Raw genomic sequence first — 69,858 nt, forward strand, 5'->3', positions numbered from 1 at the left:
GCCTTCTCATTCATGGATTAAGATCAGATGTGGTGGACAAATCACTGAGTTTTTACATAAAACCAAGCCTTGTGGTACTGATCATGTCAATTTTTTTAAAAAATAAAGAACATTTCTTTAGGTCAGTGTTGAAATTATAAGACTGTATTCCAAACAATGAAGAAAACCCTCAAATATTAACATTATTTCATTGTAACAAGATGAAAGAATGTTCCATGTCAGTTTAAAAGGAACAAAATAGTGAGTTAAAAGATAGGATTACACATACAAAATAATGTGAATAGAATAGAAATACTTTATTAATCCCGAGGGAAATTCTTTACAGTAACATAATAAACAGCATAGAAAGTTGAAATACCAAATAATTAAGCAATGTTGCATATTAATATGTATAAGGCTCTTATAAACATGGAAAGAATGAAACTGAAAGAACAACATAGGGTAGAATGAAATATTACAAATTATTTTCTATAAAAAAAAAATCTCTGAAGCACAGTCCAGAAATGATAGAAATCTGAAAGATTATGTTTCAGGTTATGTTCCATTCTAATAAAAACCTCAAACAGTAAAGATAACCAAATGTAATAGACTAGGATTAACTTTTTTTTCCACTTGATGAAACTATGCTCTGGGTTGCTTTAAAAATGATAAAAAATCGTGAGTAAATAAACCTCAGATTGCTTAGAAATGATAGGAATCAGGTAGATTGTGTTTCAAACTAATAAAATCTCCACCTAGTGAAATATTTTAGCAGACTAGGATTAAGATTATTTTATTGAAATGAAACAATCTGGGTTTGTCTTAAAAACACTAAAAAAAAGATGGGATTGCACATTGACATACAAATAATTTAGAAAGCTTTTCCTCATCTCTTCTATGACACAATCCATTCATAATCTAGATTATGACTGGATTGTGTCATAGAATTAGAATTGTATTGAAAAACTCAGCAAAATATGAATTAATCCCTTATGTGCTTACATTAGTCACTTTTAAGCTTTGCACATATTAATATTTAAAATTGCTGATTTCATTTTCATCCTCTCTTATTTGATATTTAACTTTCTTTGTATTTTCTCAGTTTGTCACGACGCTTCAAGGAATTTCCTTCAGATTAATAAAGTATTTTCTATTCAATTCTATTATATGATATAAATAGAAGGGTTAGTGGGCAGATGCTAGGTGCCAGCAAAGTGGATTTTCATATGGAAGTCTGCAGGTTCAAATCCCAGTTCTCGACTGTGGCTCCTGAGCATGACCCTTGACCCCCTGTAGCACCACAATGTGACTGCACCTGCACATCCTAGAAATAGGAGGTGAAACAAGGACCTCTTGTCCTGGGACTTGGTAGTTTTCGAGTTGACAGTCATGTCCATGTACTTGAAATTGTTAATATTCTCTGAGTACTAAAGTGTGTAGTTTCATTGTAGATACAACCAACAGCACCAACTAGTGGCCAGGCATGCAAACTACATTGCTTAACAGCATTTGTTTTTTTTCTGTGTAAACGGACATCGTTTCCAAAATGTGTGTAGAACAAAAATGCATAAAAGGTTGCGTTTGCACTTGAAACATTGTTTTGTAAATGGGGCCGCAAGATGAATAGTTGCATACTCAAATAGAATAATTTCTCATCTGTCAATGCACTTTAAACTTTAACCCTAACTTATCCTGAACATGCGTCCCGGAGACCGGCTTCATCCATATATTTATCTCTCTTTCTGTCTTGTGGCAGTAAAAGGCAGGGTTGCCCTCCACTGCACGCCTGGCCGGGGTAATAAGGGAACTATGTTAATTAGTGTTCTCCCCTCCCCCCACGGGACGTTTCCCAGCGGCTCCTGACCCGTTTTCCACACACAGGCAGCACTTGTCAGACGGTCCCTAAAAAAGAAAACAGTCTCTATTGTTCCAGGCGGCAGCGGCTCGGCGGCTCCGGCCGCTGCAGTGCCGCCGCTGGCCGCAGAGGGCGCTGCGCGCATGGCAGGCCGGGGCTCCGCGGCCTTCACGTCTTTTTGTCTGAGAACTGGATCCTCTGCCGCTCTACAGTGTGTGCGATAGCCTCGGAGCTGCGTCCGTAACACACTGTCAAACCACTCCAAACGAATACAACCGCGACCAAAAGCATTAATTCAACACCTTCGGCCATGGCGCGGCCGAGCTGCCGGTAAATCGGTCGTATTTGCGACTGTTCGCGGGAACTTAGTGCGGGCTCTGATCGGGGCTCGCTTTCTGTGTGCATCAGTCTTTATTAGCGAGCTGCCGCTCTTCTTGCTATCAGCGATTTCTTTAACTTTTTAAACACTCAGCTCGGCGGATGACTGAGCGCCGGCGGAGTATGGGATCCTTGGTGTCTTAGGAAGCGACTGAAGTGGGCTTTAACCGTTTTTGCATGCAAAAACAATGGCAAATTCGACGGGGAAAAATCTACTAGATCAGCGGAGGAAAGGACAGGCTTTCCTGGACGAGCTGCGGCAATTTCACCAAAGCAGAGGGTGAGATTGGGGCGTCTTTCTCCCCGAGAAATCCAACTTTAAATCCGCATTGCACGCCAGTGCGACTTAACCCGGAGTGTTTTTTAAACATGTGCGCGTTGATTTCTTGTGTTTTCCCCACAGATCGCCGTTCAGGAAGATTCCTATCGTGGGTGGGAAAGAGCTGGATCTGAATGCTCTCTACATCAGAGTCGTCTCTTTAGGTGGATTTGCTAAGGTGAGTGGCAACTAAAAAAGTCTTTATTCGTGCACTCCGTGGCCGTGTGTGGACTCCCCCGGCTCCCACAACAACTAACCCGGGACAAGTGCGAGCCTCCGGAAAGCCGTGAAGAGTGTCGGCCTTGTGCTAGTTGTTTCTTGCCGTGTATCTCTAATGCAATGTGGTGGCTTGTGTGTTGTTGTGCGAATCGAGACTCTCGGAGTCAGAGTGCAGTTGGAGCGACTCGAAATTAGCGGGCACGTTTAGCATCGATTATCGGCACGGAGCCCGGCCGGCCGGCCGGCCCCGGAGCCAGCCCGCCCGCCGCTCCGGGACGCGGCTCGCCGCTCTCTGCCGGCGGTTCTCAGCCCGGCCGGGGGAAGCTCGGCTTCTCTTCTCCTGCCATAGCCATCTTTCTTCATGGCTGGCCACAAAATGTAGGCCTCACAGGCCCGTGTAGAGGATCCAGAGGAGGGCACAGAAAGCCGCCGGTAAATGACACGGCTCGCCTCTCCCGGCGTTAGTTTACCGATGCACACACTTTACCGGAGTTAGCATCGTTAGCTTTTAAATCGGCTGAAGTGGAGTTAGCCCGTTAGCCTCGGTGCTAACTAGCCTCTACAGTAACGCTCATGTCCTAAAGGGAAGACAGACAGTTCTACTGACTGTGTGTCAAATGTAAATATGGTAACAAACACATCGGTTAGCTCATTACACACGTCCTGTCGGACTGTTTTCCCCCTTATCTCGTTCTCTTATTTTCACGTATATTCAGCAGTTTGACAAAGTTATCGATTAGTGATCTCAGTATTGCTTCATTGGAGGAAACCTGTAGCAGATGGCTGCAGTGTAACCGCTCTTTTTCTTTGCTTTCTCTCCCTGGCTCTCTCATTAAATCTCCTAACATAAACGCCCTCTCTGCCTTTTTCAGGTCTCCGACAAAAACCAATGGATTGAACTTGGAGAGGAGTTTAACTTTCCCAAGAGTTGTTCCAACGCTGCATTTGCTTTAAAACAGTACTACCTGCGGTAAGTGGTGCAGCTTCTCCTCCTGGCAGGTAGCATGTGGGATGTGTTTACAAAAGTTGAGATGCAGTCAGCAGGATCCGGCCTCGCTGCTCCACTCCTGCCATACTGTGACAGGCAATCCACGGATTACACTGTGTACATTTCGTGATCTGTGCTCACATTCATCTGGCTTTTACGGAGGGAGATGTTTTGAAGTATCTGGTTGTGATGCAGCGGTGCTCAGCGGATCTCTCTGCTCCCATGTGTGCTTGATGCAGACTCCCCAGTCAGCTGCCAGTGATGGGACTCTGGTGTAAATGCTGTTCTCCCACAACAGCTGGCATTTCTGCATGTGGTGTTGTTGCAGTCGCTGTACTCCCTTTTCTTCTCTCGCCCCTTTAACTCATGCGACCCATTGTTCCCACCACCAACACCTGCCTACCAGGGATTGCACCTGTGTGGCAGAGAAACGCTTGTACCCACTCGTGGATACTTTACAGCAGAAGCTGTTTGTTTGTGCATTGTCAACAAGTTGGCTTTTTTTCGTTCTATATTTTTTTTGTCTTGGTGCAAGCTGCTGCCGCCGGTTCTGACTGTAACGACCTGTTTTTATTAGTGACCGTGCATTGCTGATGAGGCTCCTTTGAAAGGTTCATAGATAAGCATCAGTGTCAGTTCCAAGAGAGGGACAGTGTCTGCACAGCTCTGCTGGAGTTAGCCGAGGTCTTTCTGAGTATCACGGTAGCCACAAACCACATTCAGGGTAAGTGACAGAATACTTTGTAATGCATCTTTTTTCCTCCAGCATTGATCACATAATTTGGTATAATGGTCCGCTTAGAAGCTCAGGCGGACTTCAAGACAGCCGTTTAGGTGCTTTTCTACTGTGGAGGCAGCTGTAGTGCAAAGGTGTTGAGTTTCTGTTATGTGATTTATGTGGGTACTTATCCTCTCAGCCTCGGTGAAACACTAACAATAAGAAATCTGTTTTCTGGATTTCAGTTTGAGTTTATCATAAGCGTTTGTCACAGAATCAGGGAGTCTTGAGCCTCCAAAGCTCATTGCAGAGAAGTTAAGTCGATACATGTATCTGCTGCCTTGTGGCAAACTCAGTGTTTTGACTCCCATATTGAAGGATGAAGCTGGAATTATTTGTAGGTATTAACAGCGTGGCTTCTTTCTGATTCCCTCGCACGACTCGGCTGAGTCACTATAATTAATACCTCCGGAAATGTTTTGGGTTCGAAGATGAAACATAGGGCGAAAGAGACCTGACAGCTGGGTCAAGCAACTTTGCTGAATCTTCCTGTGTCACGGCAGCCTTTGGAGCTGCTCTGTAAAGTTTATCTCAGGCTGCCTGGTGTAGTGGATGTCAGAGGCAGCAGGCAGCTCCACTTGTCTTCCTTCAACCGACACTGATAATGAAGAGATGATCTACGCCTCGCCTGTGCCGCTCGCTTTCACAAAAATTAGTCAATTTTTGTGTGAATCTAGAGGGAAGCGAGTGAATCTCTGCAGTGGATGTTCTTCTTGACAGTCCTCAGCGGGGTCAGAGGTCAGAGCCGGGTGCACAGCTTGTTAGAGCTGGTTTAGAGTCAAAGTCTCACTCAAGGACATTTAGATGTTTCCTAATATCAACCCTGATTATTTAGCTGACTTACCGTTCGTAACAGCTGTCTGCTCGGGCACCGTTCGGTTTAAATGCACATTTTATTTTAATTTGTTGCTAGTTTGGAGTTCAGCTGGTAGAAAAAGAGGCAGCATGTCAGCTGGATCATGAAAAACCCGACTCCACTGGAGCAATACACAACCACATCAAGTATTCACTTATGGACCTGCACCGAGCTGTCACCGCGGCAAGTGGTGATAACTTCAAACACTCAGACTGGTTTGACGCCCTTTTGAAGCCCGTAGGTTGCTCAATCTGAGATGATAACGCAGATTATGGCAGCGTGACCTCAGAATTCGTGCTCCCCCTTAACTTAGCTGAAGTTCGACTTTTCATGTCGACGACACCGAGCAGCGACACAAAATGCTAACCCTCTCAGTTGCATTTAAAATGGAATATGGTGTTGGAGATTGAATAAAGCTCACAGATAGCACTTAAAATGCAAAGCATACTTTGGGGACGACTTTTATAAAATATACATCTAAATGGAACTGAATTTTCAATGTTTTTCTGACTAGTCTTAGTCACCAGAGTTTCACATCACAAAATCCTCTTGAATGGTTTCTGAAAGAGCAGAATCTCGTCTTGTGGGAGTTGATCGGGTGCATCGTTTCCTGGTCCAGCGATCCACAGATTCCTTACTTTTCTTCTCTGAAATGAGTTATCAGGTAGGAGTAGGAGATGCAGCATATTTGCAGGGATCACGCTTGTGACTCTGTGTTGACCTAGTCCTCCGCTCTGAATGAAAAGGATGATCATGATGTGGGCTCTCTCTCTCTCTCTCTCTCTCTCTCTCTCTCTCTCGCTCGGTCTGTCTGTCTGGCTCTCTCTGGTCAGCACTTCCCACTCAGAGCGGAGTAATAAGCAACGTTGAAGTTCAGTTGCCAGCTCCCGCCGCCGTCTATTTGATATCTGAATGTCACTCGGTAATAAGAGAGCGATCCTTGCCAGAAACTTTTTTTTTTTTTTTTCACCCAGCTTGTTTTCAACCTGTTGAAGCGCCGCTTTGACATCAAATCCTACCAGTGGCGCTGATTTCATTTCGACTTTGGGGGGCGGAAGGGTTCACACTCCGGATCAAAGCGCGGGCATCAAAACACACTCGGGCAGGCTAAGGGCACAGCTGAAACGTGGCTCTGTTTCCAGTCCGCTTCATTAGCAGCGCCGAGGACCAGGATAGAAACTGTGTGAGAGGTGGTTCGGCAGGAGATTTAGGAAGTGATTGATGAGCCGGTCGGACGTCCGCTGAATCCCGTGTAGCAGAACTTCACAGTTTCTGCTCAGATGTTTCGCGCGGTTGGTTTTCAGTCGAGAGTTTTTACATGTCCACTTTCCTCTTCCATTAGTAGTTCCATGTGTTGGAAGTGGCTCCTCGTGGGAATACAGAGTTCTTGTTTCTAAGTAAAACACCATCCAGTGGGTTCAGACGCGCTCCGTAATTTGAGAGTGAATGGAAGGCGTTTGAAATAAGGCCCCCGGTGTTGCTTTGGACTTCTTTTCGCGGCGTTTTTTTTTTTTTTTTTTTTTTGCCCAGAAGCCAAGTCAGGTGACGGATACCCTGGTTCAACCTTTGTTTGCCCTCAGCACTGCCTCCCCGCTGGGAGGAAATCAGGCCCATGAGTCACTGACATCTAGGAACGCTCATTTCTGCTCCAGCCTGTGCTGCAGCTTGAATGGAAGAAGTGTAACCATTAATGAGGCTTGTGGTTGGCTTATAAGGAAGAGAATGAAACCAATCTTTATTTTAATTTCACAGCCGTTTTTACTCGGCAGAGGTTGGGATTGGCGAGCATGTGGCAGGAATTCTCATTCATCAATACAGATTAGATTTCACCTCTTGACCTGCGCTGCGTTACAAGCCCGGTTCGGCTTTCTCACTCCGCTTCCGAGGACGGCGGTGGTCGTACAGAGAGAAACAAGCCTGTGACTGTGCCCCTCTCTGCTGAATCAACCAGCACCACGGCGTGATCTGTCTCCGGAGTTCACCACGCTGCTCCTCATGCAGGGAAAAACGATCGCGCCACACTTTGAACCTGGAACTGTCTGCGGCTCAGATGAACAGGTGCAATCAGATTCTCGAGGTTCCTCTTTTTCGTGTGCGGTATTTGTGAGCTTTTCGGTGTAATATGACTCCAGTCCCAACACCACTGCTTTGTTTCTCCACTGTTTGCTGGCGTGTGACCCCACTTTTCTCATGACCCCAGCAATTAGCCAGCGGTGCAGTCATGTGAGCGTGACATAATTTCCCCTCTATTTTCAATCCATGAAAGGAGTCGCAAGTGGATTATAATTAAAGCCATTTACTGCTCGTCGAATGTTTTTCTTTTTTTTTTTAAGGAGAGAATGTTAAATGAACATAATAACATCAGTCCTGAGGATCTTGGGTCTTGTGACTCTTATCTGTGTATAAAGCTGTGGCTTATGTTTTGAACCGACAGTGAGGACGCAGTAAAGTAAAGCCACATGTGTGCTAAAATGTCCTTTTATCCACACCCTTGCACAAGCGTCATGTTTAAAATACTCCTTAAAGAATACTTTACAAAATGTGTGTGCTAAGCAAGGGACTGCAAAAACATGACTGAGTATTGTTGTGTATGAACACACACCCAAAACGCAACAGGAGTTTTACGTTTCAGTTTGAAATCATTGTGTCAGCAGTGGGATTAGTTTTCATGACACCGAAACCTTGCTGAATTTGACTTCACGTTACTTGATTATGACAATAAATTGCGTCAATCATGGCTTCAAACCTGTTGTCTCATGTTGGATAATGAGAGGGGTTTGAGGACGGCTGCTGTTCTCGTTGTGCGACCACAGACGGCCTGAGATAATCTTCCAGACCGCCGTGTCGCTGCAGATCACTGTGACTGCGCCCGAACGCTACAGCTATTGTCAACCGATGGGATCGCTTCGGAAAATTAGGCGTCAGTCAAGGCAACGCTGGGAAAAGTAGATTTCAGATACAGGAAAAATGCTGGATTACATCCACCAAGCATATAAATGTAACTAGAAGAAGCCATTGGACAATATTATTCCAGTTGTTGAATGATTTTATATATATGCATATATATTATTGATACTTTTAGATGAGTTCTCAGGTCTTGTTCCGTCCTTCAAGCATTTGTAGACGTCTCTGCTCCGTTCCGTGGTCGGACTTCAGTCAAACCACACCAGAGACTGTTTAAAAACACCGACCGTTTGCTACCTAGAGGGATCCTCAGCCACTTGTTGAGTGCACATCAGGCTTTGGATGACAGCGTTCACACTAATGAACCGCGCCTGGAGCGCGCCTTCACCAGACGCTGCTGCCAAATGAGAATCTGTTCCTATAGCGCTAAAGTGTGCGGTTTACACTGATTACAATGTCAGAGCCTGAATTCCACTCAGATGTCATATTGCCGGTTGAGGAAGGGGAAAAAAGAGAAAACACAACATTGAGCCCTTGCCCAGGCTCACACCACCAGACAGGCTTTTTCTGCTCAGCGGGTGTTAATTTTCACAGCTATTTATGAGACGGTTCCATGTAGCACGGTGCCCATTGGTCCCGCTCTGCTTCCAGCGGATGCCAGAAAGATTCTCCCGCTCATCTGAAACATCTGGACCCGGCAGCCTTTGATCTGGCTCGCATTAGCTGTATTTTTATTATTCCCCTCACCCCATCCGAGCTGCCGCTCAGACTCTCAGAGATGCCAGAATGACGACCAGTTCTGGGGAGAGGAGTGGAGGAGCTCCTGCTGCCAGCTCCTTACAGGGAATAATAAGAGAGTTTTAGCGAAATAAGACAAAACTTGACATCATAGATAATATCTGAAGGCTCTGGAGACTCTGTTTTTTTTTTTGGTTTGTCTGTAATTTGACCTGCCCTCCAGCAGCGTTGGCCACAACTGATAGCCTAATCTCCTCCTCTCAGTTTCCTTGCTAACAAGCAGATGAGCCGATCTGCCTTGGACTTGACGGTGGAAATGGTCTCGTTCCACCTCTCGATGAAACGTCCAGCTTTGCTTTTTCTCCTCGGTTATTTTTTAAGCACATAACTGCATCGTGGCGAGTTTGTTCTCCGTGTTAATATGAACCAAAGTGCCTGGATCTGAAGCAGTCTGAGGGTAAAGTCTCCAGAGCACATGTGTCACAACATTCTCACGTTTTAAGAAACGCAAGAGATTTTTTTCTGCATTTGTGTGTGTGTGGTGTACTAGACCATGCAGAAAATAAGATCCGGCTCTCTCACTCTCAGGTTCATGTTCTCAGCACTGGCCTTCATGTAGTAGGAGACGTTTCTAGATGAAGTTTTGATCCAGGTTTCACCTTCAGCACTGGATTTGGATGCAATGTAAGCATGTTTGATTGAAAAAGCACGGAAGTGTGACAGTCCTGAAGAAATAGATGGAAATGATTCACAGTAATGGTTTGGTTCCTTTGGACACTTGTTTAAAATGAGTTTCTTAAATTTGGCACATCTAATGTGTCTCCATCTTTTGCAACCAGTGTCTGTGTGTATTGAGTAAACACATTTTAGTTATACTCCTGAAAGCATTTGTAATTACAAAGTATTCTCTCTGAAAATGCTTGTTTCTGCGTCTCAGAATGATTAAATGCAAGCTGAGTCAGTACCATATAGAAGGACCAAAACAAACCAGAGCAGCCGCGCCATCTGCATGGCTGTCATCAATATGCCTGCTTAAGAATTACAGGTTATGTGTACTGTCGGTACCAGATGCCTCCACTAAACAACCCTGTTTAAAAATCAGGGGGAGGGTGTCAGAGGACCTTCTCACAGCTGTACAGCAGAGACCGGGTATGATCACCGCTTTAAAGCCAATAACACAAAGTCAGAATTCTGATCAGGAATTCGGTGCTGAATGTACCCAAATAAATCCATAAAGAGAGTTTATTATTAGAAGAAGCGTTTTAAAATCCTCAACACAAATCTAACAGCCGAATGAGTGAGGATCAGGCGTATTCCCAACCAGTCCACGTCTCTCCGCACTGAAAATCCAGTCCCAGAAAAGCCCTCCTCCACTAACAGTTCTCGCCGTCACATCAGGGGGAAGAAAAAAAAAAAAAAAAAAAACTGTCCACACAAACACACGTGTGTCTGAAAGCGCGCCTTTTTCCTTGAGAAGAAGCACAGGAGTGTGTGGCGCGCAGATAGAAGTGTGAGAACTCCTCTGCTGTTAACCGCGCAGCTGCCTGCTTGATCGACCACGCTGATAACTCTAAGGAAATGCTCGGAACTGGAAGTTGCACCAGTTGTGTGAGCTGTCTCCACTTACTGAGCTTTGGACTCACCGTTTCTCCCCTTTTTTTTTTTCCTTCACGTCTTCTATTTCAAACACAGACTTTCCACGTTTTAAGCTCAAAAATGACGGCATCAAGAAACGCTGCTCTTTGATCCGGGGCGTCCTTGGCTTTTCTCGCCAGCGACCATGAACAGTCCATTGTTCTCGTCCAGGAGTTTGCGGCCCACTCGCTGCCTGTAACTTTCAGAAAATTACATCTAACAATCGCTTTTTATTTTTGTTGCGTAACAGACGACCTTCTGATCTCCTGTCGCTGCAGTTCATGGTGACAGAAAAATATTTGTTGAAACGGTGGGATGTGATGTGAAGGTGTGTGTTTGTTTATTGGGACCGAAATGAGCAAAACAGGATTTTAGTGTCAGCAGTTCTTTATTACAACATAAACTTCAGTTTTTCCATATAAAGCCTCTGTATTGATGTGTGACTTTGAAAGATCATCTCTGCAGACATCTCTCTGTGGTCTGATTGGACATTGCTTAAACCCAGGTTGCTGGAACTTCCCATATTCTGTTGCATTTCCCCCAGTTTCACTTTAGATATTTAGGATTTTGACTTTCGTACACATTTTACCATCATGACGAGAGTTGTTGACATTTTGATTTAAATGTCAGTAATTCAATAAGAGAATTAAAGGAGGATTTTGTGATTTAAAAATATTGACAGTTTCATCACGTATACTCTGCGCCGCAACAATGATAAACTTAAAAGTTGACATGAAATGCTACCTTGGCACTATTTTACCGGTTGAAATTGGACTGTCATGTGACCCCAGTACTGAATGTGTTTGACACAGCTGATTTACTCTCTGCTCATTGAAGAAAAAAAAAACACCACGAACCGGTTGTTGGCTCGCCTGTTACTCACGACCCGTCAAACTTTGCAGTTCTGTCCGCTGTCTGTGCTCACTCTGGCTGCCATCTGCATGAAACAACAGGTGACAACAGGTGGCTGCACATTAGCTGTGTTTCCACAGGGGGATGTTTTGTCGGCGCAGATTTTTTTTCTACCCTGTTACGATGCGCCCGTGTCGGTGCAACATGCACGCCGATTGAAAGAATCCCCCACAAACGCCTCAGCCGGCGATCCGGCCCCTCCGGTACGTTCGCAGTTGGCTCACAGGCATCAATAAACGGCCCCTGTGATTATTGACAAAGTAAACCACCCCCAGCCAGCGCCGGGCAGCGGCTCCGTCAAATCCCCAGCAAACATTTGAGTGCAGGAAATTGGCACGGGGTGTGTTTGCACGCCTGCGCCGGCGTCCAGCAGGGGGCAACCGTCTCCCACTCACACCGACACACGGAGGGCATCTGGGCAGCTGGCGGTGCGAGAGGCATCGCTTCAGCTAATGCAGCAGTAATGACAGGCTGTGTGTGTGTGTGTGTGAGAGAGAGACTGTGTGTCACACCTTGTCAGTTTATCTATTTTGGAGGGAAAACACACACACACACACTTCCTTCAACGGTCGTAGTCAAATTAAATCCAGCTCGGGTGGTTTTCTGGTTTGTGGGAGGAGTGTGTTCCCTTTTTTTCTCTCTCTCTTTCTCTCTCTCTCTCTCTCTGAGAGGAAGCAAACACGAGCAGCTGCAGCCGCCTCCCCGGCCTCGTCTCGTGCCTTTACTCATCTTTCACACACAGCCTCTTCCTCGCTGGTGCCCAGACAGCGGTTGATGACGCTGCAGCGGGGACCGGGGCCCATCCCTCCCTCCTCCCTCCCTCCCTCACTCCCTCCGTCTCTCTCCACAAATGAAGGCTGAGTGTATTTATAGTCCGGCGTGTCACCCGGCAGCCAGCGGACGGGGGATTACCTCGGCCGCGATGAACAAGCGGGCCCTAATTCAGAAACAGGCACTTGCTGGGTGACTCACGACCACACAGGCCGGGCTCACTCCACGGCCGCTGCCGAGGTATTTTGCTGAGTGTGTGTGTGTGTGTGTGTGCGCGCGTGTGTGTTTGCCTGGCAGATTCTCTACATTATTATAAAGTGTTGATCCAACCTAAGAGGCTGCAGTCGCATGCTCATCGAGGTTTTCCCACAAACTTTGCTCGCTCTTGGCTCACAGCTGTTTGCGTTCACACACTTCTTCTGTGAGTTTTTTAAATGGAGAGCTGGATTTTTACTTTTTTTTTTTCCTTTCTGGTAATCATTTTCACACCTCAGTCGCTTCATTGAGCTTTTTGCACTCGTGATGCACCAAAACCTGTCAGCCTTCAGTCGTGCAGACACATCCGTTTCTCCCATCCCTGCTCATTTTGAGCCTCCGTCATGAAGCAGAGCGCTTTGATTCGCCCTCTGAAAGCGGCGCGGTGTCGGCTAAAGCAGCTGTGAACATCTTTCAAACCGACTCACGCTGCATGCGGAGTGAAAGAAAAGTTGAATGCCGTGGACTATTTATTTAGTTTGCGATTCCTTTTGTGCGGTCAGCTGTGGCGCACGCTGATGTTATTCTGGATTGAATCACTTTAAATGTTGTTTTCTGACGAAGGTCTCCTGTTGTGTTTGCAGTCAGTCTGAATTTTCGTGAGATCTAAAGAGCTATTTTCTGCCATTAAGCTTTGAACGCTAGTTTTTCTCTCCAGGATCTTTCACTAGTTACGGTGTGACTGGGTTCTATTAAACTACCAATCCCAGCAGGACATGGACTGAGAGTCGCGGCATGTTTTATATCAACAGTGCCACTTACAGCTTCAACATCATGAAAAGAAACACATGAAGATCTGCGTCGTAACATATACACACACACACTGAAAAAGCCCCAGCCCTCATGGAAAATGACAGTAGAAAGGAGGTGATGTAACGCGTCCTCTCGGGCTGATCCACACCAGGCGGGAGTGTTTCAGGCTGCCGGAGATCGTCGGCCACTATTCTGCCAACTCCTGGCCGCGTGTCAGCGAAGTCTGCCGTTTGTTCAGCAGCCCGTGCTCACAGAACCGGAGCTGTGTTCTCCTCCGCCACCAGCCCATTCACACACCAACCGCCCGCCGGCCACGGCCAAGTCTGCTCAGGAGGCGGCCCTCCGCGGCGCCGGACAGGGTTTTATTGTACATGTTACAAAGCAGCACGTCCCCCCAGAGGCTTCGTCGGCTTTAAATTAGGGGAACCCCGATGTCTCTTTCAGATGAATGCAGCGAATGGCATGTGCTGCAGCAGGGCTGGTCTCTGTAATGGACAAATCTCAATTAAAGAGGGATCAGAGCTGCACTGTCGGCTGCTGGAGAGCGACGGCATCCTGTACCGGTCGCACATTAACAACACAATTCATTTTAAACTGGTCTACAGGCACGAACGCAGAAACAAATATAATCCTGAACATTTCATGTGTTGCAAAGCTTTGGCAGATTGATAGAAAGCCTCTAACTCAGGGGTGTCCAACATGAGGTCCGTGGGTCCGTGGGTAAGAGGTGCTAATGTTGGGCTTTCTTCATCGTCACAGTAACACATCGTAGCCAACTCACGCTCTCTGTTGTAGTTGTGCCAGTTGGAGGTTTTTACTCTGCAGAGTTGCGCACGAGAAGGTTTCCCTCTGGAGCTGCTGTGCGCCTGATACCCGCCGCTCAAACAGTCACAGTCTGAGTGCCGAGTGAATTATGGAGTAAATAAGACTCAATGTGATCCTGCTTCATCACCCGAAGCGAGCGTCCGACAGAAATGAGGATTTATGGCACGAAGCTGTCGACTCACTCTTTCTTCTTTTTTTTGCTTCCTCACAGATACCTGGAGAAGTATGAGAAAGTCCACCACTTCGGCGAGGATGATGAAGAAGCGCAGCCGGGGAACCCCAAAGCCTCTCTTCCAATCGGTGCAATTCCTAACTCTTATAACTACCAGCAACACGTTGTATCAGGTAGGCACGGTCAGCGCTGAGCTTTACAGTAGGGGAGAGTCACGCTGCTGGAGGCTGAGTGAGCTCTAATAGGAATACATCCCGGTCGTTTCAGCGGTGTGTGTGTGTGTATTCAGTGTGGTCACACACGTGAGGTTTCCCCACAGTACATGAGTTTTCAGCTCCAATCCATTTCAGAATTCATTCACGTGGCGATAGTGAAGAAGTGAGTCAGCAGACGGAGGTGGATCCTCGCATCGGGGCTGAGTGAGCGCGGCGCTCGTGTTGCTTGTGTCCATGCAGACGGAGCTGGAGACGTACTCTCTCGTAGTGAAATGTTGAATGGTCGCAGGCCGCTGATGCCAGCCACACATCGGTAGTGCAGTCACGAGTGGTATTGATTCACTCACTTCACTTTCTGCAAACAAGTGCGTTTCCCCCAAAATGGATCATCTCCTAACGGATTGTGGAGGATTTCTGTTTTCTCGAGATCTTTTTGAACTGTTGGAGTTGGGATTTGTTTCTGCCATCTTGGGCTGTATTGTACTCTGAGATCCTGTTTGCAATGTTTCCAAGTGTAAATGCAAAAGTTTTCTCACAAACTGAAAAGCATCGTTGTCCTGTCAGGCTGTTTATTCTCGGCTTTAAACAGCTGATCTCTTCTCGGACTGTTTGCTTCCGGTGAAGCCTGATCACCCTCTTCCCGTTGATCACTTTCATTAGGCCGTGACTCTTTGAATTGACCTGGCTCAGCACGGCTGGGTTTGCACCGAGGCTCTGAAGCGTGCGGTAATTGCCTGAAAGTTGCCCACACAAACTTAAGCATTGACTAATAATTTTCTAACTCTTGAGTGTGTGCAGCTGCTTTGCCGGTGATAAAAAGCCTGCGAGTAACCACGTTATAAATCACATGTTGTGCGGCTCGGAGCCGACCTCTGGTCTGCCCTGCCGGACCCGGTCGTGCACGCTGAATGAGATCTGTCCATTATGTCGGGAGTGTTGTCGCGCTGACCGCTGGGCTGCTTTCTGAGGTAATTGACTGTCCTGACAGCAGTTATTGATGAAGGCAAGAGGGAAGCACTTGTTAGTTTTCCCTCCGCCTCGGTTTAGATTAGCCTTTCACTCGCAGCCTTTTTTTCCCTCGAACAATCGCCGCGCCGCCTGCTGAGCTAATTGACTCCAAAAAGATGACCGCTGAGGGAAAACACACACGACAGGGCGAGGTGAACCCGGCCGACGGCTGTACCCACGCAGAGCAGAGACTCTTACCTTCAGAAGGTTTTCAGTTTCTGGAATCGGCACAGATTTGCAATGAGACAGAGTTGGCACATTTTCAAGAAGTTGCATTTGTAGTGGTTTTGAAGACCGTTGTCGGGGAAACAGACCCCTAAAACGCAACCAGAGCTTTCTGCTTTGACTTGGAAACATTGTCGTGTGAATGTAGAAACATTGAAATGACAGCGGTGATTATAGATCAGTTCAGTCACAGGAAATGCAGGACTGTTTTTGTAGATTAAGACTGAGATGTTTAGATTAAAGGATTAAGACGAATATTGATCATACAGAGCAAAACACTTTACAAATCCCAGAGGGAATTAATTTACATTCATCTGTGCATTGATTTCATAAATAACTGCATAGATTTCTGATCGATGGGTCGTCTGTGTTGCTCCACAGTTGACCAGGTGTCGTAATCCAGAGAATTTCTGCTTCTGTAGAAGAAACCACTGAGGATCGTGTTTGATATCGAAAGACTTCTTATGCTTCATATTTTCTTTCTTTTAAAGTGCTGCTGTTGGGTGTTGGTCCTGTGGGCATGGCTGGAATATTCAGAAGTCACATTTCACTGCATATTTCTCATTTTTGAGTTTCTCGCGACAGCATTGATACATATTCTGATGAATAATTGTACGTCTTGTATTGTTGTATGTTGCGTATCTACAGATTCTTCCCAGGACGCAGTGGGTCCTACAGCCTTGATTCATTTCTCCTGAGAATATAATGGAAGATGTAAACACGATTGATAGTTAAAGGTGGAACTGTTTGATTTCGGTTGAGAAACTCGTCACTTTCACGACAGCTGTGTAAAACAAACTGGACTCCCAGAGAAAATCAAAGTGTTGGACGGATTGACGACACTTGAAATATGCATTTTGTGTGTGTTATATAAGTGTGTGTTTGGAGACATCAGCCTGATGCTGCGCTCCGTAAGCAGCAGGAGGATCCGGTCTCCCCTCCTCTCCGGTCAGCACGTTCCCCCCCGTCTGCTGAAATATCTTCATCACATGGGGATCATTTCCATCTCCCTGCGATAGAACGGGGATTAAAGCTTCTTAATGAGCAGAGCGAACAAAACACACAGAATAAATGCATTTAAAAATACATGAAGCGAAGCCGCCAACTGTTGGTCAGATTTTGGATGCAGCTTCCTGTTGTCGACTGGCGCTGATGCTCTGATGTCTGCATTCAGCTCATATCTCAGTGTTTTTGGTTCGGCGGCGTCGTAAAGCTCAGAGAAATGCGCTCCGTCTGTCCCCGGGCTCTGAATTTAAATGCAGCAGTAATGTAGTGGGACACCTCGCCTGAAATTGTGCCATTACGGCCGTCGCCGGCTCGGTCATGGCTAATTATTTGACAACTGCTCTGGAAATCGTCTCCCGGCTTTCTGGTTTTGGGCCCGTTGTCTCGGAGGCCTGCGACAAGCGTTGATTCATTCAGCTCATAAAGCCCCGTCTGTCAGGCGGCGTGTCGCGCGGCGGTGCGCCGCACCTCGCTGCAGGTGCCGGAGGACGAGCGCAGACAGGAGCCGCCGCCGCCGCCGCCGTAACGGCAACTCAGCTGAATTACATTTCCCCTGCACAAACCTTTTCAGCATGGAAATCAAATTCACTCAGCGGGACTCCTCTCTGTGTTATGATTGGTTTCCAGAGGCGGCGGTCTACAAAGACCCTGCGCCAAATTGAAACACCCGGTGCACGGCGAAATGACACCAGTGCACATAAAGTGATTGATAGCAGAAAATCAAGCTACAGTGCAGAGCGGAGCGCGATCGCAGCTCTTTGTTGACAAAATAATTCCGCTTTGACATCCAGGATCATGTAGATTTTACAGTATTCCAGGCAAGACGTCGCCATACAGTTAGAATTCCATATTAAATGTCTGTTAATTATAAAAAGCTCATCATGAGGGCGAACGGAGTCGAACGCAAACGCAATTAAAAGTTGGAGGACATTCATTTCCTTCCGTCAGACGCGACACGGCTCATCACACTAAGATGGCTTTCACCGAGCGGCGTAGTGCCCCATTTGGTTCGCTTTAAAAGTCAGTCGAAGTGCAAAATAAATCTGAGGATAACGTGACTGGAGGTGTGCAGGGGGAGCGCAAAGCCGCTGGTCGCTTTCTGCTAATGTTTACACGCTGCAATCATTAATGAAGGAAGTCAGAGTCTGGACTGATTCTCTGTAGATTAACCTGGAAAAATCTGCCGCCGAGTTAATATTTTCTATACGGCGTAAAAAGTGCTGCATGGGAAAGTTTCATGGCATTTTGGGCGTCTGTTGACATGACAACGGTGAGCAGAGTCACTGAAAACAGCTCCCAAGGTGGAAAGTTTTGACAACTGTCCGACCCCATATCTGTGGAAACAAAGACAGAAATGAAAAACGATGTTTTCACTGGAAGCGTGGTTTAAACGGGACCTCAGTCAGAATCATTCTAGTGTGTGTTTGTGTGGTGAAACCTGGGGGATTGTCTTTGAGTTGTGGTTTCATTTTGATTTTCAGGAAAGTGCTTGAGGAGGTTGTGTGTCTGGAACGCACAGTATAAAATAAAGTTTTGTCTGAATGGGCAGCTCTTCCCTTTTACAAGAGTTTATTATAGTAGATCTAGACTAGATATGGATCGCTCCGACGCAGTGCCGATACACCAGTTTCCTCCCTGACGCGGCGTCCGCGCTACCCTGTGTTCATTTCATAGATGAAAGTGCCGTCAAACGGCGCCGGGTTTGAGCGCGCCGTCTCCCAATTTCCCAGAGCGCTGTTTCCAAACTGCCGTTTTACAAACCCGCTACGTCTGACATGTTTTATTTCTGAGCGCCGTGCTCGGTGTCTGGCAGAGGAGCAGGTTGAGTCGTTGCAGCTGAATTTATTTTTAATGAGTGTTTTTGAAAATCGTATTAGAAAACCCAAACTGACGCTTTCCCTTTCACCGTGATGCAGAAGTTTCCAGCCTTTAAATCGCAGTTCATGTTGGGTTTTATGTTAATACGCAGTTTTCCTTCGTGGCTGGTTTTAAATCATGCATGTTCTTTAAGTCGGATGTATTACTAGAGTAAAACAAAGTGACTGTGCCGTGAAAAATTGATGAAATATAAAACAACCTCGTTGTTGACTCATGTGTAAGTGTATGTTTTGTTTTTTTTTCTTCTCAGACTATCTTCGCCAAAGCTATGGACTGTCTACGGACTTCGTTGCGCCGTGCGACTACAACAAACTGGTGCTGTCTCTCCTCTCGGGCCTCCCCAACGAAGTGGACTTTGCCGTCAACGTTTGCACTCTGCTTTCCAACGAGAGCAAGCACGCCATGCAGCTGGACAAGGACCCCAAACTGGTCACGTTGCTGCTGGCGCACGCCGGCGTCTTCGACGACTGTACGTCGCTAAACTCGCTCCCTCTCACCGTAGTCACAGCAAAGACGATGATTGTACCTGTCAGGTTACGTTAGTTCCCTCGTCGCAGAAATCCGCACGAGACGGTTTTCGCTGTGTTTATCTCGCTTACTGCATGCCCCGTGTTTCAGGATCAAACGGTTGACTCTTTTTAGCACCTTCTAAATATAATTTGTCACGGGGAATAAAAAGGCAGAAGAGAAGCCTGCTTGTGACGTTCCCTCTGTGTTCTCTCAGCACTAGGCAGCTTCTCCGGGGTGTTCGGGATGGACTGGAAGGAGAAAACCTCTCGGGACTTTGTCAGGGTAACGTATTAAAAAAAATAAAACTGATGTGGAAATGATAGATTCTGTCACTCGGGAGGGCGGAGCCGTCAGTATAGTTTTTCCTCTTTGATATGTTAAGTTTGTCTGAGATTTCAGGTTTGACAGCTTAACTGTTCATTTTGATGGAAGGTTAACAGCTTTTCTAAAGTAAAGCCAGAGGTTTCCCAGTCGCCCCCTGGTGGCTGCGTACAGAACGGCGCATGAACCCTGCAACCTTTCACACATACTGTGGTTGAGACCAGTCAACGTCCAGCCATGTTTTTACACTGACCGGGTCAAAAACAACAGATAATGAAGGCAGGTGACACCCTGGACCGGACACATTCACTCTTCATTCAGAGATTACAGATACCCTCAAATACATGTTTTTTTAGGTAGATTGCAGCTCATCCAGTTAGTCATTCTTGATTGAATCTGATCTAAAGATTGAGACTGACTGCAGCTCCACTCTTTCAGCTCAATACAAATATATGTACTTATGTTGTATGTTCTTCAGAAAACATGCATAATTCTTTCTCTGTGGAGAATGCCAGCATTAGAATAGCATATAGGCTGAGCTCTGGTAGGAAATCATATTACTGGATAAAGATAGCAGCGGCTACATGTAACCAAAACATTTGAAGACAGATGTATTATTCATTTTAACAGTATCGGTTGCATTGCAGTAACTATCAAGCTTCCTAGTTGTGTTTTTCAACCCTCAGTGAGTGTGGTCTACTGACCCCACCGTAACCCCACTTTACTACTCTTGCCTATAGTCATATTATGGTAAGCGGAGATTAATGAAGCCTTTTGTGTGCCGTCTGCCGCGCTGTTGACGCGTCTGCTTCCGTTTCCCTGCAGTTCTGGAAAGAGGTGGTGGAGGACGCCGAAGTCAGGGAGCTCATCTGGGACAAGAGCAGCCCGGCACAAGGTGAAAACCACATCAGCTGCCGATAACCGTAGTCCTACGCTTCATTTCTCCCACTTCAGTCAAAACGTTGACGGCAGCCCAAAGCGATATTTGAAGCGTGCGCCTCTTTGCAGATGGTACGTCGTGTGAGAGGCGCTGGCAGAGCATCTTCCACCCGCCGCGGAACCCGGGCATCAGCGACATGGAGGCCCAGCGGGTGCTGCAGATCGCCGTCATCCTGCGGAACCTCTCCTTCGAGGAGGCCAACGTCAAGCTGCTAGCGGCCAACCGAACGTGCCTGCGCTTCCTCCTGCTCTGTGCCCACTGTAACCTCATCTCACTCCGACAGCTCGGCCTCGACACGCTGGGCAACGTGGCTGCCGAGGTGAGACCAGGGTGGAGGTTTTTTTTAAGCAAGAAAAAACGTAAAAAAAGAATATAGAAAAAGAATGAAATTGTACTGATGACACTTAATGTAGCTTAACATTTTTGTGGTAGTAACTCTTAATATCCGTGCCAACTAAAGAGGAGTGAAAACCCCCCAGTTTGTGGGGTGAAATGAGCCCCGGTTGGTCCCAGCAGAAAGCTGAATGATGAAGCTGTGGTGAAATTCCGAGAGGCTGGGGAAGCCGTCGATGTTTACCTCGGATCAGACGGACGTGTGAACGGCGCTGTGGCGCGGGGTCAGTCTGTTTGGGAGACGCGCTCCGGCAGTGCGGCCGATGTAGGTACGGCTTCCTGAGAGCTGCGAACAGATGGCGTTCCCCGCCACTTCCCGACAGTCTGCTTTACAGAATAACATTTACACATTCGGCTGGGGTGACTTCTCCCGGTTCCTCGCTGTCACCGACTCCGAATGAGCGCTTCCAGTCGTCCACGCCGGGCTGGCTGCGGGAGCTGGCTTCCTTCCTCGATTTAAGATGCATGTTGATGAGCTGGTACCGGCGCTCTATTTTAGGACGCTGTGTGGTTCGTTCCCTGATACGATCAGCTCGGCCTTTGATGTCATTAATTGAATGTTGGGGTGCAGATATCGCTCCGAACGCGTTTTTTAAAATCTTTTACACGAGTACTGAAGCAGATTTTGCTGCCTTTTTACGTTTTAAATCGAACTGGCCACATAAACGTTGTGTTGCCTCCTTTCAGCTCCAGCTGGATCCTGTCGACTTTCGGACGACACATCTGATATTTCACACCATTACCAAATGCTTGATGTCCAGGGACCGGTTCCTGAAGATGAGAGGTGAGGCCCCGGGACGTTCCTGCTGTCGGCAGCGAAGTGAAGCTTCCGGATTGAAAACGACATGTTGTCCTTCCTTTTCAGCCATGGAGATCCTGGGTAACCTCAGTAAAGTGGAGGACAATGGCATGCTAATCTGCGAGTACGTGGACCAGGACTCGTACCGGGAGGTCATGATGCTCCTCACCCTGCCTGACCTCATGTTACTCATGGCCTCCTTGGAGGTGCTTTACCTGCTGGCCCAGCTGGGGGAGATTCCCTGTGGCAAAATAGCCTCCGTGGACCACAGCATAGGTACCGGTTGATTCCCATCGCTGATTCGGTTCATGCCTGCGGGTGAACGGTGACGCAGAACCGCTGAATCTCTTCCCCCCGCAGACCTCCTGGTGCGGTTAGTCTCTGTTGACCTGCACACGTTCGGACCCGACGCCCTCACGGCCGTGCGGTTGATCGAGCATCAGGCCAACGCCGACCAGGCGGCGGAGGTCCGGCCGCAGCTGGTGGAGCAGGTGCCTGCAGTCATGCAGGGCACGCCGGCACCGGGTGAGTGTCCTCCTGCCTCGGGCTGGAAGGCTGTGATCCTCCTCATTGAGGTAGAAATGAGCTATTTTGATTGATTGTGTCTAAATTGATCCTTAGTTGAATAAAGCGTCTTTTTTAAATAGCCATGAATATGCAAGGAGATTAAATGAGTCAAGATGTTTACAAAGAGATGAAGCCAACATGCAGCAAAACCTCACGGTCTCCACTTCAAGTTTTTATCGTGTGAACAAGGCCGTAGTAAAAACTTTCTTTGCAGCCTGACCTTGCTCACCAGAGCCCGGCGTTCCAGGATGGAAAGCGCTTGTATGCAAATTAGATTAAGAGCACAGTGTAGGTATGCAAATGGCCACAAGACACCAGTCAGTCAGTCTGCTTCGGCAGTCGGGAACTCCTACTTCAGCGGTAATTGTTGGATTTATGTGAGAGCTGCATGAGCGTTTTAACAATTTCAACAAGAAACCAAACAGTTTATAACTCAAACATCAAATATCTCCTGCTGTCCACACTGTTTGTCCCAATGCACAGAGCGAGAGAGATGCTAGCGCGGCACTTCTTCACTGGAGTGCTTTGAAACGGCCTCCGTGAATAGATTCTTTTCATGTGCGTCCGTCTCTTGCCAGTCAGTTCAAATGAAGCCCATGCTTTGATTTATTTTGATTTTTAAGCTGTTGAATCGTGTAAAAATGTATGTAGAATGAACGTTTTAGTCGTAACTGGAAAGACGCGCTCAGTTTTGTCTCCGATCGGACGGCTGCAATACACATCAAAGAGATTTGGCCAAGCTGAGTTGTTGTGATGGTGGAGAGCCGAGGCAGGACTAAATCACCTGTTCTGGAGCAGAGCAGCTCTGTGCTCTGAACCCTTCTGACAGTTAATGCTGTCAGGCCAAGTCATTGGATTGCTGCCATCTAGTGGACGGACCCGGTAGCACCACAAACCTGAACCATTCAAAGGATGGATGAGATGAATCATGTGCTTGCTTTGCTTGGCGGCGCAGTCTGGAGTAACATAAAGGTTTTTTTTTTTTTCCCTCTGTGTGTGTGTTTGTGTGTGTGCGCGCAGTAACGAGGGTCCCAGTTCAATCTGCTCAGCCTCCTCCCGGCATCGTGGAACTGGACGGGGAGAAATTCACACTGCAGTGGTGAGAGCGAAGAAACAAACCGTTGCCGAGCGCCCGACGCCGCTGGATGTTCCTCCTCGGTCACGCTCCTCTCTTCCGTGTCGTCCCACAGGTTAAATGCACACTTCGAGACCCACCCCGAGGGCACGGTGTCTCGATCAGAAATGTACTCTGAGTACCTGGCCACGTGCAGCAAAATGGGACGGAGCAACATCTTGAATTCTACTGGCTTCCTCAAATGTCTGCGGTCAGTCCCGGCTCCTCCCAAGTCCACACTGTTGCCTCGTGGCTCCACAGTGACAAGATCAGTAGCGTGTGTGTGTGTGTGTGTGTGTGATGGTAATCCTCCAGAAGAATTCCAAACCGCTGCTCTGTATGCTGAGTTGTAAACCTGGATTAGTGACCGCGCCGTTCACCTCTGGTTGGGATTCCAGCTCAGCAGTTTCCCCATCATCACTAATCTTCTTACCCTCCTCCTGCCGCTCCAGAACCGTGTTCCCCAACCACACGATGCGGCGGCAGGACGAGCAGAAGGCCAGCAGCCAGGTCCACATCCTCCTGGTAGGCCTGCGGCGGAGGTCCATCCCCCTTCCCATCCAGTTGTACTACCAGCAGCCTCAGCAGAACCCGGCAGCAGCGCCTCCGCCTCCAGCAGCTCGGCACGACGTACCTGGAGACCCTCAGGCCCCTCCTCCAGGTACCGGACCCTCCTTCAGTCGTCCAGCATCAAAATCAGACTCCGGTCATTTCTGCAGTAACCGCAGAGACCGCAGAGCTAATACCGCCGGGAACAAGATGGCTGAACTAATTACAAAGGCAAACACTTTGAGGAAATGATCAAAGTGAGAGGAGCTGCGCGTGAAATTGGCGCAGCACAGCTGCATCGCAGGAAATGAAACGCAGGAAGTTTGACCTGTGGTCTCTCACGCCGGGAAGCATTTAGAAACTGTCTAAGCTGTTTTTGTTGTTATATCAAATATAGAATTGGGAGCGGTGAGGCTGTATGTCGTGATCAACCAGAGTAGCAGCTTGGTCGTCTGTCCGTTGTTGCTCCTTGTTTCTGAGCGGCTCCTTGTTTCACCAGGCTTACCCCCCGGGCACCCCGGTCTTGGACCTCAGTTCGTCCGGTCTGCGGGCTCCGGCGTCTCGTCCCCCTCACTGACTGCACAGGAGCCTCCTCACGTCGGCCACCAGACTGTTCCCCGTCATCCGGTGCCTCCGCAGGTGTCTCCGCAGTTACCCCCAAATCCTCTGGCAGCAGCGCAGCAGCAGCAGGTCCGACCTGGTCCGACAGTCCAGATTCCGCCGTCGGCTCCGGCCACGCAGAACCACAGCCCTCAGAACCCGGCGGCCCCGCAGCAGCAGCAGCACTCCCCCATGCTCCCCACAGGGACGCCTGTCACGCTATTTCAGCAGGTACCGCAGGGCCACATCCTCACCGCCAGGGTGCAAGGCGTGTGCCCCCCCCTCACCCAGCACCCGCCCCTGCCTCAAACCCCGCCTCTGTCCGGAGCCGGCCAGGCGGAGTCCGCGCCGTCCTCCTCCACCCAGGCGCCCAACTCCCAGGCGTCGCGCGTCACCTTTCAGAACATCGCCCCCAAGCCAGCGCCAAGCCAGCCTGGACCAGCAGCCACGATAGCGCCGACCAACCAGCAGCCTCAGCAGGCGCAGAGCGTAGTAATAGTCGGTCCCAACCCCCAGCAGAGCCCCGCCTACTCCCCCGCCATACACCAGATCGTTCTCGCCAACCCTTCCGCCATCCCGGGCGCCCAGACTATCCAGATAGCGGGGCAGCCCGGGGCCGCTTCCAGCCCCTGCCCGCCTCCTTCCTCCCACCCCAGCACGCAGGTCCAGCCCAATCAGACTGTCAGCCACGCACTGTCCATCAAACGGCACCAACAGCAGCACCAACAGCCGCCGCCCCTGCAGATCCTGTCCCAGCCGCCCCCCTCTCAGCCTACCTCCACCGAGTCCAGCTTGATCAAACAGCTACTGCTTCCAAAGCGAGGGCCTTTAACGCCGGGGGGGAAGCTCATCCTGCCCGCCCCCCAGGTGCCCCCTCCCAACAACACGATAGCCCAGAGTCCGCAGGTCATCTACCAGGCGGGCTACGCCAACCAGAGCCCCTCCCCTCAGCCCCCGCAGCTAAACGTGCAGCTGGTGCCGGGCCAGCTGCCGGCGGCCGCCGCGCCGGGCCTCCAGACGGTCCAGCTCCTGCCGGGCCAGCTCATCTCCACCGGCAGCCCGGGGGGGGCCACCATCATCCAGAGCCCCGTGGCGTCAGGACAGGTCACCTTCACCGTGGTCCCCAACACCGGCTTCACCACCTCCGCCGCCGCCGTCGGCCCGGGAGCCGCGTCTCCTGCATTCTCTACTGGAACTGTACCCCACCACGCCCCCCCAGCCCCGCCTCCCCCTCCCCCTCCCCCGCCGCCGCCGCCTCCTCCTCCACCACTGCCAGCTCCCCTCAGAGGAGACAAGATCATCTGTCAAAAGGAGGAGGAGGCCAAGGACGCCACGGGGCTGCACATCCACGAGAGGAAGATCGAGGTGATGGAGAACTCCTCCTTGGCCGGCGGGGATTCCTCCGGCGTCAAAACGAGTAACGGCGACGTCGCGGCGGGCGACAAGCTGCTAAACGGTCGGAAGTGCATGGAGTCTAATCTACCTCCATACCACTCAGGGAACAGCCAGGGAGCGCTCAACGGCCCGGCCCCGGAGAGCCGCCCTGCTAACGGGAGGCAGGCCCTCTCTCCAGGCGCCAGCGCCCCGGCGGAGGGCAGCCCCGACCCCAAAAAGACTCTGGTCAACGGGGTGTGCGACTTCGATCGGGGCGACGGCGGCGGGAACTTTAACAAAAACATTCCAAATCACATTGCTTCCAAACAGTTCTTGGGGAACGGCGAGGTGGGCCCCTCCGAGAAGAGCCACAGCCTCGACCCTCCCCTCCCTCCTCCCCCCCAGCAGGACACTGCCAAAGCCCAGCAGGCCGAGCGCCTGGCCAACGGACCCCCGGCGCAAGGCAGCAGGCCTCCCTCGGAATTATCCAACGGACCTTTGGGGCCGGGCCACGCCACGCCGGTGCTGAGACAGCAACTGCTCCCCAACTCCCCCTGCCCCCCTCCCGCCGCCGCCGCCACTGTTACCTCCCAGAGTCCCGCCGCCCCTCCGGCCAACGGGGTCGCCCCCGAGGCCCGGGGCTTCAAGAGGCCGGCCGAGAGCGAGGAGCGCAGCTCGGCGGCGGCGTCCTCGGGGATCCCCAACAAAGTGGGCGTGCGGATCATCACCATCAGCGACCCCAACAACGCCGGCAGCAGCGCCACCATGGTGGCGGTGCCGGCGGGAACAGACCCAAGCACAGTAGCCAAAGTAGCAATAGAGAACGCCACTCAGCAGAGGAACTGCTCACCCACACAGGCAGCTGGCACAACGGTGAGTCAGCGTCAGACCCGTCACCCACACCGCCGCCTCGTGAGAAATCCTGTTCGATCGTATGTCGCAGACACACGAGGTGAATACTAGAAGGACTTTCTCGTACTCGCCTCGTGTGTCTGCGACATACGAGGAGGTTAAGAAGGTGAAGCCAGTTGAGACCATGTGGCTCTCGCCGATACCCGCCTCCGACAGCGACGCGGCTGAGAGAACAACCCCGGCCAGCAGGCGGCCCGGGTTACGTCTCAGCCAACAGGCGGCCTCGGCCCTCGGGCCTCCGCCTCCCCGAGCGGCGCTCGCGTGTCTCATCCCTGTGCGTCTCCTCCGCAGCCCACGGTTACCCCGTCCCCGCCCCCCGCCTCCCAGCCGGCGCCGGCGGGGAGCCACAGCCCTCACCTCCCAGCACAGCAGACCTCCACGGCGGCTCCGGAGCCGAGCAGGAAAGCAGGGCAGAACTTCAAGTGTCTGTGGCAGTCGTGCAAACGGTACGACGCCCCCCGTCAGGCAGCATCCCGCCGTTTCCCCGCGCCGCCGCCAGCTCACGTGCAGAACCGTGTCTTGTGTCCCCGCCCCCCCAGGTGGTTCGAGACGCCGTCTCAGGTGTTCTACCACGCGGCGACGCAGCACGGAGGGAAGGACGTGTACGGAGGCCAGTGTCAGTGGGAGGGCTGCGAGCCGTTCCCCCGGCAGAGACTCTCCTTCATCACACATCTACAGGTAACGCCCCCCACCCTGATCTCCCCCCACAAACTTCTGGTTTTGATGTCGTGAACGGGACCGAAAGCCGTGTGAGATTAGTCTGAATAGTTTCCGCTCTTTGTGTTCCCAGGATAAGCACTGTTCTCGAGAGGCTTTGCTGGCTGGACTCAAGCTGGAGGAGCAGCAGGCACAAAGTCCCAATCAGACTTCTTCCCAGTACGTACCGCTCCGTCCGTCCGTCCGTCCGTCCGTCCGTCCGTCCGTCCGTCCGTCCAGCTCCGGCCCAACCGACACGAAAACGCTGGTTGCGTTTTGAGTGTATTTTGAGAAATTTTCACACATAGTGTCATGACTTGTTATCCAAATGCAAAAATAATGGAGTTTTCTCCTGAGCTGTCATGAAGACAGGATCTAGAACAGATGGCATGGTTGTGTTTAGTTGGGATGTTGAACCAGAAACCGTTATTAATTGGTGTGTGTTGGCTGTGTTGTGCAGGACGCCGCCAGCGGCAGGCAGCACTCCGGCACCGCGAGCACCGAAAGCAATCGTCAATCATCCAAGCGCAGCTCTCATGGCCCTCCGCAGAGGCTCTCGAAACCTGGTCTTCAGGGACTTCACCGTGAGTAGAACCGGGCCGGCCATTAACACCTCCGCCTCTCTCTGGAAACACACACACACACACACACACACTTGCAGTTGTATGACTTCTTAAGCTGCGTCCTGGCTGAGGGTGGACATAAGCTGCTCTGTAGCTTTTAAATCCCTCTGTTTTCGGCACCTGGCGGTTCAAGCTCGGGTCACATCGCGCTGAGGAGTTAGGCAATTTCCGATCCAACAGAAACGGGCCGATTTATTCGGCCGTAACACTGAGGACCCTCGAGGTTCCACATGGGGGCGGCGGCTCGCCATGTCAGTGTCACACTGTTCACACTGACATCCACAAAGTTATTAAACACACACACATATGTAGAACAATAACTGACAGTTCTTGTGTGTGTGTCGTGTCTCCTCCCCCTCCAGGACGAGAAAGAAGGACCAGTGACCAAACACATAAGACTAACTGCTGCCTTAACGTTAAAGAACGTCGCCAAGCACTCGGACTGCGGTCGCATGTAAGTATCCCCGGCGAGCCGCGAAGCTGGAACCACACGCGTTCTGTTTCCATGTAAACGCAGAAGCTGCTGTTGTGTAAACCGTGTGTGACACTCTGCTCCTGCTCTCAGGTTGGTAAAGCGGCATGAGACGCACCTCTCCGTGCTGGCGCTCAGTAACATGGAGGTCTCCACCACGCTCGCCAAATGCCTTTACGAACTGACACGCTCGCTCCAGGCCTAACGCCAAACGGACAAGCTGGAGAGACCGCGCTCTCCCCCCCCTTCCTCCCCGTCCCTCTCGTGGGCGGAGCCAGCCGCCGGTGCAGCCGCGGCGGGTCGGCAGCGGGGGCGAGGAACCAAGGACGTCTGAGCCCGCTCCCGTCCCCCGCCGACCTCCTCGCCAACCTGTGTTCAAACCCCCGACGCTCCTCCATCAACACGCAGGAGAAGATCAGAAAAAAAAAAAAAAACACACAAACTGCCATGGGGTCTTCCACCAGCTGCCCACCAGGGGGAGCTCTGAGACTGCTTCCCTGAGGGACTCCACCAACGAGACCCCGAACGAGCACATTTCCTCTGTTGTTCTTGTTTTTTTGTTTTGTTTTTTTTGTAGTCTTCTTCTGTTTGTTTCCTTGGAGTCCCGTGAAGCGGCGCGTGAGTGGCGGTCGACTGAAGCATCCGGGTGGGCGGGGCCGCCGATGGCGTCCCACGGGATCGGGCAGAGGACGGCTCGGCCGGCAACTGGCAGAGAGAGAGTTTTTTTTTTTTTTTTTTTTTTTTTCTTTAGAAACTTGGTAGCTTGGTTTTCTTACTTGAGTCAATATATTTTCACTTATTTATTATTGAAATGAATACCATTACAATTAATAAAAAAAAAAAAGAATCCTGTAAATATGTTGTGAATATATATATAAAGAAGATCCTCTTTCATGCCGATGCAGCCACTGGAGAACTCACTCTGTGGAGTCATAGAAGCATTACTTTGGCAGGATTGAATAAACTAGTCTGTTTTTTTCTTTGTGTTTTGGTTTTGTTTGTTTTTTTGTTTTTTTTTTTTTTGCTTTTCTATGATCCCTGGTCACTTGTATCTAATGTGATTCTATACTCAGCAGTGGATGAATGTACTTAAAAACCTGTAAATAATTCTGCAAAGGTACTGATGCTGTAAAGCTTAGGGAGGGGGAAAACAGTTTTTTGTGGAACTGTGACATTTTTTGTATTATAATACCTTGTAGAACTCATTTTGCTGGCTGAAAGAGTATGGAATAATATATCATGTCATTTTGTAGAAGAAAAAAAAAATATTGAAGGTATTCTCTTCCCCTTCCTCTTTCCCGCGCACATCCTCTCTCCTCCCCCCCCCCCCCCCCCCTTCAACACGCACACACACAACACACACACGAGTAACATATATCCACTGTAAGCGTTTTGTCATTGTACGGGCACAGTGCGCGTACCAAAATTTTTTTGTATTTGTAAATTGGTTTAAATACATGGAGTTTTTATACAGGTTTTCTCCTGTGTTCTTTGCTTTACGTGCAGGTATGATATTTTCTTCACTACTTTTTTCTATCTTAATATAGTGTGGAGTTTTATTGTACTATTTTTTCATTCTTAATACCATGCCACATTCCGGCTCACGTCCTCAGACTGTCCTCTCTACTGTGTGTTGTGTAACATTTATGACTGCCTGTCGTATTAGCATCTGACCGGGGGCGACCCAACCATCCTCATTTCTGCGGTGTCAGTAGGATGTGTGACTATACATAGATCTAACAGTCTGTTAGAGATTGGCTTTATTTACTTTGGTGACTGTTTATAGTTTTTAAATAAAACACTGAACATTTTGCTTTGGTTTTATACTCCTTTGTTTTTGTTTTGATTTTTTTTTTCCAGCCGGATGCTGGAGACGTAGATGTCTGTTTGTGGCATCTGAACTAAAATAGGTTTGATACTTTCACTCAAGTGCGTGTTTTTCGAGTAAACCTCCTCAAACACAGGAGGAACATGCAAACTGCACACAGAGAAGTCCCCAGGCCTGGATTTATTCCCACTGAGAGAAGACACTCGCCACCACCCCACTGTGCAGGCTGTGTTCCGCCCTCTTGTGGCCACATTTGGTAACTGCATGCAAAGCATATTTGTGCTGATTCAAAATGAAACTTGTTTAAAAAAAAAAAAAAAATCAGTATGGAGTTACTTTGACTCTCCGGGTGGTGACATGAAATTTTATATTTTAAAGATTTGATTTCTATAAATAGAAAAGATTGCTGATGATCAGAAGCGAAATTTAAAAAAGTCCAAATCGCCTTTGGTTTATTTTGATTTTCCCTTTATATAATCTTTCATTCATTGCGACAAAACTAAATCCGAGTAGGAAAAGGGTTGATTTTTTTTCACTGTTCACACCAAACATGTAACCAGTCAGGTTTATAAATAAGAATGCAAATAGTCCTAAAAGATCCCACAGTCAGACATTTTAAACTTCCCACTGTGTTTTTCTTGTCAGCACTTTCGCCACAGAATCGGCAGTTTTTACTTTTTCTTCCTGCATCAATATCCGCAGAAAACTCTCCAACATTCAGCAAAACAGGGGCTTTTGTTGTCTGTTCTAACTCTGGTCTCACTGATTCGATCAACACAATTCAAAAACTCGTGAAGTTGTTTTGAATCCGCAGTTTCGACACGAGCGGGGCTTCCTTTTCCTGTTTCGTCATTCCAAATCCGTCACGTGACGGACGAGTTCGCCTCGACTTCCGGTTGAGAGAGACCGTAAACAGACGCACGGTGTCGCTGTGGTGCTTATCATGACCAGAGGGAATAAAGGCAGATGTTGGTTTGTTTTGGATAATGTCTTCAGCAACTTTGAGCGAGCCTGCAGAATAAAGTCGAGTTTGTACAGTGTGACACTTTAGTTGAAGGAAAATATTAATTCATCTCATTACATTTCTTGCAAAGTTTTCTATCCACAAATTTCAATTCGAAAAAAAAAAAACCCCAAAGGAATTGGAAATGTAATTTTAATCAGCATCTGTTGCTGAAAAAAACTATCAAAACTCGGAATCTGTGTTCTCATTTTAGTGTCTTTTATTTATTTACATTTTTGCTCGTGCCCCTTGCATGTTTTTATTTTGTTTATGTTAATTTGTCCTTTATACTTTGATGTTAAAGTCATATTCATCCCCTCTGTTTGCTTAATTAAAGAAGTACTTCATCAGGCTTTTCATCAATCAATAGATTTTACTTATTTTATTACTTTGTTTATCTGTTTTTTTTCCTTTTTTGTCTTTCCTAATCTCGATTGTTTAAGAAAAAAAGTCATGATTGTTTTACCTGTTTTTCCACAAAATTATTTTATTTAAACTTTTATACAGCACCATATTATATATATAGGTTATTTATATAATTTACAGTTTAATGCAGCTGCTTCATTTTTAACAAGACAAACACAAATATGCAAAAAGACTTGTAATCACGACTGGCAATCAAAATTGAAACAATGATTGCTCATAATCAGTTGTTTCCCACACCTCCGAAACAAAAATAAAAATTAATCAATAGGCAAATAATTGAGATGGAGAACAAAAAAGACACACACAAACAAACAAAAATCAACAATTTCCTTCATCAATTCGATTTGAATATTTGACATAGTGAATAAAATTCATCTGTATTCTCTCAAGGGTCTGCTGTTTAGCCTTCAGTGTGTGCTTTGCGTGTGGCAATGCAGGAAAAATAAAATATTCTCTGAAGAGGTTAAACACATTTTATTGAATCCCAGATTTTTCTTGCTGGGGTTAATCACACTTACGGACCTCAAAATAATAATTGCAACAAAATTTGCCAGATTGTTACAGAAATCAACTTATAGACCAACTTCCATGCAATGGTTGAGGAAATTCATCTTGTTTAGTGTGTTTATTTTAGTTCCATGTAAAGTACTGTGGGTTACCTTGTATCTGAATGGTGCTATTGAAATAAACTTGTCTTACTTCTCTAAGTTCACAGTGATCGATCATTAATAAAGGTATCTCAAACTTTTCCGGTGTAGTAACATGAGACTGGATCATCTCTTCCTGTGTCAGACATGATCTCTGAGAGGAACTTTGACTTTTGGACTCTTGTTTACTCAAAATGGAATTTAGCCTGCTGTATTTTATTGTTTTCACGGGAGAAAGATGTGCACAGCTGGAAGCTGTGACACATTTTATGATGTACTGATGAATAAGCTTGTTAACAGATTACGTTTTCTGCGTTTTTGGCAGTAAAAACCCCTCAATGTGATGTTTTGTGTCCCTGTTCCACCTGTTGCTCCCATGTCTTTGTTAAATCCGCCTGCAGTTCCCGGCGGCGCCGCTGGAGGGCACCAGCTGCTCCAGCTCGCGTCCAGACTGCGAGACATGTGGCGGAGACTTTATGAAAGCTACGCTCTGTTTTCAGCCCCAAACTCTCCCCGCACGGCACTTTTCGTTGTTATTTAGTGGCAGGAGTTCCAGAAACAGACCCGTCGGAGGAAAACCAGCCGCGGTGAGTGACGCCTTCTCGATGCTAACTCAGCTAGCCGCTAGCTGTTAGCGACGTAAGCAGGTGCTGTTGTTAGCTTCCAGCTAAGTGCGAGCTAACTTGTGACCTTCAGTGCAATCTTCGCGGATCACATTTCGTCAAAATGTAGTCTCTTTTTAGCCGCGTTCACAGTCGTGCTGACAACGGGCAGCTAAGCCGCGGCGGTAGCCGTGTTGTTAGCTGTCCTGCTAACCAATAACAACCATGTCATGAGCGTCGTGTTGGCACTGGAGGATCAAGTTGGAGCTAATTCTGTCTCTCGGCAGGCCGAGCTGGAGAGAAACAGCAGCCAGCTTTCACAAGAGTTCACTCAGCCGTCATCTCACTCCTCTGTAATGCAGACGAGGGTCTGCGGGCTATGTTGTGCGCTCACTAAAATGATTATAGCCCTATTAGCATTCTGGTAGCTGGTGTCCAATGACTAAATGATCGTGAGGGAAAGTGAGAGTTGGATCGAATGACCTGATCAGATTGTTTGCAAATGAGTCAGGGTCCGACTGACACTGTCTCAAATAGGTACGTGTTTAGGATCAGTTGAGAGAAACTTTCTCTTTGCCACAGAAGCAGGAAGTTATGTTTTTTGAATCAGACTTGTTCCCTGTGGAAATCAAAGATCAAACTCTTCTCCAGTCTCAAACCAAATCTGAAAATCATATAAAAGATTAAACACTTTCACAAGAACTTCAAAATCAGTCCTGTAACAGTGATTTCATTGATTTATGCACAGCTGCAAACATATGTTGAATGGGTGTCTTCATGTTTTAGCTCTTTTTCAGGGGCAACATTCCTAATTAGGCTTTTTTACAAGCTTAATGATGACTCCTTCATTAAAATGAGGTGTGCTGAAGCACGGAGAAGTTTAAAACATGTGGGACGCTGGCCCTCGGGGTCACAGTTTGACAGACTTTTCTATTCTGGGACCAAAGATCAAACTTTCCCTCAGCCACAAATCAGATCTGAAAATAACTTGAAAGTAAAATGCACTTTCACCTGAAAGTTTGCACTGGTTTGTTTGATTCATGCGCATCTGCACCACATATTGCGCATGTGTGGAACTGGTGTCCCGCATGATTTAGGTGCTCAGCACCTGCTTGCAGTGGTAAATGGATTTCATTTATGTGGCGTATTTCAACCACTTGAGCACCGATGCACTCACCAATGGAGGCAGCTGCCAGCCTGCAATTGAGGGCTTCCTTATTCTGTCTTCATCTTTAGATTGAGCTGCTGAAGCAGGAAGATGTATAAAACCTGCAGGGCGCTGTCCCTTGACACTTTTTACATATTGCAAAGTTATCTTGACTTCCACTGAACTTCAGTAAATTGTGCTCCCGTCCCCTGTGCGTTCCCGCTCGACATGTCAGGATGTTTGACTGTTGAAATGAAACCCATCTGCCTTAGATTGTGTTGACAAGTGGTATTGCAATCCCAGACACCATCACGACTCATCCCGCAGAGGCGGCGGAACGCATCGATTTCTCTGCGTGTCTCCGACAGATGATTGTCGTCAGGTCTCCGCGATGATCCGCTCATCACGGCAGGAGATGTGAGAACACGTTAAACTCCCCTGAGCTGGAATTGGAGATCCTTTCCTGTCTGGATTGAGTGGTACAGAACGGGGACGATCCCAGTGGCACCTCGCTGACAGCTGTGAAGAGTAGCAGCAGTCCGCTGGGTCCAGTTGTTTCAGCTTGTTAGTTGATAACATTGACAGTATTTTCACAACAGGCTGCCAGCTGTAACTTTATGTCATGAAATCTTCCAGGATCTCAGTGACTCTTTTTGTGCAACTGGGTGAACATGCAAACTCTTCACGGAAACGCTCCCCAAGCCCGATCACTGATCATTATTTTTGTTGTTGTTGTGGATCATTGAGTATCAGCCTATCTGATGCCTGCCTACCGAGTCCCTGTTGACACAGCATTTTATTCTAATGAAAACCTTTAGCTTTGTGTTTTCGGTCTTCATTTACATGACAACGGTGTTCAGGGACATTGAAAACACAACTTTAAATGTGTCACAAGCACATTATTTCCCTCAGACAGAGACGTGGTGTCAGGCTGGTTGTGCACACCTCTTGAAGCGCTGGTGTTTCACATGCTGCAGGCGACCGGTTTCACTTTCTGCTTGAAATATTTCCACGTCGCAGATTGATGCTGCGGAGATGTGACATGATTGTTTGAAACACGTTGCTCAGGGTGTTGTTAATGTCGGCTGAATTTATTGCAGTTTCATTTGATAAATTAGCAGAGGAACTCAATTTGATGAGCTGCTTTTTCTTCAGCATTACAGTGTTTCCATCTCAACCATGACAATTTAGCAGCTTTGTGCATTAGGAGGAAAAACAAAAACTGATGTAACTGGTTAGTATTTTTTTTTAATGCAGATTATTGATATTTAGGTAGATGTCTGCTCGTGGGGCTTCAGCAGTTGATCCGCTGTGGTGTTATTTATTCTATCAGAAGCGTGATTTTCCTGCTGTGTGTTGCAGTGGTGATCGGGACAGCACGGGGCCAGACATGACCGGAGCCGGAAGCGGTGAGTTGTTCTTGTTTGCCTTTCCCAGCGCAGGACGACGCGTCCCGCCTCACTGTTGGAGTCATAAACGAGTGTTTCTCTCCCGGCTGCAGGCGGTCAGGGCCTGCCTGAAGGGCCCGACGCCGAGGAGGCGGAGAGGTGTCCCATCTGCCTCGGCGTCCTGCCCCGAGGCGAGCTCGCCATGCCCGACAGCTGCTGCCACGTCTTCTGCCTCCGATGCCTCCTCACGTGGGCCGAGGTGACGCTCCGAGACGCTCTGTAGTTACAGTCTGATGTGAGTTGAAGTGATTGGTAGGGTTTTGGTGCTGATGCCGTCTTTGTTTGGGACCTGCAGATGGCTGCTTCCTGTCCGGTGGACCGACGGCCCTTCAGTAAGGTCTACAGGTGGGACGGGAATCTCAGCTGTGTGCAGGTAAGGGGGAAGCTTTAAAGATGTGCTGTCTGAGTCAGTCATTATACTCAGATTGAGCGTCCACTGTGGCAAACATGACGTCCAGCATCGTATCATGAACTCCGTCCGGAGGTGACGTTTGACGCTGTTTTCAGGTTCCTGTGAGGAAGCGTCCTGCTCTGGCCGACGCCGAGACCTGCTGCTGTAGAAACCCTGAACACAAAGTCTGTCTGAAGTGAGTGTCCAGATCAAAGCTTATTAACGCTGAATCCACTCGTATGAGGAAGTTAAAAAGAAATCATTTTAGTTTCAGAAAAGTTGCATTTTTGTCTCCGTGCACTGTTGTGGTGTAAATGGGGCCTGAGCAGGTTGTCGTGTCTTTTAGGAGCAAGCCGACAAGAAGATTGAGGCGGCAGAAGGTGGAGAGGACGGCGGACTCCAAAACAAAAGGGCTCGTGAGGAAATGTGCGTTCAAACCTCCTCGTCTCCACGTTTCATCTCCGGCTAAACATGTTGTTCGTCAGATCTCACGTGTTCTTTTTGCTTCCCAGGCAATGATGAAGATCCTTCTTCACTAAGCCGAAAAAAGGTTTATCTTTATTTCATTCCGTGCGTCTTTTAAGCTTTGATGCCGCTGGCAACTTTCTCATTGACTGAATTTGTTTTTTACATGAAGGTGAGAGGAACAGAGTGCCGCGCCTGGTCTCCGCCTCCTTGCGTCTCATTAATCACGTCAGCGCAGGACGTGTAAGTAGCGGTCGGCGTGAAAACCACGGAAGCTTGTTGCCGTCGTTGACGCTCGTTCTGCCGTCGTCCCGCAGAGCGGATCCCGTCTGGCTGGCAGAGGACGTACAGTACGACACTGGATTCAAGCAGTGCAAACCTCAGGCTCAACGCTGTCCGTGGATCTCTCCCGCTGCTCCCATCCCCGCCAGCAGCACCTCCAGGTACTCCAGTCTTCCTTCTGCAGCCTCTCTGCACACCGTGCATCTCATTTGTGGCCATTCCAGCTCATCGTGTGCCTCCTCGGAGTCGCTCTGTTGACGGTTCTTGTGCCACTTTGCTGGTTTACAGGCAGGGCTTCTATGGAACTAGTTGGAACCACAGTCCGTTTCCATTTGGACTCATCTCATCCCCATTTACCCCCAGCCCATCGTTTGGCCCCAGCCATTTCGGTGAGTCGCCTTCTGTATGGGCTGCCTTGTGGGTCTTTACCACTCCAGTGTTATGAGTGAGTGAATCTGCGGAGCACCAGAGCTACTGGCCTTCAGCAAGGTTCAGTACTTTAAAAGTAATTCTTGAGTAGTGGACTGAGACCTGATTGAATTCTGGTAACATCTTTATTCCGAATGCTAATACTCTGACTCAGTTTAAAGCCTGAGACTTTCGTTTGTGGTGGGCGATTCCCCGACAGCATTTACAGCCTCCCGTTTGTGCCCCGCAGTGTTTGAGGGCGTCGTCTGCGCCATCACGTGTCCCAAAGGAGGCGACAAGCGAGGAGGCAGAGGTTCAGCCTCCAAAGCGCCCACCAAAGAAGCCGAGTCCCGGCCCTCCAGGCGGTCCGTGCGTAACAAAAGCCAGGAAGAGACTCCGGCGTCCGACGCCGCCTCGCCGCCGCCGCCGCAGTCCAGCGTGTCTGATTCCGACTCGTCCACCGGTCAGTCTGCTCAGCCCGGCAAGGCCTCTCAGGTACCCGCCAAGAGGAAGGGCAAACGGGTCACAAACCGCAAGGCCAGCGGCAAACGGAAAGCTCCAGCAAGGAAAAAACCCTCTCCTGTTAGCAATCACTCAGCAAGTGAAGAGGAGGAGGAGGAGGAGGAGGAGGAAGAGGCTGATAAAAGTGACTGCAAGGAGGAAGATGGAGATCAGCAGGAGAACGACCTGGATATCGGCGAGCAGCAGCAGTCTGACGCTGAAGACAGCGTCAGAGGTGAGAACAGCTCCGGCGATGAGCGAGAGGGCTCGGCGCCGGCGAGCAGCGTGGCGCCGGACGCCGACGACACTCAGGAACAGTCTGATGAAGACAAGCAGGAAGAGAAACCCGACGACGACGGCGTCTCCTCTCAGTCGGGCTCTCCTCCGAGCCCCGCCTCCTCCTTTGAGGTTCTCCACAGTCCGAGTGAAGAAGAGGAGGAGAAGGAGGAGGAGCCTCCCAGTCCGGCGTCCCCTGAAGAGGACTCCGAGAACCAGACCTCCATGAGCCCCGCGGCTCCCGAAGAGCCGGCGTCCGCGCAGTGCGACGACCAGGACGCCAACATGGACATTAGTGACGATTCGCAAGAAGCCCACGTGACCGAATCGCCGAAAGAAGACATGGCTGAGCCGGGCGAGAACTCGCCGCAGGCGGGCTCGTCTGAGGAAAACGTTGCAGAAGCAGAGTCGAAAGAATCGGAGGCTCCCGGCGCTAAAATGTCAGAAACGGAGGAGCATCCAGAAGTGGACGGATCAGGGGAAAAGGCCAAGGACGACGACTCAACCAAGGACGACACAAGCATCGTCCCCATGGACTGTAGTTCTCCGCCGAGCGAGCAAGAGGACAATCCTGTTTCGGAAACGCCAAGTGAGAGCGCTCCTGCTCCTCCTGCTGCTGCCGCCGAGCCTCCTGCCACCGCCTCTGAGAGCCAGGCCGCCAAGGAGGAGAGCGCCAAGGGAGAGAGCGCCAAGGACCAGCGTAGCCGAGAAAGAAGCCAAGAGAGGAAGAACGGGAAGCCGCGGCGCTCTCGCTTCCACTCCCCCACCTCCACCTGGTCGCCTAAGAAGGACTCGAAGCGAGAGCAATCCCGACACTCGCGCTCGCGCTCCAGAGAGCGAGACGGCAGCCCGCCCTCCAGCTGCTCCTCGCGGGCTCGCAGCAGGGAGAGGGAGCGGGACCGAGACGGAGAGCGGGACTATTCCCGGAGAGATCGCAGTCGGGAAAGGAGGCGGCGGCGGTCCAGGACTCGCTCTCGATCCCGATCCCGCTCGAGGTCAAGATCCCGATCCAGGACCAGGTCGTACCGGCGGGGCCCCAGCCCCGATCGGCCCTCGTCCAGGGAGCACTCTCCTCAGAGGAAGGAGCGATGGGGCGGCTGGAGGTCTGGACCCAGCGGGGGGTCTGGCGGGGAGGGGCGCAGGTATCACGGCGGCGCTGGCCGCTTTGAAAACGGCGCGCCTCCCGAGAGCTCCCCCGACCGCCAGGGCTGGTCAGAGAATCCCGACTGGGTGACGGAAAAGACTCGGGGCGAGCCCGAGGGAAGGAACCGGGACTTCGGGAGCTCACGCTGGGAAGACCACCGCAACAGAGGGGAGCCTCGGGGGCGGGGGGGCCGCGGGGGGTTTGACCGCGGGGGGCGGGGCGGCGCCGGCAACCGGAGCTTCTTCAGCCAACAGGAGGAAGCGGCCGACAGCCGCTGGCCTCCCCGGAACAACTTCTCAGGTACAGGCAACAATTCAGGGAACGACGCGTACAGCCGCTTCAACGAGAACCGGGGCGGCGGCCGCAGGAAGGAGTCCGACCCGGGCGAGTCCATGCTGGACCGCTCCGGCTGGTCCTCCGCCTCCAGCTGGGCCGTGAGGAGGACGCTGCCCGCCGACGTCCAGGACTACTACTCCAAGAGAGAGCGGGGCGGGGCGGGCAGCTGGAACCGGCAGGAGGAGGAGCAGCCGGCCGCCGCGGCAGGTCAGTGCCCCAGAGCTTTCTTCTTGATCTGACGGTGACCTTTGACCGTTTGTGAACCACGTTCAGCCTCATTCAGCCAGTTTCCAAAGGCTAGCTCATTTATGACAAGGAGCCAAGGATTCGTTTTGGTTTCATGCCTGTAGACGTATCCCTCACCTCGAGATCTGGGACTTACTCGTTCTAACTGTTCTTGACAGAACTGAGAGGTTCATATGTGACACGTCGGTCAACCTCACTTGTGATTGGACGATCATACTGCAGAAGTCTTGTAATCGTTATTATGAGTGCAGAGTCTGCGTTTCTTTGCTAAACCGCTTCTGAGATCTAGATTCAATGATGACCAGAGAGCGAAGATTCGGTTATGAGGATCTACTTTTAATTTCCTAGTTTTTTTTTTTTTGTTTGTTTTGGTGTCATATATCATGATTTTATTTTGTTGTACCTTTTCACTCGTCTTTGCCCAAACATTGATGAATGAGGGAACACTGAGTTACTGTTTGTTTGTTGATCATCACATGATCGAGCACCTTCCTGTTGGATTCAGTTTGTCTTGTTTTGACTGATATAATTATCTCCAGCACCCACCGGTCCAAATGAAATATAGAACCTTGACCTAAGCACACAGATAAGGACATTTTTTTCAGCAGACCAATAAAACCCAACTTCAAATAACTGATGACTCAAATATGAAACCTTATCTTTATATGACGTGAGCCTGTCTTCATCAGAGACACAGCTGTAGACAAAATCATCTGCTGAAAGTGACTTTAAATAATCCACTCTTGGGCTGTTTAAACCTTCTTTGGCCGCAGAAACCTTCGTTGAATCTCCCATGATGCTTTTTTCTTTCTTCATCCGCTCTCTCCTTCGTTGTTCCAGACCCCCCTAAAAGCGAGGCCCCTCCCCTGGTGGTTCCCGGCAACGCTCCGGTGCCCGTCCTGAACGTGATGCCCCCCCAGCTCAACGTCCTCCACTACCCGCTGCAGGCCCCCCGCGGAGCGCTGCCGGTCAGCCTGCAGCCCGCCGCGCCCTACGCCATGCCCCCTCAGGTCCCCCTGCACCTCCACCCCGCCGTGCCGCTGCTGCAGGTGCCGGCCGTCGGCGCCCAGGGCCTGCCGCCCCCTCCGCCGCCGCCGCCGCCCATGCAGCAGGGCAGCCTGACGGCGGTGACCGCAGCCTCGCAGCCCGATAACCACGCCGCGCAGGTGCGTGAGGACGCGACGGGGTCGGCGTTCGCGGGGTTCGCGTCCGTCAGCCTTCGCTCACTCCCCCGTCTTTCCTCTAGATGGCGAGCACCATGGTGGCTTATGGGAAACCCGGCCTCCTACCCACGCCAACCAAAGCGATAGTGGCGGCGGTGAGCCAGGGCCCGGCGGCCCCCAGCCAGGCGCTGCCCTCCTCCACCACCCAGCCCAGCCAGCACAGCAAGGCTCAGGCCGACAGCTCCAAAAAGGAGAAGGTAGCTCGAGAAACTCAGCCTAGACCAGACCCCCCCTCTTCACACGGTGGAACAACCGTCATGTCTGTGTTTCAGAAGCAACAGATCCAAGAAAAGGCCATCAACGAGGTGAAGACAGCCATCAAACCGTACTACCAAAAGAAGGAAATCAGCAAGGAGGAGTACAAGGAGATCGTCCGCAAAGCAGTGGAGAAGGTAAGAACGCAACCTGAGCTGCGGCCAGTTTTACTCAAGAGTCTTGCTCGTTTGTGAGGAAGGGGGGGATCAGTCCTGCGGGTCTCGAACCGTCAACCCGGATGTGACGGCTCTTCCTCTCCTCCTCAGGTGTGTCACAGTAAGAGCGGCGAGGTGAACTCCGGCAAGGTGGCCAACCTGGTGAAGGCGTACGTGGACAAATACAAACACGCCCGCAAGAAATGAGACCCCGCCCCCCCTCCACCCCCCCCCTCCCCAGCTGCCGGGGCGTCTCGCCCTCTCACACACACTCAGCTGCTCAAGTGCAATTTCCTCTCGCTGGAATCGGGCCTCCGAGCTGAAAGACGACGGAGAGCCGCAGTTTTGTTTTGTTTTTTTTTCTTTTCTTTGTTTCTTTTTGATATCTCTACCTTTTATTGACAGATTTTTTCTATAGATTTTCATATTTTGTTAGAAAAGATTGACCCAATCAGAAAATAATTGTAACGCAAGAGCCCTTTATTTTGCATAGGTAAACGTGACGGGGGGGGGCCGGTTCATGTTAGCGCAGCGCTCGGCGGGCGTCGGCTGGCGTACTGGAGAGCCTCTCCCAGGGTGCAGGCTGCCGCCGCCGCCGCCGTCTACGCCCCATCGGCGGCGTCCTCGATTATGTAAATCAATAAATAATATCTTGAGATGAACGCCTCCGACGTGCGCCCTGCCGAGAGGCGGACACCCGATCGGCGCCATCGTACCCGGGCCCTGGAAGGCCGGTCGGCACGGAGTGTATAAAAGTGAGGCGCGGGTCCCGGAGGGGGTCGACCAGGCGAGACAGACTCCGCCCCCCTCCCGCCTGCATGTGTAATAAATGTGGATGTGTGAACATGAACTGTGCAAAGTATCCAGAGAGTAGTGAAATAAATTAGCTGCTTCCTATCTGTCGTGTGTCGACTTATTGAACGTTTCTGCTGCCGTCACGAAAAAAACACTTTAAACAGGGAGAGTTGACACTCACTCAAAACTTCATGTACTCTCTGTGACCGAGCAGAGTTAAGGAAATACAGCGTTAAAGCCACACGGTGGCGCTGCAGCCATTATTTTCCCCTCTATATGGCTTCATAAAGAGAGAAAGTGTGATGTTGAGACACATTCTCTTTTAAGCATTAAATATTAAAAGATCAGTGAATTAATTTGACATCCAAGCTACTCATTCCTGCACAGGGAGAACATGCAAACTCCACACAACACTCAGACTTGCGGCGAGGCCAAAGTGCCAAACATACGGAACCTGCAAATCCTCTCAAAAGCAGGGGTGTCAAACATAAGGCCCATGGGCCAAAACCGGCTCACGAGAAGCTTCAATATTCCTGCCAAGTTTCCACGAAAATGGTAAATATTTCAAAGAAAACCTTTGATTTTTTTTTTTTTTAACGAGTTGAGGGGTTGTGGACCCAGTACAAAACTAGAGAATGGTCGTAACTGTTTGGTTTTGTGAAAATAACAGTTTGATCACTTATGCTCAACATCACAAAAAAGAAATGTGTTGTGAAAATAATTAAAAGTGTTCCCGTTTTTCACCCGGTGTGGAAGAAACATTCCCTTTATAGCAATCTGTCTTCTCCATCAACCATGTCTTGGTCAAGTTTTTTCTCATTTCAAAGTGGAACACCTTTTGTGGGCGGGGCCAGCCCTTCACTGCTTCCTGGTTCCCGAGCCAATCAGATGTGAGTTCAAAAGGCTGCCACACAGGTGATTTTACTTCATGTTGGAGAAACTGATCTTTGGTTACCAGGAGGCTGAAATCTGATCTTTTTCGTATTGATTTGTACCTCAGTGTGTGAAGAGGTTTTGGTAGCATTTTCCAAGAGTTGCGTTTTGAGTAAACGTGACATAGAGAGAGCAGCAGTCCAGGAGGGTAGGTTATTTCAGATTTTAATTTGACAATAATTACAGGATATACATAGTGTTTCATTGAAACAAGAGTGTAACACTGGCGGGCAGAAGCCCTCTTTGCTCCTGAGGTCAAGAGGTGGTTGACGTACTCTCCAACCGAACAGAAAGTTTTTGCTGATGCGGGTTTTTGTTCAGGGCGGGGGGACGTTGGGGGGGTGTTGAGTCGAGCCTGGGAGCGTATCGTGTAACAAGAGACTCCCAAGATGATTTCCAGTCTGAACGCAGAAGAACCGCTCAAGCAAAATCAGTGTCACCGATTCACTTACTGAGGATCTTTTTTTTTTTCTTCTCATTTGTTATACAGCTCCAAATGCAACGTTGTGAAAAAAAAAAACAAAAAACAAACAAATCACAAAGCGTATATACACAGTCGAACTCAATAGATATATATGTACATATGTATATATATACATACAATATTATATAAATATAGTAAAATAGATTAAATTACATTGATTTCACGGTCTTCCATAAATAGTTGATGGACAACAATGTGTTAGGTGTTGGAAGCACAGTGCGCCGTCTGACGACAGGCTCTCGGCTCTCGTGTTTGTGAAACAGTTCAAAATGCACAAAACTGCACAACCGTACGTTGGAAACACTCACAGTATTGCGATGCCTTTCTCAGCCCCCCCCCCACCCCCCACTCCTCGTCTGGCTGTCGGTGTTTCAAAGCGCATCTGACTTCTCAGTTTCTTTTTGTTGTTGTAAAGTATCGTATGTTTCCATTTGCAAGTGTAACAGGTTATATTACAACCACTGCATGTGGTCAAATTCAAAGTCTTCTCCCATAAAGAAAAAATGTCAAGTTTCCCCCCCCCTCCGTCGGAGGCGGAACCAGGAGGCTCGAAGCAGTAGTGTCGCCGCCGCACATGCGGTACCAATGAGAGATCTTCACTTCAGCAGGTCAGACAAGAGTGAGATACAGTTTGAGGGGGGTGTCCCTGTGCGAGAGCACCCCCCCCCATCCCCACACGCCCAGCGGCGGCTCCCAGTGTCGGCTTTGACAAGGCAGGTTCTGTGGACTGATTCTAGCTGACGCTACGAGCGAGGCCACGCGGCCTCGGAACGAATACTGAGCAGGTGGCGCCGCAGGAACCTCGCCCGTAAACTGACAAATGTGCTAACGGTAAGTGCTTTTTTTCTTTTTCAATATACAAAGATGCTTTACAAATACATTTTTGGCAAAGTAATTAAAAAATAACAAAAAAAAAAACGTCGGAAGGAACGGAACTGTTCTCCTCTGAGTCGGGCGCCTCTCGGGAAATTCCCTCGGCAAGATGGAGGAGGTCACGGCCACACTCTGACGCACACGACGATGTACCTGAGCGCACGCCGACCGCACCAGGCACCGAACCAACATTTGTTTTTCAGCTGTACCGTAACTACAAATGATAAAAAAAAAAACAGCCCATACAGTAGAAACAATCAAAAACGACAATGAAAAAATGTAGAATAAAAAGAGAAAAAAATGTCAAACACCATCATTGTGGTCTATAACAGCATACTGTACAAAGTTTGAATACATTCTCTTGGAATGGCAAGGTCCATTTGCTCGGGAAGTCAAAGTCGAGCATCGAGTGAGTTTCTCTTAGTTCTTCTGTGGGTTTTTGATCTCGAGCCGTCTCCTCTTCCTCCCTCGCTGGATGCAGCAGCAAAGATGGGAGTTTTAGTGTCCATCGCTTTTTTTGTTATTGCTGAATTGGTGAACCCAGTCCACGATGATGAGGCTCATGCAGCCGATCATCACGAGGAAGCCTAACACCAGGAAGGCAGCGGCCTGCGGAGTGGGGTGGGGGAGAACTGCGGTTAGCGTCCGACACTGGCAAACTGGATAAAACTCTATACTGGAGAGATCTGGAAATGTCCGCTTACCCCGAGCTTCTGCATGGACTGCATGGGCTCCTTCTTGACCAGTTTTAAGTAGAAGGCAGACGGCAGGATGAAGATGAGCATAGCAGCAGCGGAGGCACCTATGAGACGCAGGAAATCCAACATAATGGTCATTGAAGTTCGTTCTCCTCTCCATCCAGTGTTTACGTCAGTGGGCGAGACTTACCGATGAAACCGAAGATATCCTTGATGGTCGGGACGAGGATGACCATGGCGTTGGTTCCGGCCAGCAGTCCCACGGTGATGGCAGTGTGGCGGACCCAGCTGAAGTTCTTGGTGGGGCACAGGAGGTGGTTGACCGAGGTGCGGATCTGCAGGGGGAGAGACATGAGGGGGTTAGCCGACGCCGCCAATCGCCCCCGACCCACCCGGACCTCCCCGAATCTCCAGAATACTCACGGGGAAAAGCACGACGGGGACGGTGAGGGTGACGGCGGTCAGCACGGCCAGACGGACGATCAGCAGGAGCACGTCGGACTTGTAGTACCTGGCGTAGGTGTGGAGCAGCTCGGGTCCAACGTGGACTGTGAGACAGGACGACAGAGAGCGTCAAAGGAAGGCTTCAGGGTCCAGCATTACTGACGAAAACACGTGATTTAAACGGAGAATAGGAAATTCTGTTCTGCTACTTAGGCTGTATTTAACCATGCTAAACAACCCTCGAGCAAAAACAAGCTTTTAGCTTCGCCACATGTACTTTAAGCTAAGCTAGCTAGCTAAGCTATTGAAAACAAGAATGATATCTTAGCAAGCAATACAGTAAGCGAACGTCATATGTAGATAAAAGTGCTATTAGTGCAGACATCTTGTCGTTTAGAGTGTAATTTCACAATTTTCAAGGATAAAGCATGCTGAACTAGCATTTACGTCAAAGCATGACATTGGCTAATATGAAACATAACATTGTCCAGGCAGCTTGTCTTCATTAAGGCACTTTAGCAATAAGCAGTTGCTTCATTTGAACACTCCTGTACACAGTGGAATGTTCCGGGATCTTTTCTGCACATCCTCTTACGTATTTGTTCTGGATCAACCTCGTGTTTCGAGTTTTGCTCAATAGTTTGCTAATATTTACTTTTTGTTTCATCCAGGGAACTCCTGAGCAACGAGCTGGAATTAATCCTTCTCAGAAATAAGTACCGGTATGTCGTCGAATCACATTTCAGGCAATCAGCCATTGTATTTATAAAATAGTTTCCCCGCTTGCCAGATCCGGTCGGACTGACCTAGTTGAGTCTGGCGCTTTAAATACTCACTGTTGAAGGTGAGGTATCCGAAGAGAGCAGCCAGCAGGTACATGATGAACATGGCCAGGAAGGACACGTTGGCGACGCCCTGCATCCTTCTGCGGGAGCGGCTGTTGGAAAGAGTGACGCTTCAGTCAGACTCGAGACAGAAACGGATTCGACGAAAAGAAAAAGGTTCTGGCGGCGGTGTGTACTCACTCTTTGAGCTCCTCGTACATGGGCAGGATGGCGGGGTGGCACACGAAGGCGAAGGTCAGGATGGGGACGGCGTAGACCGTCTGCAGAACAGAAGGAACAGACGCTTCTGGGTTAACACCCAAACAAATATGACTTTTCTCAAACAAGTTTCTACTTTTGTTCTGCTTCCACACCTGTGAGTTGAAGACGAAATATTTGGGCCGGCAGGTGTCGTCGCTGTAGTCCGTGGCGGTGGTGTTGCTGTCGAGCAAGGAGGCGTTTGAGGATTTGAGCGTTTCGTTCAGAGCGTTCAGCTCATTGGGCAGAGGGCACGGGATCTGGAACTTCTTGATGATCACCTGATTGAACGAGACGGAGGGAACCGTGTCAGCGCGGCGTCTGAACTAGCTCACCTGTTCCACAATTTAATGTTCTTGAAAGAAGCTTTTCAGTTTTGCAATACGTCAGTCGACCATATAAAGGGTGAAACAGAACCCTCTGAGGACGAGTTTCTTGTCGTGTAAATAGGGGATTAAGGTATTTCACTGAGGAACTGACTGGAATCCCAGTGTGTGTGTGTGTGTGTGTGTGTTGGGGGGAAGAGGAATGAGGAAGCGGAGGGGGGGTAACACTCACCACGATGAGGAAAAACACCATGCAGAGCAGGGACAGTCCACTGGTGTAACCAAGGTAACCTGGAAAACACAAGCAGGAGCTATTTTCAGGCTTTTTCCACTGTTTGTTGTGACTTCTGTGCTGTGAAGCTTTGAAATATGACTCAATCTGTTTAACCGCCAACACACTAGACGAAGCCTTACCTAAGTTTCTGAGCAGCGAGAGCGGGAGGATGATGACCACCGACACCAGCAGCACCAGGTAGTCTCCGTTAGCGTACCACTCTCTGAAAAACAAGAGCGTCACGCGTTAAAATCACACCAGCGGGCTGAAGGCGAGGGATAAAATCCCTCTTTAATATTGTGAGTACAGCTACTTCACAGGCAGATCAAACAAAACTAAATAAATGTATCTAAATCCAGAGACTAACTCTAAACTCGCGCTCTAAACTCAGCGTCTCATTTGTGTCCACAGGGGCTTTGATCATGTATTTGTTGTGAGACATTTGTCCCGAAGTGACTTCCCAGCATGCAGCGTCTGCTGAAAGCCTTCCAGACCCAATCAGATCAGACCTCTGAGCTCTGACATGTCTGTGAAGCCCACACACACACACACACACACACACACACACACACACACACACACACACACACACACACACACACTGCAGGATGACTGCACCGCTGGCGCAAACAGATGCAACAATGCGGCACTGAGAAAGAAGCTCGACCGCATCAATTTTTTAGACGGGGAGTGAGGAGCGAGGCGGCGGTGAGCTCATCCAGCGCTCCGTCTCCATGCGGCACCGGCTGCGCCTCGTAAAAGAGCTCTTTGAGCGGCGCTTTAAAGCAGCCAGACCTCCCCTCCAACCCTCCTCTGCCACTCCGGCAGGACAAAGACGCCGCTTCACCTTCTCCAACACTTGAAAAACAACCGGCGGCCATTTTACTTGATGTGCCACTTCACCTCGAGTGGCCGGGCCTGGCGCTCCGGCTTCGTTCGGCTCCTCTGAGCTCCAGTTTTCTACCAGTGTCTCAGAATGCGAGATTCAAACTAGCAGCTCTGCCTCGGTGACAGTCAGACTGAATCATTCCGTCCGCCCACTGCTCCAGAGTCTGCTCCGACTTGTTCACAACCTCCTCCAACATCATTTCATCACTGGCGACCGACGTGAAGAACGCGCTGCCTTCGCTCAACTCATTTAGGAGGATGAGATCTTCAACGAGTCTGCTTCCGTCGAGAGAAAACGGAGACAGTCTGCTGCGTTTCAGACCATGAGTAATGCTTTAGGAAGGGTGTGATTTACTGAGAAGTAATGGCGGGGTAAACACTCCCTCTACCCTATTTTTTTCCTCCTTCTGCTTAATTATATTTGCCACAGGGGATGATTACACACGTCGTTCAGACTCTCCCGACAAACGAGTGAAGCTCGCCCAATTAACTCTAAACTCGCACCGCAAACTTTGCTGAATTTTAAGTGAAATGGGAAATGCGGAGCCTTTCCAACGTGTCCACACATGCCGGCCTCTCACGAGACATTCCCCTCCCACTCACTTGTCGCTGGCTCCAGTAAAAGCTTGGATGACGATGGGCAGCTCGTATTTCACGATGTACAGGTAGCTCGACATGGCTGCGGGAAGAAGAAAATGGAGAGTATTTCAATGTGATGAATGTAGTTCCAGGTTGAGAAAGGAAGAAATTAAAAAAAAAAAAAAAAAAAAGAGTAAAGGCTCAATATTTGCTGAATGACTCATGTTTTACTGGAAGTTGATCCACAAACACATGCTGGACTCCAGAAGCTAAAATTAGCATTTTTTTTCCCCGTCAAGCTCTCAGTCAGTGTTGAGTTTGATAAAGAAGCACAGAGAAGTCACGGTTATGTAAGCTTTTCCAGAGAAGGGCTCGTGAATTATTCCTCACCTCCGATGTTCTGCATGGTGATGGAGCAGGAAGCTGCCAGTTTCCCAGGTATCCCGAAGGCCTTGTAGCCCAAGTGTTCGTACACCAGCGCACCTTCGGGGAGGAAATCAGAGTCAATAATTCAGATCTGCGTCCGTAAACGGGCCCGGCGCCGGGCGTGGACGGGGGAACTCACCTCCTTCGTTGGCTGTTTTCAGCAGCAGGTGGACCGAGTAGAGGGAGAAGATGGCGACGGCCACCAGGAGGATGCTGCGGAGAGACGGGAGAGATCTTCAGCCCACAGCGGAGAAAACAGCTGAATCATTGATGAACCGCTGAAGTGCTCATCGCAGGCTATTTAATAAAACCGCAGTAAAGAAACACATCGACATTTCACTGCTGTTGAGGTCAGGGCTTTTTCTGGGACTGAAGACGTTCCAGAATGACTCGAAGCTCTCAGAAGACTCTTTAATGAGCCAGGAGAAGACGGAAAATTCACCCGGCTGGTAAAAACCTTCATTCTGTTTGCCTAATCAGCAGCATCAGCAGGGCGCTAAAGGACGGCGCCCTCGTCCTGCACAGGCAGCACTGCGTGTTCGGGGTAATAATAGTCCGGGTGAAAATGGATCCCCGGACCGTTGGGGACGCGCCCTCGTCCCTCCTCGACCCGTGACTCAACCAGTGCAAGTTTTATGACCTTTTGATTAAACTCTGTTTGCTTTACGGGTCAGAATTCAAACAAACGGCGGCTGCTTTACAGGAAACACTCCCGCTTGCGACATCTAGAACCACCCAGCCTTCTGTAATCCCGAGCCGCCTCCCGACGCCCTGATTGGCTAAGTGCTGGTTGTACTGCACGCCGTTTCCATTCACCATCTCCTGCGAGCGTAAGTCATCCCTCAGTGGGATTAGCCGGCCTAAGCCGCCTCTGCCGCCACTCCCTGTGTTTGTACAGTTACACAACGTCAATCTGACTACGCTCCACCTAATGCACCATTTACTGTAATCTGTCTCTTTTTTTCTCTCTTTTGAAAGCTTCAAATTTCACATTGAGTCTAACACAGGTTTTCCTGCATCCTGGGAAAACCTTTGACCCCATTAGTCCTGAATCTTACTAACATTCATTATTTTCAGCGAGTGCGATTCGCCGACAGACCAACAGGGGGCAGTAAATTCTTCTTCGCTCCCATTTGTCCCTCCAACGCCAGAGATAAAACTTTCTTTCCACACTTTTTTTTTATCGGCTGCAAAATACATAAACCCGGCAAAATCTGAACACCGGTAATCTCTCGACCCCCGCTGTAATCTGCCGGTCTCAGGGTCGAGCAGCTGCTGAATCAACACACACACACACACACACACACTGGGAAAAAGACTGGTCCAATACAGTCCATCAGGGCCTGCCGACCTTGATGCGACAGACAAAACCGCACCTGCCTGCGCTCCTGTGGATTATGAAACGACTGCTTCACTTTGCTTCCTCTTACATAAAACTGCACTCTAATCTAAAGCCAGACTTCGCTCTTCGTGGCTGTTGGAATATCTTTATTTATTTATTTATTTTTAGATTATTTTGATCTCAGAAATGGGAACATTTTCTAAATTTAGGACAAATCAATAAGAAATCAACAGGGATTGCAAAAGGTGGGGCATGTCAGCCTCCCCCCTGTACAGAGAGAGTTTGTTTTGGCAGCATGATGAATGCCCCCGGTCCCTGTCTCTGCATGACTAAGCTGCCAGACTGACCCACACTAAGCGTAATTATACGTTAGTTTCTCCTCAAACGGTTGATTTAGGCCGGTGAAAGTGTCTTATGGCGTGTCCTGCTGTTTGACCTTTTCGTCAGCCTACATTATTTAAATTGCACCGTCACGGAAAACCGGTACGTGTGTGCACAGGCGGATTAATGCTTACACAAACAGGGCGATGCCAGTGTTGGCCATGGCGTAGGACAGGCCCAGGATCCCGCTGCCCATGATGGCGTTGCCCAGGTTGAAGACGGACATGCCGAAGGAGGCGTTTCCCTGGTGCTGAGGGGGAAAACAAACAGGCACAGATGAGAGACCATGTCTCGGACTGAGGAGTGTGTGTGTGTGTGAGAGAGAGAGTTTAAAATGAATTCTATCCTATAAGACACTCACATATTCAGTCTCATACTTCTTCTTGCCCAGGTTGTGTTCAGGGAGGAAGTTCTGGCTCTCTGCTTCCACATCGTTGTATTGGCTTCAAAGGGAGGAAAAGCTTTTTATTGCTGCTCATTTTGCCATCATGCTGTGATCTTTGGGCGAGCCTCACCTGTCCAGAGGGACCTTCATTCCCTGGTACACGTACTCGTTGCTGTTGGAGCTGCTGCTGTCCTCGTGACCATAGCTCAATGGTTTCATCTCAGTTCTGAGGTGCTTTTCACTGGACATTTTTCCAAAATCTGCAGGAAACACAAGCAAAGTCACATCTTTAACCTTCCCATTTATTTATTTCTAGTCATGCGCGTTCACGATGTCCCTTTGAATAATCAATATTACAGCGCGCGGGAGCGCGCCGCAGCCTGAGTGGTGGATGCGTGGTCATGTGACTTCTCCGCTTCGGAGGAGGAGGAGGCATAAAGGAGGGAGGAGGGGGGGGTGACGCACCGGCAAGTGGAAAAATACCAGACCGGCATCACCTCGCGCTGCTGTAGATGCTGAATCCCTAAAAAGCCGCAGTCGGACTTTGCGGCGCAGAATTTGCTCACTTCCACAAAGCATGGCGCAAAAATCACACCTCGAGCTTGGAAACCATGGTTTCCTAAAGCCCGTGGTTGAAGTACAGCTAAGTACAACAAAATCCCAATTTGGAAATCAAAATGTGTCAATCTGGTGGATTTGAGACATTCCCGTCTTGGGTTATGGTTACGCACACGCGGATGCGCGCTGAGGGCCGGTCGGCGCCGCGGCAGATCAGTTTAATGACATTATTTCCAGGACCGGCTCCAGTGGAAACAATGGCACGTGTTGTCCCTTTATGGGCATGGCCCGGCTGCCCATTTTGCGCAGAGCGCGCCGATCTGATTCACACAGCGGTTTATTTATAAAGAGCGCCTTTTCAAATTACGCACAGAGGCGCATTTACATTTATTCCCCTTTCAGACAGTGTGTGTGTGTCTGAGTGTGTGAGAGATCTAAATGAGGCAGTGACAACCAGACACGAGTCCAGCACTGCAGCATTGCTGTGACACTGGTCATTATTTATTTATTTATTTATTTGGACCAGGACTGACCTGGTGGAGAAATAACACCTTAAGGTTTCCAGTAAAGAGCGAGAATTCTGCTTTCAGACAGGAAATCTAACATTTCATGAAGGCAGGAAGTTGGCTTTAATTCAAACTGATGCAATGTCTTATCACGCGCGCCTATAACGACTAAATGGAAATAAATTAATTAGAAATGTCTGAGGATGGAGATTGAGTTGTTACGCGCAAAAAAAAACGCACCCGAATAGCGTTAAATCGTGACAAGCAGAGCCTGCTTTGATTCTCAGACGGTGCCACCTCCACCCGGTAATTTTCCTCAGACACAGTGGGGAAACGAGGAGATGCCGGCTGACTTACCTTTTGAAGATGTGGCAGGAACGCCTTTAAAATCCTTTTTCTGCGTAAAAGTCAGAAACTCTCCGGACGATTTCTTCACAAAAACCAGCTGATCCTTGAGGATATTTCAGTTATATCTATTTTTTTTTCTTTAAAAAAAATGAATGGAAATGAAAGGATCGACCGGCTTGAGAGCAGAGAGGTTTGGGTTGAAAACCAGTTCAAGTAGCAAATGAAAATAGAAAGAGAATCAAACGTAAAAAAATCAAAAAGAAATTGGATTTATTTACGAATTGAAGCAAATTCCCAGAGATGCGATGCGCTCGATGAGAAGACCCTGTTCTGTGAGAGGAGGGGTGGGGACTCGGTCTTTATAGAGATGAGCATTGCATCAGCTCGAGTCGGAGGGAGGGAGGAGAGAGGAGGGGGGGGTGAAGAGGAGGAGGAGGAGGAGGAGGAGGAGGCGGAGCAGCGAGAGGAGGGGTGGAGACTCTTTACGCACGGCCGTGACGCGGTTTGTGTACAAACAGAACAGGCTGACCTACAGACTGAAGCCTGGAAAATCACACACGCACACGCACACACACACTCCTCAACCTGTTTCCACTGCTGAAGAAAGAAAAACCAGAATTTCATCACAACACACGACTCTTTAAACTGACATAAAGCAGAATGTGATCACTGAAATGTTGCAGAAATATCACAAGACTGCTGAACATGTGCCGTTATACTTGGATGTGCAGTCTGCATGTTGTCCCTGTGCGTGCGTGGGTCACTCTGCTTTCCCCACACGGAACAAAAACATGTGTTTTGGGTGATTTGGCGACTCTGAATTGCTCATGACGATAAGTGTCTGTCCTGGTGATCTGTCCAGGGCGTAACGCTGCCGTCACCCTGGGGCGGCAAGAAAATGGAGGGATGGTGGTGATAACTGCAGAGTAATGACAGTGACTGGAGGAGTAATGTGTGTGTGTACTCTAACCACCGGCCCGCGTGCTTATCTATGGGATGTATAATTTACAGGCTGACGGACGGCGCTGTTTCCATCCCAGCCAGGAATAATAACGACCTGGAAACTCGATCCGTGGAAGGCTTTACTCTCTCTCTCACACACACACACACACCCGGAGTCGTACACCTGACCCGGGGGAGAGAGCCAGCAGGATGAGGATCAGGATGACCGCCGTCACATGACGCCGTGGGGTAATCTCCTCTGGACAGGGAGGTCCGCTTTGAAGCTCGTCTCCGGCCCTGATCGGGGCCGACACGCGTCTGAGCCGCTCTGCGGAGAGCTCCGTCAGGTGGTGTTAGAGTCCGTCAGGGGAGGGCGGAGGTCGGCGGGGCACAGGAGGGGAGCTTCACTAACTCCATGACAGTAAAAGTCTTTTTATTGTTTCATCTTGCCACCGAGCAGAGCTCCTGTTGATCATTATCATCATCTCTTCCTACCTGCTTTACATGCTTTTCCCACCATGATTATTACTTTCATTTCTACGCAGCGACTCACCCACCAGATGCCTTTCACTCTGACTTACTACACCCTGCATTGTGCTGCCAGCTGCTGAACAGACTGAACAGAAACCTTTATTCAACTATCACAACAAAAGCTGCGAGCGTTACTCCTCTGTGTGTGTGTGTGTGTGTGTGTGTGCAGGATTTGCTCCACTTGGCTCTTCCTTTCTCTGAACTTGACTTCTTCATTATTATTCCTTCTCATTATGTACACGTTGCGTTAGAACTGCTTTTTCCTCCGGCCACTGCCGCTTGTATCTAGCAGAAGCTGATTTATCACGCTGCCTCTTCTCACTCTGTGCTCACAGCAGCACGTTTACGACCGCTGCACTTCTATTGATCTAACTCTATCTCTGAAGTTAGCTGCTCCCATTATTACCCCCCGTTTATACCTTTACCACTGTGCCACCGTGATAAAACCAAGAGATACTATTATTACTATACGGTTATGACTGATATTACTACTTTACTGCCTCCTATTCCTACTACAATGGCGTTTGCGCTAAAACTCGTTCAGTCCTTTAGAAAACTCGAACATCTTGTCAGACGGCATGTTGCTGCTTCTAGAACTACCTCCTCTTCTTTCATCCATTGTTAAACCGCTCGCTGACGCTACAGACTAGTCTTGTGGTTTCTTGTCGGTGTGATTCTGCTGGTTGTAACTTTAAGGCCTGTATGAGTTTTTCGTCCAGGACTTGGTTTAGTCGTGGTAAACTGGAGTCGAGCTCGTACGTCACCGATCACCCCGAACGCACCATCCCGGTGTCTGATTACTGCAGACTCGGTCATTCAGGGACGTGAGAACAGAGAGCCTCTGCAATCGGAATATATAAACAGTACTGAAGCCAAGTTTGGTGGGAAGTCAGAGTAAAGGATCTGCCCCGGTCGGAGGTGAAATATCAGCGCCCTGCTCATAAAGAGATCTTTCTTCCTGGACACATTATGCAATGTCATTATGTCTTTACACAAAGCGTCTGTGGACTGGCTCTGGCTCGGGCTTTTGTGATCTTGTGACTCGGGCTCCAGTTACACACCTGTTAGGAGGAACAAGCAGAGTTGTGAAACGTAAAGGTGTAACAATGCCTTCGATCCCGATTGGTGTTCTATTTTGAGTCTTTGACAGCTGTGGAAAAATTCACTTTTGAGTGTTAATTTACTGTCTTCAAACAAACAAAAAAAAACACACACAGGTGTGATGGATGGAAGTGTCTTCCTCAGGAGTTGAGCTCTACATGTAAAGGAATGAGAACAAGTACATACCTAAACACACACTCACACACACTGTCAGAGAGACATTTGTCACTCTCGCTTGCTGTTAGTGGCTCCATCTCACATGCATGTACACACACACACACACACACACACGCAGACAGAGGTTCTCGCCGCGATCCTCGCTGCATTCCTCGCTCACACATGAGCAGATCTGTGTGTGGCGTTCTGTGTGCGAGCCTTTGTTTTGGGCTTTAGCTCGACCCAGCAGATCTAAGGCGGATCAGGAAAGTGGAGCGGGGGCAAGGGGTGCAGTGCGAGGAGGGTACACACACACACACACACACACACACACACACACACACACACACACACACACACACACACACACACACACACACACGCACTCTCACACACACGCAAAATAAAACCGCGCTTTTGTTAAGGAGGTGGCGACGTTCAGGCGAGCAGGTTTTATGGATAAGGAAAGTTTAGATCACTTTTCTGCTGTAAGTAAAGCTGTAGAAGGTGGAGGAACTGCAAGTTGTGCAGCATTAATCCGCCGTTCAAACCATGCGAGGTTCCCAGCGTTCACTCGGAGCAGGCTTCGGTGTCTTGACCTTTCAGGGTGAGATCGGGGTCAAACCACCGACCGAGGGATTGGTGAAAAACCATCTAGCCTGGGACCCCGTTAACACGACGCTTCAAGTGAAAATGCGTCATTTTTGCTGCAGAAAAGTTTTGCTTTTATTTTGAAAAGGGTGTAGTTGGCACGTCGGGCCACTAGTGGCCGCTGTTGGTCGTTACAGTGATGAAACTACACACACAAAAAAGTTTGTACATCCAAAACGCAACAGGAGTTTAGCCATTTAACTTGAAACCGTCTCCATGGTGTTTCCATCATACGATGACTCAGCAGAGTTCAGAAAACCTCGGTAAACAACGTCAAATCTACGATCTGAATCTCACTGGCTGCAGATTCCATCTGCTGGTGAAGCCAGCAGTGCCGTCCTGGTGACTTACCTGGGTGTGTGTGTGTGTGTGTGTATACACATGACACACAGCTCAATGCAGATTCAATAGGAATTTTTATGTGCACACCTTTTCTCCTCACAGGCGGGTTGTGTTTCTGAAAGCAGTGGGGTTTTGCTGCTGATGACAGGGCGTGAACATGTGGCTTCCTGCAGAAAAACCCTCAACGGAAACCAGCAAGAAATGATTCTTTCATTAGAAACAAAGCGAGGGGGGAAACTCTGTCATGGAATCAGAAGAAGACACTGCTTTGTTTTGTTTTTTTTTGGACAAAAATATTAAAGAAAAGTAGCTGTTAGCAGCGATTTGGCTATGCATTTGGTGCATTGTGATCAAACTCCTCCATCTCCTCACAGGGAATTAAATACGTTCCCCTTCCTGCTGTTGTGGCTTCTTTAAATATCAATCGGCCGTCTCCTATCGCCTCGCGGCGTCGGCTGCAGCGCCGTCCCGCCTTCCCGAAGCGGACGTTTCAGCCGTCACAACAGGAACTGCGGCGAGGTGTTTGAGGTCCGGCCTGTTGGACAGGTTTGTTGTGGTTCCTGAACGCACCGGGGCGTTTTCTCTTCTGCCTCTGCACACCTAACGCGACGTCACAAGCCCCGCCTTCAAATTTGTGCCACCTTAATGTGGTTTAATTAACTTGGTAGTTTCGAGAGCATCTTTTGCGTGTCCTTGATGTGTTTTTGCTGTCATTAGTGTCTCTTTGTCACGCCGGCCGTGACCTCCACCTGCGGCGGCTGCACCCACTCACCCCGGAGTTAATCGCCTCCGGGCAGCCGTCCATTTTCTTTATGTAAGTCAACAGTCCTCGGCTCTCAGCTCACATTCGGCCATGCCAGTCTCCCACCAAGCCCCCCTCCCGCGCCCGGCCTGTATCACTAACGCCGGGGCGCCCCCCCACCCCCCCACCCCGCCCCTCCACCCCCCCATAATGCACCTATTAACTTTTCATTTTCCCTCACTTGGGTTTGGGGATTTTCTTGCTCCTTCAACCCGACTCACCTCATCCCCGCTGCGAGTCTTCTTGGAAAACTTTAACCTCTTTGGAGGATTTTCATTACAATATAAATGGATGCTTTTTTTTTTTTGTGGTCGTTCACAAAGCGGAGGTCTCATGATGGGGGGGGGGGGGGGGGTCATCGGGTTTTACCCTCCTGTGTGCGAACGCGGAGATCTGCCGGGATCGGGCGGCGCGGGAGGTTATTTACCTTCGATCATGAACATACATCTGCTCCCGTGGCATGCTGGTCCAACGCCGTGCAGATCCTACCAGAATAAACGGCTCCTTTTACTCCACATTCCTTCATATGTAGGTGTTTTTTCACGTGTCCAAGTGTGTGTGTGTGTGTGTGTGTGTGTGTGTGTGTGTGTTGGTGAATACCAAAGACAAACCGGCGAGTGCGTGAACGCAACTGCCGTTTGACGCTGGCGACACAAAGAGGGGCCGGTGGCCATCAGACTGAAAAGAAAACAAGTCGCCCAAGAGGAAGTGAGTTGTGTTTTGGAAACCTTGTCATGTCGCACGCGCGCGCACACACACACACAACGTGCGCACAGACGCGTCGGTGATCCTGATCGGACGTGAGGTCTGCAGTGGGAGCCGGGCCGCTACGTAAACACTCCTTAGCCAAACACGACCTTCTAACACAGTGGGAAAACCTGCAGAGCGACGGCCAGCGCCGGGGTCTCCGCCGATCCAAACCCAACGATTACAGAGATGAAAAAACGGTTAGAACTGGACAAACGTGTCTGTTTTCTGTCCCCAACTTCGATGTCGAAGTGTAAGAATTAAAAAATGAGACCAAATCAGAGATCTTGGTGCTTCTTCTGGGTTTTAACACACTGGGGATGTAGAAACACCTGTAAATGACACGTTTTGGTTCATAGGTCCAGCTGCCAGCCACAGATTCCTGAAGTGTTCATATGATAATCGGGGGTTAATAACTCGGCGCTTCCTTGTTCCTCACTGTTCTTCCTTGATGTTGGTTTAATCTTTTAATCCCAGATGTGGCAGATCACGTCTCGGCTCGACACTGGACAGCGATCAGGAACTCTGTTGCTGAAATGTCAAGTTAAAGGTGTTTTGAGGAAAGAAAAAGGCAAATCGTGTCTTTTCCCCCATGTTTTAGGTTAAACGTGTGGGTTCGGGGCCGTGAAGGTCGCTCCTCAGGCCAAAGCATCCACCTGGCTTTCCTACGCCACTTATTAAATTCGGCTCTTAATGTCTAGATGTGCTGGAGCATCTCTTGATTCAGGAGTATTACCTTAGTAATCCTCTTAGTGGTGGGAAAGTAGTTCAGCGGGCGCATTCTTCATGACGGGAGCACAAATGGGGGGATCACGTTTGCCTTAGGGGCCCCCGGGGGGGGGGGGAGGAGGAGAGAGGAGGGGGCCCGCTCCTCTCGCCCTCTGAAAACTTTCCACCCGGGATGGACCCCGGTCAGCGGCCCGGTGAACCCGCTGACTCCCCGCCCGCCTCCGCTCGGCCGCCGTGGGCTTTCTTTTTAATTTTGCGGAGGTAGAGGAGAATAAAGGAGGCAGACAGATAGAGGAGAAGTGTGTCAGAGGTCAGGCCGCCGCATTCCTGACCGTCACGCCGGCTCCTCGCCTGGCAGTTTAAAGGATGAAGCCACAAAATAGAGAAAACATTTATAAGGCCTGCCTTACAGTTTTAAAACCTACGTTTAGAAGTCACGGGAAAATCATGAGTTTGACCTATTTTCTAATTTGATTTTGGTCCCGTCACCCTGAACCGGACCGCAGGAAGTGTGTGTTCCCTCATAGCTCCTGAGGTGGGCGACGATCATGTAAAATATGAGAGTTTCTCCTCGGCGCAGGTCGATGGCTTTTATCTCACAAGGTCTTCTTGTTGTTCTGTCTTGTTTCTGGGAACAGTCTGAGCAGGGAGTCCTTATCGCGCCTGATTCTGACACACAGCAAGACACACACTTTTGTAGTGCTTATCCTCACTGTTCGGACTCTGTGTGAGCCGAGATCTGCACAGAGAGTCGTCTTCTGACTGAATGCACTCAAAAATCTCACCGTCTCAGCAGCAGAAGCCCCGTCAGTGTGAACACGTCTCTTGGTTTATGCCCACCTGTCCCCCTTCCAGCGTCTGGTTGGGTGTGAAGTGAATCTATCGGCCGGGGCCCGTTGAGCCGGGCACCAGACCGCGACGCTCACAGTATCTAGGTAATGGCCTGAAGAAATGCTGCCTTCTGCCAGTTTTCCTGGTTTGTTCTTGTTTATAGCCCCTGCCTCCGCTTGGATCTGCAGTTCTGGCCGATTCCTGGGAGGCTGCCGGGGTGCGAACGAGCCGCGGCCTCATTAGCAGAGTCTCGGTGAGAAGGGTCGACGGTGCGGGATGTGGGTCGCGGAGGGTCGACTGTATCGAATGTTGTCCCCTTCTGGATATTCACACCCGACTGAAACCAGGTCAGAGCACACGCAGCCGCCCCGCGACTCCTCTCATGAACTCTGATCCCATCTTCTTTCTTCTTCTCGTGTTTATCGACAAAACGCTCGGATTCTGACCTCTTTCTGCCTTTTGGTGTAAAGACCATTACATAAGACAACATGCCGGGATTCCGGCGTCTGGTTGAACCAGCGCGTCTGGAGTCAGTCAACACAGCGGCCCAGAGATGAGAAGGAGCACCGGTTAGCGAACACACTCCACAAGCCATCCGTCATACGTCCCATGTCGCACCGCGCCGCCACATACCTGCGTCCAGCAGAGGCCGGAGCTTCCTGACCGAGTCCTTTCCAAGAACAGTCATCAAATCGACCTTCTGCTGGACCAGTTGTCCATTTTATATTTTTAACTTGGGATATAAAATAAAACTTTCTGGTGAACGGGTTTCCAACACATCAGCATGAATCGTGCATGGTGTGAAAGACACGGTTTGCTTCGTTTTTCAATTTAAAAAGCTGAAATGTTGAAATAGTGGTTAAAAAATAAGTCTCCATTTGCTCAGAGCATCATCAGAACTCTTCCATGTCCCTTTAAAGAATTTTACACAAAAGAGATCCAAAGTTTTAACATGGTAACTTTTGAAATCAGGTCTGTCTGACCTGAAGATGAACAGGAGAGCGAAGAAAAGTTCCAATCCAGCAAACAGAAGTGTTAAAATGACAAATTTCTACAGTTGTGTTATTAATGTTAGTTAAAAAACAAAAAACGGTCATTTTGATATTCAGATCAAATCTAAGAGGATGAGATGTTCCAGACTTGCTGCAGCTTTAATGTTTATTATCATTATCGTTCCCTCCAGATGGTTGAAGTTTTTGTTTCCTCTTTTATCAGACGTTGTCCGTTCTCAGCTCTGACAGTATTTTCTGAACCTTCTGTTGCTTCTTCGACTCGGTGACAGATCAGCTCTCTATCTGCTGAAACCATCTGATATGTTCGAAAGCTTCCTCTGAGCACATCCTCCACGGCGTCATGCCTTCATGCTCGGCGCTGAATCGAATTCTGGTGCAGAAGATACATGACGAGAACGTCTACTGCTGCAGAAAGTCACTACGATCTCAACATAAAACCAATTTTACCAAAACTTTCTGATGCAAAATGCACTTAAATGTCCAAAAAGCTGCCTGACAGCATGACTTTGATGGTTTTGTAGCGTTCATGGCAGCAATTCATGCAATTCATCACGTTTTATGCAGGATTTGATTAGATCATGGATGCATGTCGGGGTATTTTGCAGCCACTCTTCACGGCTGCGACCTTTCGTTGACTCTCTGTTCCCCGCTCCTGAACTGAGACGGCAAATTTATTCATGACGGCGAGGTTTTTATTTTTAAAGTCTGTTGGAGGAGGAGAGCGAAATGTTTAATCCTATTTATAGTCATGCAATAACGACCCTCTCTTCAGATGCTTCAGCAACAGCAGACCGAGTTCCAAAATGTCTAAATAATCGCGGACAGCCCACACATTTCGAAGAATGGCACCGCCCTCTTCCCGCCATCAAGACGAGGACTGTGTCCTCTCAGGAAGCCATCACGCCGATGGTATTTCATCGCACTTCCTGTGTTGAAGAGGTATTACAGCTTCTGCTTTTCGCTCTGGAAATGTAGGTTATGAGGCTGCCGAACACTTTCATTGATCACCTAAGAAGCCCTCATTGAAGAGTGTGTTCAGTTATGATGTTTTCTCTCTGGTTTCAGATTATTTTATTCTCTTGCCCCTTTAATTGTGTGTCTGCTTGGCTTCATCGGCGGAGATGAACGAGCGGTGAGCTCAAACCACAGATATGTGAAGGTCTGCAGGCTAAATAAAGCCTAAATAAAGTGTGTGTGTGTGTGTGTGTGTGGTGGGTGCTTTGTCTCCAGTGTGGAACAAAGTTAGGTAAACCATGACATTGTAACGTCGGGTTGAGGAAACAGGTTTTCGACTGAAGACGACGTGAAGTCCCCCCCCCCTCTGAAGAGATGAAAACTGCCACTTCCTGTTTCCCTTTCACCTCAAATTCACCACAACACACTGACGGAGGGCGCCATGACTGGCAGTGACACTGGATCTCAGTCGAATTCACTCCGTTTGGCACCAGAACCACTAGAGAACAGTGAAATATGGACCGCCATGGATGCTGGAACTGTTGACTGTAGCACTAATCGGTTATGTAATCCTAATCAATACATTTTGAAGAGATGGCTTGATTGTAACGTGACATGTAGGGGTGTCAAACATAGGCCCACAGGCCTGTTTTGGCCCACAGGCCCTATGTTTGACACCCCTACATGTCGATTCAGGACTGGGATCAGGGTGAACTGCGGACACGTGTGTGTTGTGTGCACGTGTGTGTGTGCGTGCGTGTGTGTGTGTGTGTGCTCGCATGCAGAGAAACGTCCACCTCCGGTCCTCGCTGTGAATATTTGTGTTCTATCCTCTTTAATCTCCCCGTGCCCCGCGCCGTGAACTGAAATCCCCCCGCCCCGCCGCTCGCCCCTCGCCGACTTCCCTCCCCGAACGCCCGGTTTGCGGAAGCCGCCGGTCGCAGACACGCAAAACACACGTGTGCTTGAGCAGTTACGGCGCTGTTTAAACAGTAGAACCGATAGCGGTGGAATCTGAACACAGGAAGGAGATGCACTTGTTCGATTCTCTTTCATGCCATAAAATCCACTCAGAGAACGGAGGAATGATCAGGAAGCTAAATAAACTTCATTTATTTATTCTGAATCCTGAAGCTGTGTGAAACAGTCCACGCTGAATCACGAAAACAATAAGAAACAGCGGCGTCCGTTTTCCAGAAGTCGAGCCTCGGGGCTGAGCTGGAGGTGATGTTATGAGAGCACGGTACAGCTTGTCCTCCGCCGGAGAAAGACGGAGGAAACAGAAATCCCGCCGACACCTGGTCGGGTTCTCACAGGAACCGCAGACTGGATTAATCTGGAAACCTGTTACCATAACACGACTTTCTGTCCCCGTCTTTTGCGTCAGAACTTCAGAAGGACCTTCTCCAGATGCCGCCGCAGCTTGGCGAGGAGTGTTCATTTGAAAGACGGTGTATTGAAATGTATTTTAGTAAGGGAAAGTTGGGCTGAGTTAGCAGGTGCAGTGACCCAGCATGGTTATGTAACCTGCTGCGCTCCACCGTCGTGACCTTTTCCACCTGTTCCACCTGTTACTCCCTCCACTGATTTCTTCCAAAACAGGCGGTTTGTTTGACAAAACAGACACACACATGTCGGGTTACTGCCTCCAAGCTTTCACAGTTATTACTACTTCTGGTTTAATTATTTCCTCCTGGTTTTTTAGGTCCAGATCTCAAAGTCGCCACATGGGTTTTCACTCCAAACCCTTTATCGCCCAGTTACCTAACGTCTCTCTTCAATTTCAATCCGTCAGTCGGTCCGATTCCAGCAGCTCTAATATGGGTCTGCATGTAAAAAGCAGGCTTGAACTTGACACTGTGTGCACAGTCATGAGGAAGCTGACCTACTAAACGGGGGCATCGCGTCTGATAGACACATCCAGAAATACACTCACCGTCCATTTTTAGAACATCTGTGTCAGAGTTCAGGGCGATGGTTGGATTTTACTACGGTGAACTCCTCAGCTGGCTCTCCACGACTCTTATAAGTCAGCTTCTGGACGAGATGCTGTCGGTGCTCTTATTCACATTCACACAGCCACACTCAGCCTCAAGCCTGGATTCCAACCGGAGAACTTTCTCTGTGCTCCGCCATCACGCTGTTCTTTTTAAATTCATCCACTGGGAGGTTATTGAGGGTAACTGGCTCGCCCTGGCCCATAGTCTAATCCATTAAGAGGTAGAGGTATGTGCTTGGATTTCTCTGGTCGACGTTGCCAAAAAGTTTGTCTCGGGCTTGAGTCCGTGGGCGCGTTGCTGCCGAGCGTTGCCCGGCGCCCCGCTCCCGCTCGCCGCGGTGCGTTTACAACCCGTCCTACCTGCGACGGCAGCTCGCCGGAGGAAGAGGGGGAACAAAAACGACACCTGCAGCTCCGGCTGGAGCCGATCCAGTGCGGAGTGGCTTTATTAGTGTTCTGGAAGCCTTCCTACGGGTCACACTGTTCCAACAAAATATGATCCCTATCAGGAGGAATTCCACTGGCTCGATGCCTTTCTTTGTAGAGTTTGCATGTTCTCCCTGGGTCTGTGTGGGAATTAGACAAAGACACGTTTTTTTTTTTCTCTCGGTGTTTTAAAATCAAGGAAGAAGAATGACGTCTTTCTGGATCTAATCCACGCTTCATCACCTGACCGTCATATTTCGCCATGAGCGGAGGAACTCCTGACAATGGACACAGTGTGCGTTTCTCCACTGTCTGCACCCACTCCGGCCTCCGGGAACAAATAAATATCATAAATACTCAGAGGCTCATGGGTTTATGCATTCCTTTACATATGCATGTACAGCATAAGTCAGATTCAAGGGAAAGGTATTTTAACCAAAGATTAACTTATGGACAAGCTATTTAACCCTTCTGGCTGCTGAACGTCATAAAAGAGAGTTTGATTTCATACTGAGGTGGTTTTCTGGTTTAAAATACTGACTTTCCTATATGTAGTAAAACACTGAAGTTCAGTATTTATCTGAGGTAATGAAGATTTTAGAGTCGAATACCGTAAAGAAAAAACATATTTTCTTAAAAACAACTCAACAAATGTGTTTGAAACCGATCCAGATAAGAGGTCAATATGGTGTTTTTAGCTGTTTATTAGTTTATTGTGTAGATTTCTACATCTAACGCTGGATACTCCTGCACTGCCCAGCGCTCCAGGCAGGAGCTGATGAACCATAATGACTTTATTGTCAGATTCTGAAAACCGGCCAGACAGAAGGAAGTGAGTCGATAGAGAACAGTGAAACAGATTGTTCCTCTGTGAAGGACAGCATAAACAGTTCAGAGTCAAGCTGAAGAAACAGACAAAACTGTGCAGTTTTCATGTTCTCCCTGTGCATGCGTGACTGTTTCTGTTTGCACAACGTTTAAAATGATAAAGCTTCATTTTTGCTTTATTTTTTCGGAAGAGTTCGTCTCACGGGCTAAAAAACAAAGCTGCATATAAATGATTTCCTTGGAGTGTGAGAATGTGTCGTCTGTCATCGTGTTTGATTTGGCCTTTATTTATAGAGGCAGGCTTGTTGAGACGCGTGTTGTTATTTATGAGAGCTGGCAAAACACAAGACAGCACGAAAACTTACGTAACATTACATGAAGTGATGAGACAGAATAAAAATGAAAGCACTCAGGCGTGTAGCAGACTGGTGTCACGTTTGACATTCACCTGACAGTTTTCCACTTATCCACCAGTCTGGTCCTGTTGGACTTGATCCAGAGGTGCACAGCAAGCTTTTTATTTTTCTGATCTTGTGAAATTTTCATGGTGCTTCTGCTGGACTGCAAGAGCATCTAACCAAGGACGAGTCAAGCCCAGGACCAAGAGGATCACAAGACCAAGACTAAAGAAAGACCTTAAGAGGCTGAGACTGAGTCAAGTTCAACACCAGAGAATTCTGTGACCAACATAAAATCAAGACTTTGAGAGGCCCAGAACGTATCAAGTCCAAGACCAGAAGCTCACAAGACTCTGAAAAACCTAGACCATGTCAAAAATCCAAGACCAGAAGAACATAAGACCAGGACTTTGAAAGGCCAAGACTGTGTCAAGTCCAAGACCAGAGCATCAAAAAACCAACACAAGACCAAGAGTTTAAGGGGCTGAGACTCAGTGAAGTCCAAGACCAGAGAATTCTAAGACCAAGACTTTAAAGGCAAAGAGTGTCTCAAGTTCAAAACCGGAAGATCACAAGACCAAGACAAGACCTAGACTTTAAGGGGCCTAGATTGAGTTGAGTACAAGACCAGAGCATCAAAAAACCCAACACAAGACCAAGACTTTGAGAGGCCAAGACCAAGTCAAGCCCAAGAACAGAGGATCACAAGACTAAGACTTTAAGGGACCAAGACCGAATCAAGACCAAGAACAGAGAGTTCTAAGACAAAGACAAGGCAAAGACTTTAAGGGGCCAAGTCTAGACCAAAAGCTTGAAAATGTGGTCTAGAGAAGAAGATTGCTCTGGGTACTACCCCCGTAGCCTGTGATGAGAGTCAGCTGGAGTCAGCTCCGTCACCCTGCAGAGAAGGACTTCTCTTCCAGTCCACATCGTTTCACAGTCGTTTCCCTCTCAGAGTGTCCATCTTGTGCAGATTGAACCACCTGATAGAAATACAGGTGAAATACCTGAACATCCAAAAACAGTCAGAGCTGCTTCAGCTGAACAAATATTCCTTCAGAGTCCACTACACTGACCTACCAGAGTGAACATGGTCCTACTTTTTTCTGGCTTGTTTTGACTTTAATCAACCTTCAGCGGCTTTGCGGGTTTACAGTATGGATTCCATCCTGACGCTGTCTGGGTTTGGGACTCGGCCTGTACAGTAACCTACATACTTCCTCCTGGCTGTGACCTCCTCTTTCGCCAGTATAACATGACTTAAGCCTTTCAAAATGAGAACTTCAGACATATTGTTTCTGCATTATAAGTTTAATATTCCCTGAATTCTTCAGGCGCCGCGCATTTTTACATTATCCTGTTCTGTCTGCAGACGTTTCATAAAGAGCACGAGAACACGTGGACGTCTTCAGTCTGAGCCGTCCACATGGTTTTTGTTTCTGGAAGTGTTTTGTTGCAGGTAAGAAAAACAGATTTTGGGTGATAGGATGCAGCAAATACAGAGATTTTTATCAGAAAAATCTTGATTATGTCAGAAAGGCTACATCATCCTAACTTGCTACAATAAACTCAACTTCTAAAGGGAGATACCGTTCAGGTTTATTACTTTAATGATACTTTACTGAAGGACAATCGCAATAACTTTCCCAGATTGTGACTGAGTCATGGAGGAAGTCCATGTGATCTGATGCCCTTCAGAGCTTAGCCATGTGGACTGATGGAAGGAAAGGTGGATGAATGGATATGAAGCTTCAGAAGAGCTTTGTGTTTAATCCACGGTTTTGAAAACTAAGTCCATTTCCTCTGAAATGGCAGAAACGCAGGGCGTCACTATCAAAAGTTTGTATCCGTAGTGTCTCTTAGCGCCGTCGTCTTGTCCTATTGACGGTTATGAAGTGATAATGATCTGTTTCAGTCTTATCTCTACATGTGAGTGCTTGTTGTGACATACTGTTGCCACATTGAGCGTCAGCCTGAATCAAACTGCGCTGATATCATCATCAGTTTTGCACATTCTTGAATGAAGCTGTCCGTCCTTCCCGTCCAGTTTGGGGTCATTGTTTGACGACGGATAGAAGTAAAGAAACCACCAGCAGTGGCTTTTGAACGGATCTCTAATCTCCAGGACGAGACCCTGATTCATTGTTTGGCTGTCAGTGTGGAATTTCAACAAAACACACTGAGTCACCACGGTTTGGGTACTGAGAGATCTGTATTGTTTTAACAGGAAATAACTACAGGGCTGGTATCAGTAACAGAGCTGTAAAAGGCTGTAAAGTGAATTGAGAGTCATTGAAGTCAGAGATCTTATTTGGTTTTGGCTCCGGCGGTGCTTCAGTTTGTTCCTGGCTGTTTTTCCGAGGAACTCTCCATTGTTTTTAGCAAATTCATCCCCGATTGTGTCAGATGTTCCTCCTTACTTTCCCCATTCCTGAGAGCATGTATGAGTCACGCTCCCGTCCTGTTTACGCCACATATCAAGTGAAATCGCATCGTTTATTTATTTTTTTTTTTGTGTTTTCATTCCATGTCATTACTGCTCTGCTGCTTTCTGTTGCTCGTTCATGGATCGCGCTCTCCTATCTTAATCACCAAGCTGTTTGGCGACCTGCTCACCAAACCCTGTCGGCTCTCTGTTCCTTTCCGGAGTCCTGGATTTGGGTCTCTGCCTGTTTCTGATGTCAACTGATGTAGATAAGATGGCCGCCGGCTATTTCGGTTGTGACATTTCAGTCAGACATTGCGATATAAACTGCATTACCGTCCAGGCTGTCAGTCAAGCACCATTGAAACACCCAATAATATCACAGAAACAAAAGAATACAAAAACTCTACAGAGAAAAAATACAGTGGCCTCTTTGATTAATCAGTTAATGAAATAAAATTTCATGAATAAGTGAAATCCCAAAAAAGAGGTGAACAAATGTAACGTTTTCACAAAAAAATTGTGTAAATCGTAAAAAGATGCACAACATTTGATTGAAATTTAGTTGAGATTTTGTGGTAAACTGATATAAGGAAGGGAATCAGTAAAAAAAATAACCTCATGACTCAGGATCTGGGCGTGAGATGAGTCAAGTCAACACAGCTAAAAAACTGTACAATGTCATGTTTTGTTTCCTTGATCCTCTGAGATTTGGACGATTTAAAAAGAGAGAAATACAGTAAAGTCTCGACTACTTCCTCAATGTTTTGTAAATTCTTGAACTGTAAGGAGTTTTAACAAACTAAGATTTTAAGAAGTGATGATGTCCCCATTATACATGATAATGTTACCAGTTGTGATTAAAACAAACAAAAAAAAAAAAAGTGGTCCCAGTATTGAACCTTGCGGTACCCCGCAGCTAATGTTTTACATGTGATTAGATCACAAAATCAGAGAATTGAAATGACAATAACTGAAAGATAAGTTATCATGAGAGACAGAGCTGGCCTGAACGCTGCAGTGGATTCTGTGTGAGGAGAGGCGGAGGAACGCCGTGTGCTCGGGATCCGACCCCGGCGTCACCCTGCAGTCCGGAGGCTGGCTCTGTTTCACGTGGACGCACGAAACTGCAGGCAGCTCGCTGTTTGTGCAGATAGAACGTCTTCAGCCGTTTCTTAGAAGGGGGTTGATGTGGTCAGGGGGAGAATCAAAACAAAGCAGGGCGGCCTCGGGAAATTCTCCCTCGTAACACAACATTCATTCTTGTTTTTCAATACGGCGATGAAACAACAGAGTTTAGAACTGCCAGGACCTCGTATGGGTTCACTGCAGATGTTGTAGCACAAGAAAATATAGAGATACTGAGTTTTCATGTTGTATTCTCAGCATGCATTCAAAGAACAGTTTCATTTTGTGTCATGAGTTTCATCTGTTTCTCCTCAGATAAATGTTTTTTCCTCTATTTTCATCTGGTCCGGGGTCTGTTTCGTGTCAGTAACTCGGCGATGACCTACTGCACTGGACCCAGATTCCTCCGGACGACCCGGAAAGGTCAGAATCAAGACCGCGGCCCCCGTGAGCGCCCGTCCCGCCGCATGTCCTCCACCGATCTGACCGCCCCCTCGCACCCGGGCGACGTTTCTGCCACCGTGTCGTTAGCTTTTCCACTGTGGGGGAGCCGGTCTGTAAACTTCTGGAGCTGCCAGGCACCTGAGAGGAGGAGAGCCCCCCCCAAACCTTTCCCACACAGGAAGCAGCTCAGAACTTTAGAACTTTAGTTGAATTTTCATTCTTTTAACAAGACAACAGTGTGATTTTTTTTTCTTTTTACAAAAACAACCAACAGCGCCAACTAGTGGCCCGGCATGTTACGTTTCTGCCCAAAAAAGGACGTCATTTATCAAACATTTGTGTGTAAACGTGAAACTTTTCTGAAATGAACATGCAAAAACAATGTGTTTTCACTTGAAACGTTGCTCAGGAGAAATAACTGAGCAAATTTCACCTTTAAAACCAAATATTTTTTCCAAAAATTGCAAACCGACTAATTGATAAATAAATCAGTCAAAAACTAATCGTTCAATCTCTTTTTAATATTTATTAATTTTCAGCTGACTGTAAAGTAAAATGAACCCAAACATTTTCAAAATATAAAAGCTCGGGGGATAAAATACTATGATAAATCAAATAAAGCTGAAATGCAAAAAATAATAATACCTTTTCAGATTATCAATTACAAAGAGTTCCTCTTTAAAATGGGTTTTAAGATATCAACATGTTTGAGCCTGTCTGAGGTTTCCAGCTAAAAGCAGACAAGTGTTTCATTCCTTCTACAAAAAA

At 48.7% G+C, this 69,858-nt stretch overlaps 3 protein-coding genes across 4 annotated transcripts; 2 read left to right on the forward strand and 1 right to left on the reverse strand.

Moving 5' to 3' along the window:
- Positions 1-1,980: 1,980 nt before the first annotated feature.
- arid2 (AT-rich interactive domain 2) lies at positions 1,981-30,351 on the forward strand. Its single transcript, XM_030113215.1, has 21 exons — positions 1,981-2,492; positions 2,616-2,709; positions 3,623-3,720; positions 14,377-14,510; positions 18,919-19,137; positions 19,393-19,460; positions 20,325-20,394; positions 20,508-20,758; positions 21,520-21,616; positions 21,698-21,907; positions 21,992-22,156; positions 23,219-23,297; positions 23,389-23,523; positions 23,765-23,973; positions 24,361-26,708; positions 27,039-27,193; positions 27,287-27,425; positions 27,538-27,623; positions 27,904-28,027; positions 28,429-28,520; positions 28,632-30,351. The coding sequence occupies exons 1-21, from the start codon at positions 2,401-2,403 to the stop codon at positions 28,741-28,743; spliced, it is 4,977 nt and encodes a 1,658-aa protein (XP_029969075.1). The 5' UTR covers positions 1,981-2,400; the 3' UTR covers positions 28,744-30,351.
- Positions 30,352-32,862: 2,511 nt separating this feature from the next.
- Positions 32,863-42,218, forward strand: LOC115404471 (protein SCAF11-like). Of its 2 annotated transcripts, none has more exons than XM_030113805.1 (15): positions 32,863-33,029; positions 35,525-35,600; positions 35,693-35,838; positions 35,935-36,012; positions 36,147-36,226; positions 36,377-36,456; positions 36,543-36,580; positions 36,668-36,738; positions 36,813-36,938; positions 37,066-37,166; positions 37,436-39,649; positions 40,529-40,854; positions 40,935-41,108; positions 41,184-41,303; positions 41,433-42,218. In XM_030113805.1, exons 1-15 carry the CDS (start codon positions 32,919-32,921, stop codon positions 41,526-41,528), a joined length of 3,837 nt encoding a protein of 1,278 aa, XP_029969665.1. In that variant the 5' UTR covers positions 32,863-32,918; the 3' UTR covers positions 41,529-42,218. The 2 variants fall into 2 exon arrangements, with proteins under 2 accessions (XP_029969665.1, XP_029969666.1); XM_030113806.1 differs by having other exon boundaries at positions 35,554-35,600.
- A 980-nt stretch (positions 42,219-43,198) lies between these two features.
- On the reverse strand, positions 43,199-52,985 carry LOC115404411 (sodium-coupled neutral amino acid transporter 2-like). Its single transcript, XM_030113726.1, has 16 exons — positions 52,653-52,985; positions 51,362-51,491; positions 51,208-51,289; positions 50,981-51,096; positions 49,263-49,336; positions 49,088-49,180; positions 48,722-48,797; positions 47,371-47,453; positions 47,189-47,247; positions 46,747-46,911; positions 46,574-46,653; positions 46,385-46,485; positions 45,528-45,652; positions 45,295-45,439; positions 45,111-45,208; positions 43,199-45,015 (listed from the first exon to the last, which is right to left on the reverse strand). Exons 2-16 carry the CDS (start codon positions 51,478-51,480, stop codon positions 44,905-44,907), a joined length of 1,527 nt encoding a protein of 508 aa, XP_029969586.1. The 5' UTR covers positions 51,481-51,491; positions 52,653-52,985; the 3' UTR covers positions 43,199-44,904.
- Positions 52,986-69,858: the final 16,873 nt, after the last annotated feature.

The sequence above is a fragment of the Salarias fasciatus genome, chromosome 17, assembly GCF_902148845.1.
Source record: "Salarias fasciatus chromosome 17, fSalaFa1.1, whole genome shotgun sequence".
Classification (NCBI taxonomy): domain Eukaryota; kingdom Metazoa; phylum Chordata; class Actinopteri; order Blenniiformes; family Blenniidae; genus Salarias; species Salarias fasciatus.

What these genes read in the sequence shown, in the direction of transcription:
- arid2 (XM_030113215.1), top strand. Translation starts at nt 2,401, where the DNA reads ATGGCAAATTCGACGGGGAAAAATCTACTAGATCAGCGGAGGAAAGGA. An exon ending in CAAGAGCAGCCCGGCACAAG is followed by an intron (nt 20,395 to 20,507) that starts GTGAAAACCACA and finishes GCCTCTTTGCAG; the next exon opens with ATGGTACGTCGTGTGAGAGG. An exon ending in CTGTGGCAGTCGTGCAAACG is followed by an intron (nt 27,194 to 27,286) that starts GTACGACGCCCC and finishes CCGCCCCCCCAG; the next exon opens with GTGGTTCGAGACGCCGTCTC.
- LOC115404471 (XM_030113805.1), top strand. Translation starts at nt 32,919, where the DNA reads ATGAAAGCTACGCTCTGTTTTCAGCCCCAAACTCTCCCCGCACGGCAC. An exon ending in GCCTCCTCACGTGGGCCGAG is followed by an intron (nt 35,839 to 35,934) that starts GTGACGCTCCGA and finishes TGGGACCTGCAG; the next exon opens with ATGGCTGCTTCCTGTCCGGT. An exon ending in ATCACGTCAGCGCAGGACGT is followed by an intron (nt 36,739 to 36,812) that starts GTAAGTAGCGGT and finishes GTCGTCCCGCAG; the next exon opens with AGCGGATCCCGTCTGGCTGG.
- LOC115404411 (XM_030113726.1), bottom strand. Translation starts at nt 51,480, where the DNA reads ATGTCCAGTGAAAAGCACCTCAGAACTGAGATGAAACCATTGAGCTAT. An exon ending in ATGAAGGTCCCTCTGGACAG is followed by an intron (nt 51,290 to 51,361) that starts GTGAGGCTCGCC and finishes CTCCCTTTGAAG; the next exon opens with CCAATACAACGATGTGGAAG. An exon ending in CTCGCTGCTCAGAAACTTAG is followed by an intron (nt 47,248 to 47,370) that starts GTAAGGCTTCGT and finishes TGTGTTTTCCAG; the next exon opens with GTTACCTTGGTTACACCAGT.